At 41.2% G+C, this 67,383-nt stretch overlaps 1 protein-coding gene across 3 annotated transcripts; it reads left to right on the top strand.

Annotated features, from left to right (window-relative positions):
• Positions 1-27,065: 27,065 nt before the first annotated feature.
• Positions 27,066-56,729, top strand: SF3B2 (splicing factor 3b subunit 2). 3 transcript variants are annotated; one of them, XM_063438816.1, is made up of 21 exons: positions 27,066-27,175; positions 33,501-33,544; positions 33,759-33,803; positions 36,828-36,980; positions 37,115-37,169; positions 37,247-37,341; positions 40,110-40,215; positions 41,480-41,562; positions 42,967-43,176; positions 43,619-43,744; positions 44,192-44,272; positions 44,875-45,102; positions 45,208-45,357; positions 45,726-45,815; positions 46,106-46,213; positions 46,354-46,461; positions 48,305-48,447; positions 49,028-49,129; positions 55,344-55,443; positions 55,660-55,845; positions 56,518-56,729. In XM_063438816.1, exons 1-21 carry the CDS (start codon positions 27,157-27,159, stop codon positions 56,587-56,589), a joined length of 2,304 nt encoding a protein of 767 aa, XP_063294886.1. In that variant the 5' UTR covers positions 27,066-27,156; the 3' UTR covers positions 56,590-56,729. The 3 variants fall into 3 exon arrangements, with proteins under 3 accessions (XP_063294886.1, XP_063294887.1, XP_063294888.1); XM_063438817.1 differs by having other exon boundaries at positions 27,068-27,175; positions 36,828-36,942; positions 37,116-37,169; XM_063438818.1 differs by having other exon boundaries at positions 27,068-27,175; positions 36,828-36,946; positions 37,120-37,169.
• Positions 56,730-67,383: the final 10,654 nt, after the last annotated feature.

The raw sequence follows: 67,383 nt of genomic DNA, 5'->3' as shown, positions 1-67,383 counted from the left end.
ATTCGGTGTCTCCTCCCTCTGCATGCAGACACTGAACTTTCCTCAAAGAGATTCATTGATTCAATTCATCTCTCTTAGGAGATGCTGATTGGCCAGGGCTGTGTTTGAATCATGCTGGCTCTGACCTGCCTCTTTGTCAGTCAGCCAATCCTATGGGGAAGCACTGTGATTGGATCAGGCCACCACTTCTAATGATGTCAGCAGACTGCTTTTTTCTGAGGCAAACAGCATGCAGAGTTACAGCTTCAGGCTTGAATATAGTAAGATTTTGCTATATTTATTGAGGCATGAAAGGCCCAGGGGGGCTAGATGGTGGTGTTAACACTATAGGGTCATGAATTCATGTTTGTGTTCGTGACCCTATAGTGATCCTTTAAGGTAATGCTGACTTTGGTCTCTCTAACACTATGGCATGTTCCCTTTCTTCTGCACTCACTACATACAGCTTTTCTCTGTCCCAGACTATATACCAGGAGCTTCTGCCTGCTAGTAAGAAGGTAAGGAGACAAGTGGACCAGCGAGTGCTAGGGGACAGTCCTTAGAAAGCTTTGAGCGAGTGCATCATTAGATGCATTGATGCCAAGCTCAGGGTGCTGTCTGCATAGTATGCCCTTAGTTGGCCAGCTGCATGATTGGCAGGCAGCCTGACATGCATTCAGGCCTGACTGGCCTTCTAATTCTTAGGGCAGACATGTCCTCTTTTTGGGCATGTTCGCCCCTTTTGGCAGGTTACGTGATTTGTGTCAGTGGCACACCCTTTTACCATGCCCATTGACTTCCTGCTTGACTGGACACTGCTGTTAGGGGTTATGGATTTACTTTAAAAAAATACATAAAAGCGCATCTTATAACTACATTAAAGCCAAAGGCTTTAGAAACACTAGAGAATATCTTTGCTACACATTTAAATAATAACATATTCAAAAAAAGCTCATTGTTTTTTTAAAACCATGGAAAAAGAAAAAAAAGCGATATCGCAAACCGCTTGGTCTAAAGATCTAGGAAAAACCGATAGATACTATTGTATGGGGGAAAATTTAAATACAGGCTGGGAAAATTACACACTGTTTAAATATCCAAGAATTACATTATAAAATATTGCATAGATGGCATCTTGTCCTCACTAAAATGCATGAAATAGATTCTAATCATTCCACTCTATCCTGTAGATGTGGAATAAGTGAAGGATCATTTGTTCATATCTGGTGGTCTTGTAGACTTGTTAATAATACTCTAACCTCTTTCAAATAATCTCAGATATTTTAAAGCTGAAAATTAAGGTATCGCCAGAAAAAGCCATTTTAGATCTAAACTTTACATTAATAAAAATGGCAAATTCTTGCTTATTCAGTTTTTCATGACTATGATATTGGTTATTTCAAGAATGTGGAAGAAAAAACAAGAAATCCTTCTGATAGCATTAGTGAATCAAATAAATTCTCAGTGTCTGATAGAAAAAGCTTATTTTGCAGCTTTTCAAAGATTTGGTTCATATAAAAAAAATATGGGATCCTTGGCTTAGTTCTTTCCCCGTTAGGATTAATGTTTAATTCTTTATCTTTTCAGATTTTTTAACATAAAGTGAGGGGACCCATACTTGGTCGCGCAGGTTTTGTCTTTGTTTTTGTCTTTTGTAGGAATATTGCTTCATATGTAAGACATAATCGAATATATTTCGATAAATCACAGATGGAAAAAAGGTTTATGGTCCTTACCGATTAATTATGCATTTCTGTTGTGTGGTTGGATGACTTTGATATCGAACTTTGTATGTGAAAATTTAATAAAGAACAATTTAAAAAAAACTAAAAAAGGAGTCCCCTTATTTGAACAGGTACTATTCGACACCCATGATCGTCGGAATGGAACCTACCTGCTACCTGGCTTAGTGTGTCCACTATTAGCTCTGCATGCCTTTGGTGAAAGAGGATCGTACATGGTTTCGGCCGACTGTACTAGACCTCTCCTGCTTGAGGAAATCGACAGTGCACCTGAATTTGACACTACAGAAGTTTTTGTTTGATTGGGCCTTGACCCTATATAGACTTCGAGAGGGACCTTACGGCTACGTAGGATAAGCTGCTGGTTCTACTGAGTCAGCTGGCTTAAATACTATACTTCTCTGCACTGACCCTCTCCTGAGACATGCACCTAGATTTAAGTGCTAGTCGTGAATAGGCCCAACCCTTGATCTGTGTGTTGGGCAAGACTAATGCTGCACTGTGTGCTGAATGGCCTAAGGCAGCGCTATATGGGATCAACACCAAACTTCCATAGAATGGTAACACAGTCTCCTCATGGACACAGAGACTTGATCCCTCTTCGCCAAGGCACGGTTAAATACGCACTGGCCAAAAAGTTTCTTCAGTAACATATTTCGTGTCAAGAATAAGAAGGGGAGGGGTTTACTGACTGGTCAGCAACACTTGCCAGCTGCAACACTTGCCTAGGCTACTTCGTATACCGACATTTCATGATGGACGGAATTCACCATTTGAAGGTCCTCCTCTCGCTAAAGACTAGTTCACCTGGCTGGACCTAATTGACACATATCTGTCGGGTTCCACCACCCTGGAGAGTCATTTCTTCCCTTGATTTGTTTTGGGGGGATCGGGTGTGAACATGCCCTTCAGCCTCAACTCGGCTCTGTGGTGTTTCATGAAGATGCTGAAACTGATTATGGTGCAACTTCAGTCCAAAGATATCCTGTGCCTTTTCCACCTGTTCGATTTACTAATGTTCTATGACACAGTACCCAGGTAATGATCTCAGGTGAAATTTGTCGTTCACATTCTGGAATCTGTGGGCTTCATGGTGAACAGACAGTAATCAACACTCGACCACGGGGTGCTCTCTCAGCAGAGGTATGGACGGAACTCCACTGGTGGCGGCTTCACATGGAAGCCTGGAATCGCACAGCGATATTTGGTCCTTCACTGTAATTTATTGTGAACGCCAGCCTCTAGGGCTGGGGAACTCCCTACATTGATTCTCCCACGGGAAGCCTTTGGCTGGACTACGAGATTAATTTGTACATATATTGTCTGGAAGTTATCCTTTGCCAACCACAGTCTAGCTGAAAGGTCTATCCAACTGCTGATTTCTACTTCACATGGACAATTTTCCGCAATTCCATACATCTACCGCCTAGGTGGAAACAGATACCGGGCTTTGTCAGAGGCAACAAAAGACATTTCCAGGTTCTCTCTCTCACGCACTATTACTCTCTGAGCAGAATATCTTCTGGGGATCACCAACCGTACGGTAGGCTAGTTCTCTTGCCACTGGTGGGACTGCATGCAGTGACTGGTGTCTAGACAGTTTGATTTTTCCTCAGGGGCCAATTGCATGGGGATCTATTTGCCTCCAGGACCAAATGACATCCCAATTTACTTCAGTTGGCTCCTGGACTGAGAGGTGTTGGATGCGTTCCTTGCCTTCCCACTGTTCTCCATGCTGACAAGAGTACTCAATTACACTTGCCTCCACAGAGAGTCTCTCCTTCTTATTGCTCTCTTCTGGTAGAGCAGACCGGGGTTTCAGGATCTGTTGGAACTACCTCATGACCTTCCATCATTCTCCATTCTACTGACTGGACCTCGTGTGGAACTACACCCTCTTGTGATAAGGCAGATGCTGGACCTAGTGGTTGGACACTTTCAAGGGATCCTTATTGGTTCACAGGTTTTTGTGATAGACTAAGGTCCTTTTAAAGGACTAATAGGTTCCGGATGCCAGACGATGCAACATCTCTGCTTGGAATTCTTAGAGTAATGGGTGTTTGGAGAGGGGTTAGGATACCTCTACAGCACCTGTTTCTATCATCCTGTGCTATCTGTGCCTTCCCTTCTAGCTTGGTCGTTCCATGGTCTTAGCCTGGTGGGCTTGTGCCCATCCAACTGTGGCTCGGTGTAGTCGGCATGCCCACTCGGCATGAGAATCCTTGTCCATCTTTTTTAAGTCCCAAAATCTCCTGCAGTACGCCTCTGGCATAGTTCCTGATATCCTCATCGGGGACTGCCTGGTAAGCCTCTGCTGCATGGCCCAACAGTTTGACAGCCAAAAGTGGCACTCAATTCATGGAATTGATGTTGTGCAAATTCCAATGTTGTTCAAAGTCCTGGAGAAATCCATCAATACCCTACTCTGTTTCCGAAAAGTTCTTAAAAGCGCCATACGAATTTTGGGCTTACTTTCTAGGATAAGGGGATCCTTCCCTGGATCGTCGGTTGGCCAGTTGTAGTTGGTTCACCTGTTCCTCCCAGGCCATCACCTTTGACATGCACCTCCGACATCATTTAGGCATCGGTCTCTTTGGAGGGGTGCCGAAGGCCAGCCGAATACCCACTTCCCTCTGGAATTCAGTTTCTTTCATAGCGGATAAAGAGGTAGCGCTGCTGGATTGATCACCCTCCATGAGCTCGGCGACAAGGGTAGCTTTTGACTTGTTGCTGGCTACCTTGCCGCTTGCTTCCAGAATTTATTTCAATGTAGTTCGTTTGAAAACAAAGTAATTCGTCTCCATTCACCGTCCATTCTGGAGACTACTATCCACTGAGCCATAGCTTTCTTCCGATACGAGATCTGTATTCCACCGCTGCCAATCAGTTGTAGCAGAGCTGCAATCCTGAGACCGAAGACCTTTTGCTGAAGTCCTCTCGTACTGGAACAAAGTGCTGCATAGTAAATATAGCCCATTTCCCCAGTAACTGGACGACACACATTCCTGGGAGTACAACTGAGGTTTATTAAGCCACACTCAGCTTTTTATGCACAGACCCCCAGCATGGGGTCACCATACAAAAGAAGGCAAATCCCTCCTAGGTGTCCCTGTGTCTGAGAGATATATGAGTCAAAGACTAGTGTAGCGGAGCTCCCTGTACCCCAGCTAGGTACCTCCACCAAAAGGGACTGCTTAATAGCTGGAACAGGGGAACCGATAGGGGAACTAGCTCTCAGTCCTTACAAGGACTTTCCCTGCTGCATCTTCCACCTGCTGCAACAAGCTGGCCCAGGAATTAACCCTCCCCCTGACCCGCCCAGTAACTGGACAACACCTAGTTCTGGAGGTACAACTCTGACAATCTTTATTGAAACACACAGCTTTTATGCACAGACCACCGCAGGGGGTCTCCATTCAGTTCAATACACTTCCCTTAGTCCGAGGCATGAGGGGGCTGGGTTACAGATAGCCATCTCCCGGCATCAGAGATACCAACAGCACATACAGTTACACACATTAAAACATTTCACATACAGGAGGAAAACGCAGGAGCTCCGCGCCCCTGGAAAGACAGGGGTCACACATAAAAAACATACATCACTAGATAGTCCCTGGTCTCAGCTGGGATCCATACAAATAGTGGGGCTATCAGATTTACAGAGCCTGAGAAACCATTGTACAAAGTCTGGTCTCGATGGCATGTAAATTACCGAAAGTAGTTCCAGGGGGTTGCTTGGTTTAGTCTGGCAAATACAAACTTCGCGCCTAAATCAAGCAACAACCAATCAGCTGAAACGTGCAAAACCAATTTGAGCCAATCAGCGCTCAGAGAGGAGAGGGGTTTCGCCCCCCAATAAAGAGAAAGGGCGCAAAACCCCATTTGAAAGGGTGCTCCCTCTGTGATTGGTCACCTGCGCCCCCGCAGCAACCAATCAGCGCACCATTGTGCCGACCCATCAGAAGAATGGCTCAAGCCCAGTTTGAATGGGCACTCCTTCTTCTATTGGTCGGCATGGACTTCATAGGCCTCAGGGCTGGGGCTCGTTCCTCTCTACAGGGCTACCTCCACTTAGGCAGCCCTGGGGAGAGTGCCCTCGGTCAGCTACGAGCCTGGTCTCACAGATCCCGGGTAGGGGAAGAAGTGACCATAGCTCTGTTAGGAGCAAGCAGGGCGATCTCCAACACGGCGACCTGAGACAGTGTGGGCAGGTCCTTTCAGGATACGAATGCCTCCCCTGGTTTGCATTCGGCTATACGAACTAGCGGCCACACAGGGGAGCATTTGTTAATGATTTCACTTGAGGTTTTAGAATGTTCTAATGAGCGTTCTAAATGGGAACTCAGGGTGGTCTCCGTTCAGGAGACGAACGGGTTTCATTCGTATGGGTTCTCCCGCATGGGAAACAGGCAAAATACACAAAATGCATGCAAATACATGGGGAAACATAGAGGGACCACTCAATACAAGGGAAAAACACACAAATAAGCAGTGGGCATGGTACTTAGTGGCGTTGGTCCGCCACACATCTCCACCTTGTCCACCTCTGGCAGCCACAGCATGACTCACACAGGTCAGCTCACTGCTGCCAGGAGGGGACACAGAGTCTTTTAGGGCCATGCCCCCAACGGTACTTGTCCCCGACCAGCCCCTAAAGTCCTGATGTTGTGCCCACCTTGCACCCTGCACCCTCCTGGGTACAAGGTGACTTAAACATAAAGTGTCTTTAGCTCAGGAGGCCATCCATCCAAGGCTCTGGTACACAGGTGTCTCTAAGACCCTAAAAAAACCCACCCAAACAAAGGTGCCCCCGCGTTTTGCTGAGCCGCTAACAACCTCCACCCAAACAAGTGTGCCCCCTGGCCCTTCCTTCACCTGGGTCTCCTTGTTTGCCCGACTGGCCAAGGATGATAGGAGTTGGCTGCTGAGTTGGTTGCGGCTCTGCTTACTGGGGATCGTCGGAGCTGTCCTCTGTGGAGGAGAGCTGGCTGTGTTCTCCCCCTGGATCGCACTCAGCTGCTGGGGGGTGGTACCCTGCTCAGAGGCCTGCGTCCCTGCCCTACTTGCTTCAGGGGCCCTGTCCAATAGTTGAATTCTCCTATGCATGGACAATATATCTGCAGACCAGTACATAAACCGATTGGGCGGAGCCCGGTCACGAGCTCTGACAGAGGCGACGAGGGACATTTACCAATTTTGTCTTCCCAGCAACATTACGATCAAGGCGGAATACCTACTGGGGATCAACAATCTCACAGCAGACTGGTTTTCCCGCCACTGGCGGGACGGCAGTGACAGGTGTCTAGACACCTCAGTATTCTCCATGGTGAGAACTCACAGAGGCCCGTTAATCATAGACCTTTTCGCTTCCAGGACAAACACGCAACTACCCAGATATTACAGCTGGCTCCCGGATCCATAGTGTGAGGCGATCAATGCATTTCTACAACCATGGCCTCTGAGGTGTGCATATGCGTTTCCACCGTTCTCGATGTTAGCGAGGGTACTCCATCGTCTCAGAGTAACCAAGATTTCGATGATACTCATCACGCCGTTGTGGAGAAGTCAGGCGTGGTTCCCGGACTTGTTGGCTCTAGCTCAAGATCACCCTCTACTCCTCCCGTCGTTCCCATTCCTTTTGACAGATCCGAAAGGGGAACCGCATCCACTGATCCTACAGGAGAGTCTGGAATTAGTGGCCGGGAGTCTTTCAGGGGAGCCTGGACTGTTGAGGGACTATCGCAACCAGCTAGAGACCTATTATGGGACTCGTGGGCACTGGGTACACACCGGAGTTACATATCAGCATGGAATTCCTGGAACCGATGGTGTGGGCAGGGATTTCGATCCCTTTACTGCACCTGTCACCATGGTGTTCAATTTTTTATCGTACCTTTTCACGGAAGGACAATCTTAACGGTCCATTAACGTTACACGTTCTGCGATTTCATGTATATGAAAAAAGGGTGCACACAGAAACAGTAAGGTGAAAGTGAGCTCTTACACTTAAGTGAAGGAATCCCTTAACCTTCACAACACAGGACATGCAAAACAAACAAAATATAAGTGGAGCTTCAGTTTACCTTTTAAGACAGTAATATTGTATAACTGGACAAGGTGCTATTACAATAATCTGCAAACAATAAACAAGCAAATCTTAGTGCAGATGGTTTATACAGAAATACGTAGAAGTAAATAATAGATAGGTAACTCACAAACATAGAGCCAATAATACACTTGGCTCTGATGGAAAACGCCTCTGGATCTTCTAAGGGAGATCCCACACCTTCTTTTTGTCTCCTCCTGGTCTCCTCCACTTTAAACCAATTTGGTAGAAATAGAGAATGGCAGCTCCAAGGAAGGTTTAAACAAAAATGTTATTGTATATATAAAAAAAATAATTTTTTATCGATATATAATAATGATTCAAAGATTAATAAAATTAATATCTATATAGAATCAGTCCAAAACGCGTTTCGCCAGTAACTGGCTTCCTCAGTTGGTCTAATGTACCTTGTTGCCTCGTGTTCTTTTATGTGTGTCTTAATTCAAAATTGCCGGCATCTGCTGGTCCGGAAGTCTGTTGTGTGGAACGCACGTGGGATCTGTTGAAACGCACGTTCGGTCATACGTGCGTGCGTCAATCACGTGATTTGACTGGTTGTCTCTCTCTTATTCTTCGTGGAACGCAGCGCGTGCGTTTCACAGTCATCAATTGCAGAGGTCAGCTGTTCTACTTCCCTTTTCTTCGTGGAGCGCATAGCATGCGTTCCACAGCCGGATTAGATAAATGTCCAACATAAACTCTTTGAGTGTATTGTCCATTAGGTCTCAACGGACCCAGATATAGATAAATAATGAAAAAGAGGCCTCCCCCCTTTTTTTCCCAGCTTTCCACCATAATTCAAATTGAGAATTTTATAGTTTTCCATTTTATAGTGAATTCTCCTCTCTACCCGTCTGGATTTTTTACCCATTTTTATCCAAACTTTATTATATGATTACAATAGTTTGTTCACATATATTTTTTACTATGATCATCTCCTATATTCCAAAATATTTTTAGATGTATTTCTTATATTTTTTTAATAATGTTATTATGTTCCTCTTTTTCATTATTTATCTATATCTGGGTCCGTTGAGACCTAATGGACAATACACTCAAAGAGTTTATGTTGGACATTTATCTAATCCGGCTGTGGAACGCATGCTATGCGCTCCACGAAGAAAAGGGAAGTAGAACAGCCGACCTCTGCAATTGATGACTGTAAAACGCACGCGCTGCGTTCCACGAAGAATAAGAGAGAGACAAACAGTCAAATCACGTGATTGACGCACGCACGTATGACCGAACGTGCGTTTCAACAGATCCCACGTGCGTTCCACACAACAGACTTCCGGACCAGCAGATGCCGGCAATTTTGAATTAAGACACACATAAAAGAACACGAGGCAACAAGGTACATTAGACCAACTGAGGAAGCCAGTTACTGGCGAAACGCGTTTTGGACTGATTCTATATAGATATTAATTTTATTAATCTTTTAATCATTATTTTATATCGATAAAAAATTCTTTTTTTTATATATACACAATAAAAATTTAGTTTAAACCTTCCTTGGAGCTGCCATTCTCTATTTCTACCAAATTGGTTTAAAGTGGAGGAGACCAGGAGGAGACAAAAAGAAGGTGTGGGATCTCCCTTAGAAGATCCAGAGGCGTTTTCCATCAGAGCCAAGTGTATTATTGGCTCTATGTTTGTGAGTTACCCATCTATTATTTACTTCTACGTATTTCTGTATAAACCATCTGCACTAAGATTTGCTTGTTTATTGTTTGCAGATTATTGTAATAGCACCTTGTCCAGTTATACAATATTACTGTCTTAAAAGGTTCTGCGATTTCAGCTGCACACTTTCCGGTTCATGGTACTCCGGCCGGTCAGGATCCTTTGGTATGTTGAAACCACCCAGAATACGTATAAATGTAAAAATAGAAAAGGGGGACAACCTGATGTTAATCAAATGTCCTTGAATCGAATCTATGAAAAAATTGAAATAACTTGCATAGCGTAAAAAAGTAGATATAAATAGTGAATATAAGTGAGATTGAAAATACACTCACAAACAAACGATAATTCAGGCCTTTCACCCTCTCAGGGGTTATGTGATGAGTGTAGGTATCCTCCAACACGATATATGTAAATGTAAAAAAATGCAATATAGTGAAGTATGTTTAGAAATATACAAAATCGCATTTATTCATTGCACTTACAAAATAGCAGCATAAAAAGGCATCTCTCCATATACATATGGAACTCCTGGTAGTAGTAGTAGAGTGTCCACAGTGGAGGTCCAGGACCAATAGAAGAAATGCAGAATCCAAACGAATAAATAAAAACAATTAACATATAAAAAAGTTCCGTTGTGTCTGGTTATATCCAACGCGTTTCGTCCTGTTAGATGTCGGACTTCTTCAGGGATAACCTCGGGTCCATCTCTGATGGTATATATACCCTCATAGGCAATTTTCGGAATCCGGTACACATGAAAATAAAACTTGCGTTTCACTAGTGGAACGCAATAATCTGGCGCGAAGTCCATAGAGCCTCTCACACAGTGACGCGCATGCGTCATCTCAAAAGACGGCTACCTACAAGGGACAAAAGACAGAAAACGGCGAAAACATCGCCTGAGCGAATGACCATACAAATTCTATCAATAAAAATCTAAATATAGTGGCGTAATGAATATCCCATATTGTAGAAATATATACATATCTCGATACAACTAATGCATATAAAAATATATTCCAAAGAAATATATATATCGGTGTATACCCAAGAACTATATATACAAATATAAAAATAAAAATAAATATAAAAATGAATGGGGACTAATTTGGAATCTGACTTGGTATATGTAACTCAGTTAAAGGCATATTAACCCTCATATAAATGGAATTCATATATTGCATAAAAACATGCAAAATTAGTAGAATCAAGTATTGGAATACTATATATAGATCAGAGATTGTAATAGTAAAGATACAAATATTATAATATTGCATGAAAATTATATTACATAAAAATAAATATATAAGAATATATACAGAAAAGGAAACCATAGCATTGTATTAAACATTCCCAAAGAGAGCGCATGAAGAAAACTGGATTAGATAAGACCTTGTAAATCAATTTCTTGATTCAGCCCCAGGTTTAAAGTTTTTAGGTTGAAAATCCACAGAGCCTCTTTTCTAACCAACTCCTGTTGTTTATCTCCACCTCTCCACCCTAATTGGACTGAATCTATTCCAAAGACTTGTAGGGTATTCCAAGAAAATAAAGAACAAGAATTGCAGTGTCTTGGTACACTGTGATCAATTTTATTTTTCCGTATATTATTATAATGTTCTAATATTCGGGTATGCAGTTTCCTGGACGTGCGGCCCACGTATTGGGCCCCACAGCCACATTGTAATAGATAAACTACAAAGGAAGAGGAACAGTGAATATGATTCTTTATTTTATAAGTTTTTTTCGTATATGTACCCATAAAATCATGAATTTTCCTTTTTAAATGTGTACATGTAGAGCAATGGCCACAGTTATAGAACCCTTGTATTTGGACCTTCAAAAAGTTGTTGCAAGTGGGAGTTATAGGTAATAAACTTGGTGCTAATTTATTCTTCAAATTGCTTGATTTTTTATATATTACTGTGGGAAAATCCGGTAGTACATCTTTTAAGATCTCATCTCTCTTTAGGATGTACCAATGTTTTTTAAGGATTTTTTCCACCTGTCTCGCTTGGGAGTTATATTGTGTGACAAACGCAAATTCGAATTTGTTATTGGTACTTTTGTATTTATCTTTATTTTTATTTTTATTTTTATTACTCCATTTGAATCTATTCTTTAATTTTTGCTCCACCGTTAAAGGTTCCAAACCCTCTTCGTCTTTATTGATCAAAAACAATGACCTATCAGAGTTTAATATTTCAGTTTTAGAAGTCTCCATTTTTTGGATATTATATCCTTTTTCTGCATATCTTTGTTGAATAATTTTAGACTGTTCCAAAAACATGTGGTTATCTGTACAATTCCTTCTAAGCCTGGTGAATTGGCTCTTAGGAATATTTGAAAGCCAGGAGGGGTAATGAGTACTAGAATATTCAATCGCTGTATTGCAATCAGTGGGCTTAAAGTACGTCTTGGTTTTTAGCTGGTTGTTTTCTACATATATGGTTAAATCTAAGAAATTTATACTTGAATTACTGGATACTGAAGTAAATTTTAAATTATACTCATTATTATTAACTTGCACCAAAAAAAGAGTTGAGGCCTTCCAAAGGACCGTCCCAGATGATCAAAACATCATCGATGAAGCGCCGCCACAGGACCAAACCACCCCCATCATGGTCCGCCAACTTGATGTGCTGGCGTTCCCAATGGGACACATACAAGTTGGCGAAACTAGGGGCGAATTTGGTACCCATGGCGACGCCGCACCGCTGAAGAAAGAACTGTCCATTGAACCAGAAAAAGTTCTTGGTGAGTACAAATTGAATACAACTCACCAAAAACTCAATCTGGGTGTCCTCTAGAACTTGTTGTGATTTTAAAGTATCTTGAATGCAAGAAATCCCCTTGGCATGGGGAATGTTGGAATATAAAGCTGTAATGTCTGCTGTAGCCAAAAGATAGGAAGGTTTCCAATCTATAGATTGTAAATCTTGTAAAATATGTCTGGTATCTTTAATAAAGGTATTATGTAATGGGACATATGGTCGTAAAAATAAATCCACGTACTCTGATAAATTACATGTCAAAGAATTGATTCCGCTGATAATAGGGCGGCCTGGGGGTTTTTTTGTGTTCTTGTGGATTTTTGGCAAAAAATAAAAAACTGCTACTTTGCAGTTTGGGTTATAGATGTATTTAAATTCATCTGAATTTATTATATGATTATCTAAACCTGTAGTTAACAGTGTATTCAATTCTGCCAAGAATCCAGAAGACGGGTTATTGTCCAGAATTTGGTATGTGTTAGCATCATGCAAAATATTATAGGCTTCCTGTAAATAATACGATTTGTTCATGATAACAATCCCCCCTCCCTTGTCTGCTTCTTTTATAACCAAATTATGATTTTCTGTGAGAGTGGTTAATGCTGATTTTTCTTTCTTGGTAAGGTTTGGTTTAAATTTACTATCTACAATTTTATTTAGATCTTCTTGTACCAAGTCATTAAAGACTTCCAAAAATTTCCCCTTAGCTGCCCATGGCAAAAAATTCGATTTAGGTTTTAAAGTGGTATGAATGATTTTAGATTCCATATCAGGGACCTCATTTTCTTTATTGGAGTCTGTTGATGTATTTATTTTATTTAGTTCTAGATTGTTCATATTCATTTCCTTACTCCTGAAAAATCTCTTTAATGTTAATTTTCTTAGAAATTTTTGGTTATCTAAATAGAGATTAAAGGGATTGCAACTTGAAGATGGGGCGAAATTTAGGCCCTTCTTTAATAATGATAGTTCTTGTGATGAAAGGGATATATCGGATAAATTAAAAATGCCCTCGGAATGATTTAATTCTGTCTGTATGAGAGGTGGAGTGGAGAATCCTCCTCCTCCACCTCCAGGTGCGGTCTTTTCTTTGTGGGAGATTTTAAATTTTGGAATCTGTTTTGAGTGTGTATGGAAAATTGAGTTTGGTCTAATTCTGGGTCTGGCTCCTTGCCTAAAAAAACTTCCTTATTACTTCTAGAGTATCTAGAGTGGTTGGAGGAATAACCACCTGGTGTATGAGGGGGGGGGATTTTTGTAATGTGTGGGATTAGAATTCTCATGTAGATTTTTTCTAAATGAAGGTTTTGAGTACACATTAGAATTGGAGTTAGAAAACCGTCTTGTATATGATCTTTTTGGATTGGGATCTTGGAATCTAGAATTTTGTTGATTTTTGTATGGGTACCTCAAAGGCCCATATTCTTGTTTTGACTTTGGCCAATTTCTTTGATTTCCCTTTTGGTAATCATCTTGATCCCTCCTAAACTTGGTGGATTTTGTATTAGCAATTTTTTCATCAACAGCTTTTATTTTCTCTTTTAAGATTGTGTAATTATTTTCTACTGCTTTAGGTTCTACATGTGTAGATAATTCACTATATTGCATTTTTTTACATTTACATATATCGTGTTGGAGGATACCTACACTCATCACATAACCCCTGAGAGGGTGAAAGGCCTGAATTATCGTTTGTTTGTGAGTGTATTTTCAATCTCACTTATTTTCACTATTTATATCTACTTTTTTACGCTATGCAAGTTATTTCAATTTTTTCATAGATTCGATTCAAGGACATTTGATTAACATCAGGTTGTCCCCCTTTTCTATTTTTACATTTATACGTATTCTGGGTGGTTTCCACTTTTGTTTGTTTGTTATACATTTTCATAGGTGGTCGTGAAGTTCACCTGGGGCTATCCACAGTATACGTGTACACCTCTAGTGTATATACTTTGTTTCTTTGTTTCATTATTTGGTACTTCACGATTGTATATCACTATTGTTATGGCCGCACAGAATGTTTATGATGAGATGAGACATGACAGAAAATTAAGGATTGATACCTTATTCAGGGGGGGGAATAAACCTATAGACAGTTCCTTAAATCACAAATTTATTCAGTTGGAACGTCTATTAGAGAAAGAGACCCGAAAATGGTGGGAAATTACATCATTAGAACAGTATTTAGCTTATGACATCATCCCACGTGGTTTAAGAATACAAAAAATGCCAGCTTTTGGTCTAGAGGATAAACTATTAATGCAAGATTGGCACAATGCTAATGACGAATGCTCAAGAAAATATATGGCAGGCTTAATTAATTATCAAAAAAGATCTTTAAAATCACTAGAGGATGAAATCAATAAAATAGAAAACGAATTATCTACACATGTAGAACCTAAAGCAGTAGAAAATAATTACACAATCTTAAAAGAGAAAATAAAAGCTGTTGATGAAAAAATTGCTAATACAAAATCCACCAAGTTTAGGAGGGATCAAGATGATTACCAAAAGGGAAATCAAAGAAATTGGCCAAAGTCAAAACAAGAATATGGGCCTTTGAGGTACCCATACAAAAATCAACAAAATTCTAGATTCCAAGATCCCAATCCAAAAAGATCATATACAAGACGGTTTTCTAACTCCAATTCTAATGTGTACTCAAAACCTTCATTTAGAAAAAATCTACATGAGAATTCTAATCCCACACATTACAAAAATCCCCCCCCCCCCTCATACACCAGGTGGTTATTCCTCCAACCACTCTAGATACTCTAGAAGTAATAAGGAAGTTTTTTTAGGCAAGGAGCCAGACCCAAAATTAGACCAAACTCAATTTTCCATACACACTCAAAACAGATTCCAAAATTTAAAATCTCCCACAAAGAAAAGACCGCACCTGGAGGTGGAGGAGGAGGATTCTCCACTCCACCTCTCATACAGACAGAATTAAATCATTCCGAGGGCATTTTTAATTTATCCGATATATCCCTTTCATCACAAGAACTATCATTATTAAAGAAGGGCCTAAATTTCGCCCCATCTTCAAGTTGCAATCCCTTTAATCTCTATTTAGATAACCAAAAATTTCTAAGAAAATTAACATTAAAGAGATTTTTCAGGAGTAAGGAAATGAATATGAACAATCTAGAACTAAATAAAATAAATACATCAACAGACTCCAATAAAGAAAATGAGGTCCCTGATATGGAATCTAAAATCATTCATACCACTTTAAAACCTAAATCGAATTTTTTTCCATGGGCAGCTAAGGGGAAATTTTTGGAAGTCTTTAATGACTTGGTACAAGAAGATCTAAATAAAATTGTAGATAGTAAATTTAAACCAAACCTTACCAAGAAAGAAAAATCAGCATTAACCACTCTCACAGAAAATCATAATTTGGTTATAAAAGAAGCAGACAAGGGAGGGGGGATTGTTATCATGAACAAATCTTATTATTTACAGGAAGCCTATAATATTTTGCATGATGCTAACACATACCAAATTCTGGACAATAACCCGTCTTCTGGATTCTTGGCAGAATTGAATACACTGTTAACTACAGGTTTAAATAATCATATAATAAATTCAGATGAATTTAAATACATCTATAACCCAAACTGCAAAGTAGCAGTTTTTTATTTTTTGCCAAAAATCCACAAGAACACAAAAAAAAACCCAGGCCGCCCTATTATCAGCGGAATCAATTCTTTGACATGTAATTTATCAGAGTACGTGGATTTATTTTTACGACCATATGTCCCATTACATAATACCTTTATTAAAGATACCAGACATATTTTACAAGATTTACAATCTATAGATTGGAAACCTTCCTATCTTTTGGCTACAGCAGACATTACAGCTTTATATTCCAACATTCCCCATGCCAAGGGGATTTCTTGTATTCAAGATACTTTAAAATCACAACAAGTTCTAGAGGACACCCAGATTGAGTTTTTGGTGAGTTGTATTCAATTTGTACTCACCAAGAACTTTTTCTGGTTCAATGGACAGTTCTTTCTTCAGCGGTGCGGCGTCGCCATGGGTACCAAATTCGCCCCTAGTTTCGCCAACTTGTATGTGTCCCATTGGGAACGCCAGCACATCAAGTTGGCGGACCATGATGGGGGTGGTTTGGTCCTGTGGCGGCGCTTCATCGATGATGTTTTGATCATCTGGGACGGTCCTTTGGAAGGCCTCAACTCTTTTTTTGGTGCAAGTTCATAATAATGAGTATAATTTAAAATTTACTTCAGTATCCAGTAATTCAAGTATAAATTTCTTAGATTTAACCATATATGTAGAAAACAACCAGCTAAAAACCAAGACGTACTTTAAGCCCACTGATTGCAATACAGCGATTGAATATTCTAGTACTCATTACCCCTCCTGGCTTTCAAATATTCCTAAGAGCCAATTCACCAGGCTTAGAAGGAATTGTACAGATAACCACATGTTTTTGGAACAGTCTAAAATTATTCAACAAAGATATGCAGAAAAAGGATATAATATCCAAAAAATGGAGACTTCTAAAACTGAAATATTAAACTCTGATAGGTCATTGTTTTTGATCAATAAAGACGAAGAGGGTTTGGAACCTTTAACCCCTTAACGACGAGTGACGGACGAGGTCCGTCACTCAGGGGAATGCGTTAATGACGAGTGACGGACCTCGTCCGTCACCCGTTAAAATTAACCCCAGATCGCCGCAATCGCGGCGATCGTGGGGTTAATGGTGCTCCGGTCTGCCTCTGCATTAGAGGCAGACCGGGAGCACCGGATCGGGCTGTCAGAGTACATGTGCCCGCTCTGACAGCATGTCTGAGCGGGCACATGTGCTCTCTATACTCACCTCCGCCTCCCTGCACTTCCTGGTTCTGTGTGAAGTGCAGGGGGACGGATCTTCAGTGATCCTGCCCCCTGGTGTTAAAAAAATAAAGTAAAATTAAAATCCCACCCCCCTTTACCCCCCCTTTACCCATTTTAATAAAAAATTAACCCCTTCCCTGCCAATTGATCACTGACTACAGTGATCAATTGGCAGGGATTACATTTTACTAAGATCTGATTTTTTTTTTAACCCCTGAGGGTTAATTCTTTTTTTTTTTTAACCCTCAGGGGTTCAATTTATTTTATGAATTAATTTAAATATTTTAAAATTATAAATTTAGCTAGCTGGGGAGGGTGGAAGTTAGTGGGGAATTGGGGGATTTAGTATTACGCTAACTAGGGGTTAACGTTAAAAAAAGTTTAAAAATAAGCTTTAAAAAGTTAAAAAATTAAGTTAAAAAAAAAGTTTTAATAACATTTAAGTAAAAAATTTAAAAAAATAAACCCTTTACCCAGTCCAAATAAAAATTAACCCCTTCCCTGCCAGTCGATCACTGCCTACAGTGATCAAAATACAAATCACAGTATTATACTGTTCTAATTTTTTTTTTTAACCCCTGACGATTAACTTTTATTTATTTTTTAACCCTCAGGGGTTAAATGTATTTAATTAACTAATTTAAATATTGTATAATTAAATATTTTGCTAGCTGGGGTGGGTGGGAGTTATGGGAAAATGGGGAATTTACTGTTAGTGCTGCTTACTGCTAGTTAGGGGTTAACGTAAAAAAAAAAGCTTAGAAAAATGTTAAATCTGTAAAAAAAAGTTTTACGAAAGTTTAGGAAACTTTAAAAAAATGAATAATCAAAACAAAAGTTTAAAAAATAGTTTTAAAAAGTAAAAAAAGGTTTAAAAAGTAAAAAAATACATTTAATAACGCTCATTACCACTACACCTGGTACAAGCTAGCGGAAAAATGATCCCACGCTAAGGTTCAAAATATGCCTTTTGAAATACCCTGGGATGTCTTCTTTAAGAAATGGTATGGCTTTATGGGGTATTTGGTTTATATAGCCTGGTAAAATACTCTAAAATGGGACATGGGCACAGCGTAAAAATTCAAAATTTGAAAAAAAATGGAATGGCTGTGTCCCAAATGTGCCCCTCCGATGTCCACATATACCTGGCAAAGGTACATACGGGGGTATTTTTGTACTCAGCAGACATAGCTGAGCAACATATGAAGTATTATACAGTGGTAGTACACATAAGGTTTGCAAAATATACTGTGCAAACTCACTTTGTGTGCCAAAAAGGCAGAAAAAACGCTTATTACCACTACACCTGGTACAAGCTAGCGGAAAAATGATCCCACGCTAAGGTTCAAAATATGCCTTTTGAAATACCCTGTGATGTCTTCTTTAAGAAATGGTATGGCTTTATGGGGTATTTGGATTATATAGCCTGGTAAAATACTCTAAAATGGGACATGGGCACAGCGTAAAAATTCAAAATTTGAAAAAAAATGGAATGGCTGTGTCCCAAATGTGCCCCTCCGATGTCCACATATACCTGGCAAAGGTACATACGGGGGTATTTTTGTACTCAGCAGACATAGCTGAGCAAAATATGAAGTATTATACAGTGGTAGTACACATAAGGTTTGCAAAATATACTGTGCAAACTCACTTTGTGTGTCAAAAAGGCAGAAAAAAACGCTTATAACCGCTACACCTTGTACACGCTAGCGGAAAACTGATCCCACGCTAAGGTTCAAAATATGCCTTTTGAAATACCCTGGGGTGTCTACTTTAAGAAATGGTAGGCCTTTGTGGGGTAGTTTGAATTTAAAACCTGCAAAGATGCTTGGAAATTGCACATAGGCCCGGCGTCAAAATTCAAAGTTCGGTCAAAACTGATATGGCTTGGTCTCCTATATGGCACTGTAGCTTCACAAAATAGTGCCATAGACATACAATGGGGGTGTCCTTTTACTCAGAAGACTTAGCTGAGCATAATTTGGGGGGTTTGAACTTAGTGGCACACATGAAATATACAAAATGCCCAGCAAAAATGAAATCCGTATGTAAAAAATGCACAAAATTATTTTTTACCACATACTTTGGCATGTAATGGTAAAAAAATGGGGGCATGTTAAGGCACAATATGCACCTTATGAGATACCCTGGAGTGTCTTCTTTTACAAATGGTAGGCCTTTGTGGGGTGTTTTGAACAGTCAAACTGTTATAATACCCCAAATGGAAGCATAGGCTCATTAAATCCGTCTCTCAAAATTCTACTGTGAATACTGAAAAGGACAGGTCTCCTGTATGGCACTGTAGCTTCACGAAATAGTGCCATAGACATACAATGGGGGTGTCCTTTTACTCGGAAGACTTAGCTGAGCATAATTTGGGGGGTTTGAACTTAGTGGCACACATGAAATATACAAAATGCCCAGCAAAAATGCAATCCGTATGTAAAATATGCACAAAATTATTTTTTACCACATACTTTGGCATGTAATGGTAAAGAAATGGGGGCATGTTAAGGCACAATATGCACCTTATGAGATACCCTGGAGTGTCTACTTTTACAAATGGTAGGCCTTTGTGGTTTTTTTTTGAACAGTCAAACTACTATAATACCCCAAATGGAAGCATAGGCTCATTAAATCCGTCTCTCAAAATTCTACTGTGAATACTGAAAATGACAGGTCTCCTATATGGCACTGTAGCTTCACAAAATAGGGCCAAAGACATACAATGGGGGTACCGTTGTACTCAGCAGAAGTAAATGAACACATAATAAAACTTTGTACAGGAATAGCACACACCAACTTTACAAAATACACATGAAAAGTTATTTGTTATAAGTTTGTGTGCGAAAACCACCAAAAAACACAATTTTACTCCAATATTTAGCAGAGGTTGGCGGTAAAATGGCTACGTAGAAAGTGTCAAAACAACCTTAGGTAAATAGCCTGTGGTGTCTACTTTATATAAATATATACTTTTGTGTGGCAATTTTGTTTTCTTTTATGGCTATTAGGCTTACAAGACAAACATACCAAATTCTAAAATCGCTCCACATAAAAAGTTTATTTTACTCCTTGTGCTTTGTGACCTGTAACTACCAAAAAAAACTGAAAAAAACCCAGACACATTATATATTCTGTAATTCAGAACAACTAAATTAATTTATTTTTAATTACTTTCCTTAACCTGCACTAATTATGTACACATTATTATTGCAAAAACTGTAAAAAAAACACACAAAAATTATTTTTTTTGCATATTTCTGTATTTTTTTTATAATAAATAAGCATTTATATATATATGTGTTACATCAAATTAAAGCCCTTTCTGTCCTTTAAAAAACGGTATATAATATGTGTCGGTGCAATAAATTAGTAAAATGCAGTTGAACGCAAATAGCAAAAAATGCAAAAAATGCCGTTGTCATTAAGTGAAAGACAAGCTTCTGAAGCTCTGTCCTTAAGGGGTTAACGGTGGAGCAAAAATTAAAGAATAGATTCAAATGGAGTAATAAAAATAAAAATAAAAATTAAGATAAATACAAAAGTACCAATAACAAATTCGAATTTGCGTTTGTCACACAATATAACTCCCAAGCGAGACAGGTGGAAAAAATCCTTAAAAAACATTGGTACATCCTAAAGAGAGATGAGATCTTAAAAGATGTACTACCGGATTTTCCCACAGTAATATATAAAAAATCAAGCAATTTGAAGAATAAATTAGCACCAAGTTTATTACCTATAACTCCCACTTGCAACAACTTTTTGAAGGTCCAAATACAAGGGTTCTATAGCTGTGGCCATTGCTCTACATGTACACATTTAAAAAGGAAAATTCATGATTTTATGGGTACATATACGAAAAAAACATATAAAATAAAGAATCATATTCACTGTTCCTCTTCCTTTGTAGTTTATCTATTACAATGTGGCTGTGGGGCCCAATACGTGGGCCGCACGTCCAGGAAACTGCATACCCGAATATTAGAACATTATAATAATATACGGAAAAATAAAATTGATCACAGTGTACCAAGACACTGCAATTCTTGTTCTTTATTTTCTTGGAATACCCTACAAGTCTTTGGAATAGATTCAGTCCAATTAGGGTGGAGAGGTGGAGATAAACAACAGGAGTTGTTAGAAAAGAGGCTCTGTGGATTTTCAACCTAAAAACTTTAAACCTGGGGCTGAATCAAGAAATTGATTTACAAGGTCTTATCTAATCCAGTTTTCTTCATGCGCTCTCTTTGGGAATGTTTAATACAATGCTATGGTTTCCTTTTCTGTATATATTCTTATATATTTATTTTTATGTAATATAATTTTCATGCAATATTATAATATTTGTATCTTTACTATTACAATCTCTGATCTATATATAGTATTCCAATACTTGATTCTACTCATTTTGAATGTTTTTATGCAATATATGAATTCTATTTATATGAGGGTTAATATGCCTTTAACTGAGTTACATATACCAAGTCAGATTCCAATTTAGTCCCCATTCATTTTTATATTTATTTTTATATTTGTATATATAGTTCTTGGGTATACACCGATATATATATTTCTTTGGAATATATTTTTATATGCATTAGTTGTATCGAGATATGTATATATTTCTACAATATGGGATATTCATTACGCCACTATATTTAGATTTTTATTGATAGAATTTGTATGGTCATTCGCTCAGGCGATGTTTTCGCCGTTTTCTGTCTTTTGTCCCTTGTAGGTAGCCGTCTTTTGAGATGACGCATGCGCGTTTTCACGCGCATGCGCACTACAACCCGGAACTGTGTGAGAGGCTCTATGGACTTCGCGCCAGATTATTGCGTTCCACTAGTGAAACGCAAGTTTTATTTTCATGTGTACCGGATTCCGAAAATTGCCTATGAGGGTATATATACCATCAGAGATGGACCCGAGGTTTTCCCTGAAGAAGTCCGACATCTAACAGGACGAAACGCGTTGGATATAACCAGACACAACGGAACTTTTTTATATGTTAATTGTTTTTATTTATTCGTTTGGATTCTGCATTTCTTCTATTGGTCCTGGACCTCCACTGTGGACACTCTACTACTACTACCAGGAGTTCCATATGTATATGGAGAGATGCCTTTTTATGCTGCTATTTTGTAAGTGCAATGAATAAATGCGATTTTGTATATTTCTAAACATACTTCACTATATTGCATTTTTTTACATTTACATATATCGTGTTGGAGGATACCTACACTCATCACATAACCCCTGAGAGGCTGAAAGGCCTGAATTATCGTTTGTTTGTGAGTGTATTTTCAATCTCACTTATATTCACTATTTATATCTACTTTTTTACGCTATGCAAGTTATTTCAATTTTTTCATAGATTCGATTCAAGGACATTTGATTAACATCAGGTTGTCCCCCTTTTCTATTTTTACATTTATACGTATTCTGGGTGGTTTCCACTTTTGTTTGTTTGTTATACATTTTCATAGGTGGTCGTGAAGTTCACCTGGGGCTATCCACAGTATACGTGTACACCTCTAGTGTATATACTTTGTTTCTTTGTTTCATCCTTTGGTATGTTGCCTGTTGCGGGGTATCAAACTATCTAGGCCGCCGGCACCGAAGTACAACCGTTTGTGGGACGTAGATGTGGTTCTTTGTTTCCTTCGGGATTGGCCAGACAATTTGGAACTGTCTCTTCATCAACTGTCGGCCAAACTCACATTACTTTTATGTTTGGTATCTTTTTGCCGAGTATTGGACGTTCGGGCGTTCGACGTGGACGGGTTCTCGATTTCACCGGAAGGAGTGACCTTTACGGTGTCTCGTAGAACTAAAACGGATTCCACATCAGTGTCTTACCCCTTTCTTCCTATGGTACCCCGTCTCTGTGTAGTGAACGCGCTTACCCGAAATGTGGAGGTTACTACACCCCTTAGATTTTCGCAATGCGGTCAACTTCTGGTCTCCTAAACCAGACCTTACAAACCAGTTAGCACTACCACTCTGGCTAGATGGGTTCGTTGGCTTTTATCTCTGGTGGGGTGGAGACGTGTCTCGGTTCGAGGAGCAGCTGCTTCTCGGGTGTTCTCGGCGGGAGCTTCGCTATCCGATATTTTACGTTCGGCAGATTGGACGTGGGAAGACACTTTCCGCATATTTTATTTTCGTCAGACTACACACGCATCTTTCTCGTTATTACCACAGCTTTAAAAATGCAAAATATGAAGAATCCTGTCATGTAATAAAATTGTAGATTATGCTAACATAGTGTACCTATAATTTAAATTTGAATAATGACAGGAGGCAAGTATTTTTCCTCCCTTTTCTATGGGAAGTTTTGTTTTATTGATTTTTCCAAATGCTCAGAAATGATTTTGTTTAGTTCATCTAATCTTGTGTGTTCATATGATGTCTTATGTGGTAATATATGTCTATCATTGGTGTGTATATTTCATTATGTTAGAAGATGCACTATTTTATAATTTATATTGATATATAGTGACACTGGAATGTATGTGGACATCAGTCTATTTCTATCACCTTTCACTTGTTTCTGTTATTTTCAGTGTGATCTTCACTGGTGGATTCTATGTCAGACAAGATGGACTTTATCCCGTTACGGATCAAGTTTACGTTTGCCATGTTGTTCAGGACTTTGGTTATGTTCCCTGACTTTGTTATAGACTGTTTTTCGCTTCAAAGAAAGAGGAAGTCATGTGTCTGTCAGGGCTTTATATATGGATGTGATACCTGTTACTGATTGGTTTAACCCCTTAAAGGACCACTCTAGGCACCCAGACCACTTCAGCTTAATGAAGTGGTCTGGGTGCCAGGTCCAGCTAGGGTTAACCCATTTTTTTTATAAACATAGCAGTTTCAGAGAAACTGCTGTTTATCAATGGGTTAAGCCTTCCCCCAAATCCTCTAGTGGCTGTCTCATTGACAGCCGCTAGAGGCGCTTGCGTGATTCTCACTGTGAAAATCACAGTGAGAGCACGCAAGCGTCCATAGGAAAGCATTGATAATGCTTTCCTATGCGACCGGCTGAATGCGCGCGCAGCTCTTGCCGCGCGTGCGCATTCAGCCAACGGGGCGGAATGGAGGAGGATCGGAGGCAGAGAGCTCCCCGCCCAGCGCTGGAAAAAGGTAAATTTTACCCCTTTTCCCCTTTCCAGAGCCGGGCAGGAGGGGGACCCTGAGGGTGGGGGCATCTCAGGGCACTATAGTGCCAGGAAAACGAGTATGTTTTCCTGGCACTATACTGGTCCTTTAAAGGGAAACTCCAGTGCCAGGAAAACGATCCGTTTTCCTGGCACTGGAGGGTCCCTCTCCCGCCCACCCCCCAATCCCCGGTTACTGAAGGGGTGAAAACCCCTTCAGTGACTTACCTAAGGCAGCAGCGATGTCCCTCGTCGCTGTCTCCGCCTCCGCAACGCTCCTCCTCTTCATTGTGTCGGCCGGTGGGCGAGACTGATCTCGCCCACCGGCCGAGGAAATGCATGCGCATTACGTCTCCCCATAGGAAAGCATTGAAAAATCATTTCCTATGGAGTTTTGAGCGACGCTGGAGGTCCTCCCACAGCGTGAGGACGTCCAGCAACGCTCCAGCACAGGTTTCCTGTGCTAGAACCCAGGAAGTGACCTCTAGTGGCTGTCTAATAGACAGCCACTAGAGGTGGAGTTAACCCTGCAATGTAATTATAGCAGTTTATAAAAAACTGCAATAATTACACTTGCAGGGTTAAGAGTAGTGGGAGTCGGCACCCAGACCACTCCAATGAGCAGAAGTGGTCTGGGTGCCTAGTGTCCCTTTAAGGACCAAACTTCTGGAATAAATGGGAATTATGACATTTCACACATGTCATGTGTCCTTAAGGGGTTAAAGTTTATTGATTGACTTGTGCTGCTGGAGGCATAAGTAAAGAAAGTTATGCAAAATACTCGCCTTCTGTCATTATTAAAATTATAGTTACACTACGTTAGCATAATCTACAATTATAGCTCTTTTTATGGAATGACAGGTGAATGATACTATGAAATGCACATAGGGTATAATGGGAAGCAATATGTGACTTGGAATCTGAACTGTGAAACATATCAAGTAAATATTTTACTGGCATACTCTCCAAGTTCAGTGGCAATTTTAAAAATTGAGATTAAGTGGGATTATTATTGTTTTCTATGGAATGACGAGGGTGAAGGACCAAAGAGAGCACCCATGGAGTCTAATGATAAGCAACAAATTTGCAGGCAAATCTGTGTTATGTAGCAAATTAATCTTTACCACAGGTGTTCCCCAAGTACAGCAGCAGATTGCAAAATAGAAATTACCTGGGATTATTGCTCTTTTCTATGGAATAACAGGTGATACAATGAAATGCAAATAGAGTATAATGGTGATTTGCAGAAGTTATGGTGGTTTTGTTTCTTCCTGCGGTGATTATGGTGTGAGTCTCCTTCCTAATGTTTATTTCCTCAAAGTACACTTTCCTGGACTTCATTTGCCTTGTGACTATGGCCCCTGGGGTGTGTTGCTTTTTAAAAAACTAAAGTACCGTTTCTGCCCCTTTAAAAACTATTGGAAAGGATTTGCACTTTTGAATTGTCACTTCGGATACAGCCGAAGTAGTTGAATTAGCCGCCAATCAACATACGAACACATGGCGGCGGCCATTTTAATTCAGTCGAACGCGTTCAGTGTTGTTCATGCGAAAAAAATGGCCGCCACCTAGTGGTCGTTCCTATGAATTGTGACCACCCAGACAACAATTACAACATCGAGGTGAGAACCGTTCCAAGGTGTTGAAAGGGGTTAACAAGCTCCCGGGTGGTCCCTGGTTCGGGCGGTTGTTCGGTTCCCGGACGGTATAAGGAAATTACACGAACCAAGCCAGTTAAACAGTCTTTTACAGGTTTCCCTGCAGGGCCCAGAGTCTATTGGCAAGAGGCTGGAAAGCAGGCTCCTCCATGAGTTTATGGCAAACTCACGTGGGAAGGGGAGTTTGTCACACCCACTTAATCTCAATTTTAAAAATTGCCTCGGAATTTGGAGAGTATGCCAGTAAAAGATTGACTTGATATGGTTCACAGTTCAGATTCCAAATCACATAGTCCATTCCATTGTATCATTTACCTGTCATTCCATAGAAAGGAGCAATAATCCCAGTTACGTTTAATTTTACAATCTGTACTTTGGGAACACCTGTGGTAATGGTTAATTTGCTATGTAACACAGATTTGCCTGCAAATGAGTTTATATTTTGCTTCCCATTATACTCTATGGGCATTCTCTTTAGTCACTAACCCTTGTCATTCCATAGAAAACAATGATAATCCGACTTAATCTAAATTTTAAAAAATGTCACTGAACCTGGAGTATGCCTGCAAAAAATATGTTTCATATGTCTAAAAGTTTTGTCTCTAATTGAAATATTTTGTTTCCGTTATTCTCTATAGGCATTCCTTTCACTTCCATTATTGTCCATGGGCATTCCACTGCCTTGTTAAAGTCTATGGGCATTCCAATCTGTCATTCCTTTTAATATGTCCCCCTAGCCCTCCTACTACAGCCCATATCCCCCACTACATTTCCTAAACCCGCCCCGAAAGACTCCAAAAGCAATTTTCCGACTTTTTTATTTTTTTGCCACCACCCCTTCCTGCGCTCTAGTTGTAAATAAAACACAATTTACATAATTTATCGTTCATTAGCTATTAACGGCCATGGAACAACCCTTTCAACACATGGATCCTGGTAGCCTTGATATAACTTTGGTGATGAGTAGAGTAGTGGCTATCGAATTCCGAAATTAACATGATAAATGTGACGTTCTAATTGTAATTCCTCCCCTCCCCGTTGTCGCCTCAGATGAGTGTACTCTAGTGCTTGGATCTCTACGGCTCTTCCATGCGCGAACTTCCACGTGTGACGCACATTTTCGGCGACTCTCAGAGTGTAGTCGTTTTCAGTAGCTAATAAAACATGGCGGAGACTGCAGAGGGTAAGATTTAAATACAAACATTTGTTGTGGTTGTTAATTTTATGTGTTCATTTGTATTACTCTCGGGAGAAAGGATTTACACATCCGACAATATTGTCGTTGCCCACAAGGTTTGCGAAATATCGCTGTCTCGTGGGTGGCGGTACACTGGTGGCTGATCATCATCCTCTGGTTATTAGTATGGACTCGATATTAGATGAATGAAATGCCATAAAATAAGATTCAATGTAAACCTCAACAAAGTATCATAACTAATGCAATCTATACACCCACTGACCTGCACTAGCTTGCAGGCCTGATTACACTGTTTTTGTGTTTTTCTGCCGCCAGGCTTACTTATCAATGTGCATTGTCACAGCTTGCATTTTGTTAGCCTAATTTTTTTTTAATTCCACTTGATCTCATTTTTGAGAGACCTTAATTTGACGTGTCTGCAGCTATTTAGTCGATTAGTTAAAAGGATACTATAGCGCCATTATTATAGCTTCCTCTGCTTCCCCACTACCTCGTCCTCCCACCCCGGTACCTAAAGGGTTAAAACCCCTTTATTTACTTACCAGATCCAAGTACCGATACCTTTCGGCGCTTGGATGCGACTCCGTCTCCACCGACAACCCTCGACAAGCAGGCCCTAAGACCTCCCAATAGGAAAGCATTCAATCAATGCTTTCCTATGGGGAAATTATTACTTATAAAGCACCAACAAATTCTGCAGCACTATTCAAGGAGTGGACTAACGGACACTTAATTGTAACTAGATGAGTTGGACGCACAGGAACAGAGGGGTTGGGGCCCCTGCTCAATGAGCTTACATGCTAGAGGGAATAGTGACACGAAAGGTAAGGAAGGGTAGAGGTAGAAGAGTAGGTTGCTAGAAAAGTATTCAATGAGGGTTAAGTGTGTGTTTTTTTTGTGTGTGTTGACTGTTGCAGGAGAGAAATCAAGGTGCGGGTAGGGAAAGCTGTTCATAGTTTAATTCATACACTTTCCTGAAGTGTGTTTCCCCCCACAAATTTAAAGGTATGGAGACTAAGTGAAAGTCTAAAAGAGAAGAGAGTTCTACAGAAATGGGTGTGTTGGGTTGCTTTTTAGAAAATGCAAGGATAACAATACATTTGATTTAGTCTCCCTAAAACTTGCAACTGAAATTTTGTGTACAGTGTTTGTGTAATGTATGGTGTGCATAGAAAAAGTAAAAACAAACATATGGTCTCTGTGGTTGATTTAAGTGTGTTTTGATCATCTCCAAAAGCCACAAAAGGCTTTTTGCAGTTTAGAATGCTATGGACATGATTTGGATGCAAGCACGTGTCCCAACTACTGGCTTCATGATGTAGGATGAAGTGATCTTCAAATAATTACACATCTGAGTAACTTATCCTATGTATAGATGAAATAAACACTCCAATAACATAAGTATTACAGCCTGCTGTGGTGCCTTCCCAGGGTAAATAGTTAATGGTTTGGAAACTTACCTGCAGTCTGTTGCATCCGCCTGTGGATCTGGAAGGTCCTGCAGGTAGCTTCCATTAGCTCCACTTCGCTAAGTGCAAGCTAGTTGACTGAGCGTAAAATAAGCACCTCCCTGTATCACAGGGTAGCTCAGTGCAGGGAGTTTTCTGGCTACGGAAGAGGCAGTAACCAGCAGTATCCAGGTTATTTGTCACCACTTACCTTAAATGTCTGCCAAGACACTCTAGTGATTAAGGTGCTTGGAATATTTCTTTAAAAGAACACGCAGTGCTTCACAACTACTTCACCACTTTTAAGTGACTTGGCATCCTTGGCCACCTCTCTGCTCTTTGTGCTCGGCTTGTACATACCTTGTTAACTTGGGTGAAGTAGGGTGGGTAGTGATTGACTCAGAGAACATAAGCACACTGTCCCGCCAAACCATATGCCTATTAAACACTTTTAATGCTATCATTCTCATTCACCCTGTTGCTCCCCTTCCTCCTACAGTACTGTTCGCCTCAAACTTTGCAACTCACTTCACGGTGAAGATTTCTACAATCAATACATCACCCAACCCCACTCACTATACTGTTCTATGCTCACTTGCACCTACTACAACGGAAGAGGTTTCTGCTCTGCTCCCGTCCTCCTGCCCCACCACCTGTTCCCTTGATCCTATTCCCTCATATCTTCTCTCTGTCTCACCCTTCAAGCATGCAACGATAACGCATTCAGAAAAAGCCCAACCTTGACCCCAACTCTCCATCCAGCTACCGCACTATATTGCTACTGCCAATTGCCGCCAAGATTCTTGAGAGAGTTATGTATGCGAGATTGACAGACTTTCTCATATCCAACTCTCTGCTTGACCCACTTCAGTCTGGATTCCGCGCTCGTCACTCTGTTAAAACAGCTGTGACCAAAGTATCCAACGATTTAAAAGCTGCTATATCTCGCGGCCAATACTCTATCCTAATTCTCCTTGATCTTTCTGCTGCCTTTGACACTGTTAGTCATCAACAGCTTCTTCTTATTCTCCATAATCTCTGTCTATGAGATACTGCTTTGTATTTGTGCTCGTCCTACCTCTCCCAGTGCTTTTTCAGTGTTTTCTCTGGCTCTGCCTCTTCTCCCCAACCCCTCTCTGTTGGCGTTCCTCAAGGTTCTGTCCTTGGTCCTCTACTGTTCTTAATCTATATTGCCTCCTTTGGTAAACTCATCAGCTCCTTTGGCTTCCATTATCATTTATATGCAGATGACACACAAATCTACCTGATCTCTCTGCCCATCTTGACCCGTGTCTCTGACTGCCTCTCTGCCATTTCCAACTGGATGGCTGCTCACTTTCTTAACCTCAATCTGTCCAAAACAGAACTTCTGGTCTTTCCTCCCTCAAGTGTTGCTACTCCTTTGTCCGTGTCCCTCCAAGTCAATGGTGCTACCATTTGCTCTACCTCTAAGGCTTGCTGCTTAGGTGTTCTCTTTGACTCCGACCTCCCCTTCACCCTCATGCCCAATCAATCGCCAAATTGCGCACATCCGACCATATTTAGCACCTGATATGGCAAAGGTGCCTGTCCATGCTGCTGTCCTCTCTCGCCTTGACTACTGTAATCCGGTTCTCAGTTGTCTTAAGTGTTCCCAACTTGTCCCGTTACAGTCTAAAATGAATTCGGCGGCAAGGCTTATCTTCCTGTCCGCCAGCACCTCCTTTTTATATTTGTTTTCTAATGCTGGGTTTCACCCCCATAGCACTTTGAGAGTTATCTGATTTTATTTTTATTCAATAAATTCTTTTTTTTTTTAACCTATTCCAAGTCCTTTTTATCTTCATATACTGCTGAAACTGGGACCGCTAGCCTGAATTGGCACCCCTGAGCCTGCAATACAGAGCCTAGTACGGCTCTGGGAAATGTGAGTGGTAGTCCTAAGCAACAGCATTATTTCTGTTTTTAAACGGTTCACACTATGTTGTGTTTTATTTTATAGGTATTATTCTAATATATCTCTACTCATGGTAGTGTTATTCTTTGTATTATTTCACATATTTGGAGTTTGCATGTAGACTGGTATATTTTATTTATCTTTGATTTCTTACGTTTGGTGCTACTGGGAAGCACTTGTATATCAGTCACATCATCCACCTACACTATTTTTGAAATATTGATTGTGAAGCGCCACACACTATTTGCTTGTATTAATTATTTATTTACTTGGTGGTCTGAGAGTTTAGAACCAGTTCTGCACATTCAATTTGAATACTTCCTGTGACGGGAGGAAGCACTGGCAGCGCTTGGCACCCAGCCGGAGGTGCAGAGCTGTGTAGTGAACAGTGCAGGGAGATCTGTAGATCTACTCATTGGCCTGTGCAGCTGCACGGGGTCACAGCATAGCAAGAGCTATAATGTTAGCGTTAAAGGGTCCCTATGGGCACCCAGACCACTTTAGCTCGTTGAAGTGGTATTCGGTGCAATGTCCCTGTCCCCCTTAGTCATGCAATGCAATTGATTTCAGATTTAGAGAAACTGTAATGATTACATTGCAGGACTTACACTGCCTCTAGTGGGTTAAAGAAACTTGATTTAATGCTTTACCACTGGGAGGGCCTAATGCTCGCTTATTGCGCACATGCATTACACCAAGGCTTGACAAATTTGTTTGGATCTAGGAGCCAGCTAAAAATGTTAAAAGACAGTGTTTTTTTTGTTGTTTTTTTTTTTTTAAACTAAATAAAGTTTAATTTACAATGATATATGCAATTCTTAACGGGGAGTCACCAGAACCACTACAGGTTAATGTAGTTGTTCTGGTGCCTATAGCCTGTTCCTGTAGACTTTTCAATGTAAACACTGCATTTTCAGAGAAAAGGCAGTGTTTACATTGCTGCCTAGTAAGACCTCTATTGACAGTCATTCAGATGGCCACTACAGAGTCCTGTGTCAGTGCTGCACGAAGGCACTGAATGTTACCTATAGAGATCATGCACAATATCCTCCCAGTGCTCTCCTATGAGAGCATTGGCTTAGCTGAGATCATAAAGATTGATGATCTCAGCTATAGAGGCGGGACAAGCCGCAGCGAAACTGGCACGGTGTGGGGAAAAGTGAGTAAAATCACCTCTCGTGTGATCGTAGGAGGCCCTAAACAGGCACACACAAACATTGACACACACTGATAAAATATACACTAAGATATGATATAAAATATACAAACACACTTTCTCTCACACACTTACAAACTTAAATTTTTATTTTTAATCCACCCAGCATCCCTATCTTTGGGAGTGCTGAGTGGATATTTCCCTGGGGTCCAGGGGGGCTGCTCTCTCTTTCTGCATGCGTGGGAGCAGTAATCTACATGCAGCTTCTCTCTGCTCCTTGATGTCCGGGTCAGAATGACATCATATTCTGGCTCCCGGCATCACTATACAGCGTGAGGGAGCAGAGAGGAGCTGCAGGAAGATCTCTGCTGACCACCTCGATGTTCCCCAGGGCGGGTTGTCGTGCGGCCAGCTACAATGCTCTCTGAGCCGGCCGCCCCCATGCTTCCCAGGGCGGACTGCTGGTAACAATGCAACTTGAGCCGTCTGCCATCATGCTTTATAGGGCGACCGGCTACAATACTCTCTAGGCTGGGCAGCCGGCTCCATTGTTTGCCCAGCTGAGCGCTTTAGCTAAAAGGCAGACAAATCCCAGGTGCCAGGGCAAAATTTCTAGTTGCCAGTGCCTAGGGTTTGTCGAGCCCTGCATTGCACCCCTGTTGGGTGACGTCAAGGGCAATAGGTGCTGGAATCGGGTAAGTGATTAAAGTGTTTTTTTTTTGTTTTTTTTTTACACTTGTAGCCCTATGGGGGGTGGATAAGATAACGTTAGAAACACATTTTTGTATTTCTAAGGTTTATAGTATATACACAATTCCCATAGTGAAAGGGTTAAACCAGACAGGATGACTTTGGGTTAATGTTTGGAATCCAAATCTTAATGCCCATAATCCTAATATGTATCCTCTCTTACTTGCCCACAAGGTAAAGAATCATTCTTTGTAGCATGGGAAAATGTAAACAAGTCTAACCAAAGAAATAAAAAGTTCCCTTCGCTCTTCCCAAATCCCTATGCGTATAAAAAAAAAAAATGGAGGTTATTTAGTTACTCCAATGGTCATGAGAGGGGATGCCTACCTGCCATGTCAAGGCAAACTTCTTAGGTGGGTCCTGCACGGACTATTTACCTTGCTTCCTTGAGTTTCTGGCAAATATATCTCTAATTAGACAGGGGCATTTTTATAAACCTTAATAGGGATCACTTTTTCTGTTTGTTTTTTACTTTATGTATTGGGGCTTGATGTGTACTATGGGCAGTGCTCCTGCCCAAGTGTAGTGGGATTTTGATGGCAGGACTTGTTTTTGTGTATTTGTAAACAATTATATAACCTACACTTTCGTATAACGAACTTGCCATTTTAGGTTACATCTTATTTATATATATATATATAAATAAACAAAGCAGACCAAAAAAAACCTTATCAGGGTGTGAGCCTTGTTTCTTCTTGCATCTTCTGAATTGGATTGCAAAGCCCATTCCACCCCCCCATAATTTTTAAACAATGTTAATCTTATTCACCCTAGCTAGCTCTGTATTGTTTTTATATTGACTGATTATGCAGGGCATATAAGTTTTGTCTCTGCAAATATCTGCTGCTCTGTATTAGGAATATGATCGTGATTTAACCTACTTGAAAGTGGTATGGCAACACAGTGTTGCTTAGGAAAAGAGTAAACTGGTGTTATGCAAGCCATTTAATATTCTCTATGCATGTCATTAATTTTTACACATGCACAATTGTAACTTCTGCATTTTTTTTTCTTTTTCAGGAATCAGAGAGGACCTGATTGATCGACCCACAAACAATGTACAGGTTGGATGAAAGATTTTTGATCTGATTATATTTTTACACAAATCTACATAAATTGTTGGTTTGCAAAACCTGTTCACACAGATTTCCATCTTGTTTAAGGAGTTTTGGTGGCATTATACACATAATCAACATACTTAGTCTTTCTTCCCTTCTTTTTATTATATCCTATACTTGGGTTCTACCACTCTTATGTTATTTTACTCTTTTTATTCAGGTTCGTGAAGAAAATGAGCTTTCTACAGCTGCAAGGCTTGCGCAGGTGAGAGAGTGTGTGTGTGTGTGTGTGTGTGTGTGTATGTATATATATGTGTGTGTGTGTGTGTGTGTGTGTGTGTATATATATATATATATATATATATATATATATATATATAAACAAAAGTAAAGAGATGCACTCTGAGGACTTAGAAAGTGGAAAAAAGGGTAATTTTTCCAATTGGTATTACATCAAAAATGAGTCGACGTTTCGACCCATTCGGGTCTTTCTCAAGGACCTTGAGAAGGACCCGAATGGGTCGAAACGTTGGCTAATTTTTGATGTAACACCTATTGGAATAAATTACCCTTTTTTCACTTACTAAGTCCTCAGAGTGCATCTCTTTACTTTTGTTTATATATCTTCAAAGCGGGATTGCACCTAGGCTAAATTGGATTATTTACATGAAAGGGTGAGTGCCAAGAATCATTTTGTGTTTGTGTGTGTATATATATATATGTGTGTGTGTATATATATATATATATATATATGTATATATGTATATATATGTGTATATATATATGTATGTATATGTATATGTATGTATGTAAATATATATTAGTGTTCAAGTAGAGATTGTAGCCGTATTAGTCCAGTGATGTAGATGTAAAACACAGATAACATTTGTATCTTGTAATACCTTTTTTATTGGACTAACAGAATATTTAAATTACAAGCTTTCTGGACAACCTCCCTTTCTCAAGTCTGAAGCATTTCTGAGCAAGACGACAGAAATGCTTCAGACTTGAGAAAGGGAGGTTGTCCGGAAAGCTTGTCATTAAAATATTCTGTTAGTCCAATAAAAAAGGTATTACAAGATACAAATGTTTTCTGTTTTTTACACACACACACACACACACACACACACACCTTTTTGAATATATATATTTTTTTTTTATAATAAGCTGTTTTTGAATTTTTGGGCTGGTTGTTTTTAACGGCAGTTTGCATTTTTCTTATTTATTGCACCAACACATTATATACCATTTTCTTTTTCTTTTTTTTAGAGAAAAAAAAAAGCACTACTCCCCCCCCCTCTAATATGTTCAGCTTAGAAAAAATAATTCTAAATAAATTTTGGTCTTGATTTGCATAGGATTTCCGTTTTGAAAGTTACAGGTCGTAAAATAAAATTCCCATCTGAAACTATTTTGGATGTTTGTATGTTTGTATTGTAAGCTTAATAGCTATCACAGAAAACAAAATTTCCCCACAGCAGTATATAGTTATATCAAGTAAAAAAATCACACGCTATTTACCTAAGATTATTTGACACTTTTTTCGTAGCCATTTTTCTGCTAAATAATGCAGTAAATTTGTGCTTTTTCTATTTTTTGACATACACACATAACAAGGTTTTTTTTTTTTTTTTAATGTGTATTTCTTAAAGCTGGTGTGTGTGCTACATCTGCTAAGTACAACAATACTCCTATTTTGTGCCGTTGCCACTATTATGTGAAGCTACAATGCCTGGCTATTTCAGTTTCTATGGTTAGAATTTTCATGGATGGATTTGAGGCATTATAGCAGTTTGACTGTTCACATAAGGATTTCCAGGTTATCTTATAGTGTATATTTTGCCTTAAATTGCCACCATTCTTTCACCAATTTATGTCAAAGTTTGTTCTGGAAAATGTACATGATGCGTTTTTGCTGGGTATTATGTACATTTGATATGTGCCACTGTCCTAAAACCCTCAAATTATGCTCCGCTACATCTTCTGAGTGTAACAATATGACGTAGTCACTTTTGTGAAGTCACAGTGCTGTAAAAGAGACGTGACAATTTCAGGTTTTCAAGTGTGCATTTTCATAGGTGGTTGTGATGTGTCCATGTTCCTTTTTGAAGCATTTTAACAGGTTGCTTATTCAAACTACCCCACAAAGGCATACAATTTCTTAAAGAAGACTTGCCACGGTAGTTCAAAAGGCATATTTAGTGTCAGACTTTTTTGCTAGCGTGCACTATAGTGGTAATAAGAATTATTTTTTTCTGCCTTTTTAACAAACAGTGAGTTTTTACTGTATATTTTGCTAACCTTATGTGTGCTACGGCAACATAACAATTCATATGTTGCTCAGCTATGTGGTCTGAGTACAGCATTATTCTCCAGTATGTACCTTTGCCAGGTATATGGGGATGACGTAGGTGCACATTTCAGACATCCTTTTCATTTATTTTTATTTTAAACTTTGACGCTGAGTCGATGTCCTTTTTTTCTCCATTTTAACAGGTTGCAAATTCAAACTACCCCATAAAGGCATACCATTTCCTAAAGAAGGGTATTGCAAATGGCATATTTTAAACGTTTGCATTTTTTCGCTAGTTTATACCCAGTGTAGTGTCTTTAACTGTTAACCCCTAACTAGCCTAACCGTAAATTCCCCAATTTCCCACCCCCCCCCCCCAACCTAGCTTAATAAATACATTTAAAATATTTAAATAACTAAATTTAACCCTTGAGGCTCCCCCCGCAGGCATCTGAGTCAATATTACATACATGTACATTTATAATGAAATTGGAATAAGTCCTCGGAGTGCTATATGGATAATTGCTACTATATTTATGCTGACAAGCACCGAGCATGGAATAGGTTTGTATATAAAGTGTTGGATTTTTTTTTTTTTTTTTAAAGATAAGTTTCTTTCCAAGCCTGTTTAGTGAATGGGGAGTCACTGATTGACTGAGCGTGTCAGCTGCCTGCTCTCACTTAATCAGCAGTGCCCCTGCCCCGTGGCACTCCACGCTTCCTAAATCTAAGATTTCAAAAGCCGGATACCGCTGGGAGGGGCTTATATAGGCGCTGGAGGCAACTTCGGGGTTAAACCGCTCAAAAAAAAGTTTTAACCAACGAAGGCAAGAATTCGCCTGCAGGCCTTCTGGCACAATAAGTACTTGTGTTACTTACTTCCTGTCCGCATGCTCTTATTTCATGCTTATCATATTTTATGCGCGATTGCTTTATTGTCTGCTCTTTTCTTTTTAATATCTTGAAGATTAATGCTTTATGTTCTCTCCCATTCAGATGGCAGGAATGCCTCTCTCCGGGCCACCACCATCTACTGCTCTAGGACTTGGGTTCCCATTGGGTTTGACATCTCGTATCAGTTCTGACTCTGAAGGCAGTAAGCCGCAACAGGGAATCTCATTATCTCTTCAAGCTGACAGCCGTCCAATGGTAAACTATATCTGAATACATTTTTGTCTTCATATTTGCTCAAAATATTCGGACTTAGTATTGTCTAATACCGATATATTTTTTCCCCTATTCATATGTTGCTTATTCTTACTTAAGATATTTCTGTTTTCCAGGCTACTCTTCTTGAGCAAGATAGCTCCACCACACGTTCCTTGCTTCTCCCTAGAGGTAATTTTCCAGATTCTGTTGTTCATACCTTGTCACTTTTTTGCCATTTTTTTCACATCGGTTTATTTTGTGTTTAGGAAACCTTCCCATTGCATCCTCAATCCCTCCACTGCTGCCCACTATCACCCGACCCCGTGTAATCAACCAGCCACCTACTGAAGAGTTGAGAGAGGTGAGTTGCTCTTGCTTTAGAAAATTGGAACAAATTTTTCTGTATAGAAGGCAAATATTTTTTCTGATACTGTTTGTATCATATAATTCAGTAAGAACGCGCAATACAGTTGAGGACGCTTATGATGAATATTTGTTGAAACCCCTAAGAAGTTACAGCCACTGGGCATTCTGCGTCTGGTCCTTTTAAGACGTTCCCTAGAACGCACCTATTTAGGAAAGTTTATCGTCTTACCGAATAACTTTTCTCTCTTTACAACAGTGCTCTCATAACTTCACACACAGTCCACTACACCTTCTCATCTTCAACTCTTCAGTACCTTCATACACCAGTTTTACAAAATTTACTACACACTGGATTAATATTTATCAAGCTATCCTCTGCTACATTGTTCGCCCTCTTATCTTTGATTTATCCAAATTCCTCTTGGATTGTTAGCTTGTTTGAGCAGGACTCTCTCCATCTCCTATATCTGTCAAGATATTGTCTGTCAGTTAAGAGATATAGTGGGAATATTTTTTATATATATATTATATTCCCACTGTATAATTGTAAATCACTCTCTATCTGCATTAGCATAAAATTACCATGATGTAGAGATTGCTCTCGTGGAGTGAGTTTTAATAATGTTTATTTTATCCATCTGGCTATAGCAGCCGTGTCTTCAATTTTATTTGTTTTTCTGTAGTTAGAAGAAGGTTCATCAGTATGGAATCTCTAATGATACCCAGATGTAATAAATTGTGATTTTTCTTAACACTCCATCTGTAATTTTACAGGAAACACTACACTACAAAAATATTTCTGAATTAGATAGTCTGTAGATCTTGCAGTTAGCAGCCAATCATCGAAGTACAGAACTATGTGAATTCCTTTTTCTCTTTGAGCACCTGTAAGGACAGTGAGAATCTCGGTGAATGCCCTTGAAAAGTATCCCTGATCCTATAGTGTTTAAAACACTATCTAGCTCCCGTTGCCCCTCTAGCCCCTCTTCCCCCACACCCCTCTTTGTTTTCCTAAATAAACCAAAGTCTTACCTTTTATTCCAGTCTGCTGGTGCTGGTTCCACCCCTTATCCGCCTCTTCCCATAGAAAAGTATTGGATTGGCTGAGATTGTTAATTTTGATGATCTCGGCCAACGATGTGGGCCGGGGCGTAGTCAAATGCCACCCTGGCCAATCAGCAGCATCTTGTTTATTCTGAGGAGTGACCATTGGAGGTGTCGCTAGGCTGTAATGTTAACACTGCCTTTTTTCTGAAAAAAAAGCAGTGTTTACTGCAAAAAGCCTACTGTGACATGCTATAGTCAAAAGAAGAACTACATTAAGCTGTTGTTGTTCTGTTGACTATATTTTCCCTTTACGTTTAGGGAAGCCATGATATCTCCTTCTCTGATCAGATGGACAGCTGACTGGTTTCCATTCTGAATTTTTTCCTTAAGATGTTTTTGTTTACTTTTTAAATGTCTAAAATCGAACGAAAAGAGCAATCACATTTTTGTTTTCCAGAAACAATCTTGAATAGGTTCCCTGAAATTACTTTTTTCTGGAACCATTTCTATGTTTGTTTTTTATTTTATTTTTATTTTTTATGAAATCTGAGTCTGTAGTAGAAAGAGCTTCCCTTATGTCTTTTGATTATACTGTTGAACAAAGGAAAGTTTGGGGGGGGAAGCTGCTCAAATTCTGTAATGTATCCTCTTTGAATAGTATCTTGTAACAGGGAAGGTTCTTTCCAATTTCTTCCAGAGAAGATTTTTTGTTTTTTTTTGTTTCAGTAAGACTTTTTGGTATCTTGTTGAGCTTTCTTATCTCCTGCCGTAGACTTCAGTAAATTGTCTGTCTAAGCTGGTCTTGTTCAAACGGCATGTCACAAAAAGCATATTTGGAAGGAGTATCTGCTGACCATGCTCTTAACCACACTGCATTTTATACCCACTGATGCCCATGTTTCTAATTGATAAACAAAGATTTTCGCACATTGCATCACAGAGGAATTCAGAAAGCCATGTTTTGTAATAAATTGATAGGATCTTAATCCGTTATCAAATGCCTTTTCAATTTCTCCAACCAGATTCTCTGTGCTCTTGCCACTGAAGAACCTGAGATAACAGCTTTACTCTGAGCAGCCGAAGCCTGGAAGTTTCTGCCTTCTTGTCCATAGGGTCTCGTAAATTGGACGTTTCACCAATGGAGATGGGAGTTTTTTTTCCCCCAGTGGTGTTACGAGAACCTTGGGGATTAATTCTAATTGTTTTTAATATTCAGATAAAGCAAAAACATATTTAAAGGTTTGGTTAAACATGCTTTTGTATCAGGATTTTTTCCATTCTCTAGGCATTAGTTCTTTAAATCTTGGATGGAATAGAAAAGCCTTGGACATTTTCTTATGATAGGAAAATCTTCATCCATTTTCATAACCGAAGACAACTTTTATCAGTTTACCAATGAGACCTACATTAATCGGACACTATAGTCACCCATACCACTTCAGCTCATTGAAGTGGTCTAGGTGCAGTGTCCTTTTTGCACTTAGTGCCAGTTCCAGAGAAACTGCAATGTTTACACTGGGGCACTTCCTAGATCGAAACAGACCTTTGGTCCGTGATCTGACCCTTGATGTCCTCATGCTCTAGGTAACGTCGGAGGGGGCAAATTTTTAGAACATGTATATGTAGATATAAAATATATATATATATATATATATATATATAATGTATTTGTATTTTTTATATAATAAAAAAAAATATCTAATGTCTTTCTTTTAGTCTGATGACTCATCAACTGGTCCTAAGATTCCACAGGTACTTGAGAAGATTCTTCAACTCAAAGAGATCAGGCAAGAAGAGATGGTTTCTATACCTGTGACTACAGGTAACAAACTATTAACATTTTCTTCAGTTTTAAGCTGTATTTACTTATTGAAGAGATTACTTTTTTTTTTTCTCCTTCCTCTTTTCTTTTCTATATTGCTTAGGTGGCTTTATTCAAATTGTCGTTTTTGTTTGTTTTTTTTAAACCTTTATTCACATATTCAGTGAAAATATCACAATCATTAATGTTTGTTATTGATGTGAGATGACTTCCTCTGTCACAAGACTTTAAATATTATAAAAGAATCTTACAAATCTTTCTGTAGTGTACTCCATTCTCATTTTACCCTGCTCAGCCCTGAAAATGTGCACATCCAAAATCCTGTGATATAACTGGCTAATGCAGTGTGTTGAAAATTGTGTAGTTAAATGAACTGCTTAAGGTCTGTGTAAGTGTATAGCTATTTGTGTATGTGTTTCTTTCTAACCCTTCAAGACAAGTCCATGAAAAGTCTTAAAGGGACACTATAGTCACCAGAACAATTACAGCTTATTGTATTTGTTCTGGTGAGTATAATCGTTCCCTGCAGGAATTCATGTAAATTTACATTGCCCCCTAGGGATACCTCCAGTGGCCACTCCACAGATGGCCACTGGAGGTGCTTCTTGGGGCAGTGCTGCACAGTGCGCAGTACTGCCGTTCGGCGTCTCCCCGCTCTGCACGGAGACACTGAATTTTCCTTTATAGAGATGCATTGATTCAATGCATCTCTATGAGGAGGTGCTGTTTGGCCTCGTTACACCTCTTTGCCGATTTCAGGCAATCCAGTGCTTTCCCATAGCATTGGATTGGCTAAATATTATGAATTCTTGCTGACTGAGGGCATGGCCGGCGCTGGAAATAAGGTTTTTTTACTTTTTAAGGGGGGGAGGGGTGTAAGCCACTGAAATGGTGGTTATAACACTAAAGGGTCAGGAATACACGTTTGCTTTCCTGACCTTATAGTGTTCCTGTAAGTTCCAGGTTACATTTTCAAACCCGGATCTATGGAGTGGATGGGACAATTGATGACTGCTCTCTTTCACATATGAGAGATGTGTAGGATCCCATAACAAATTTATAAATCTAATTTACTGGTACTTTTTTTTTGTTTTAATGGTGATTAATCAAACAGTGCCTGAGCTTCACTACATTTACACCCCTCCCCGGCGCCCCCATAAAATTTGGTTCAAAAGCCTGCCATTTAATATATAAAAACATTTTTGTGGATATTTCTTTCCGTATTATATTTCATGTTATAAAGACTTATTTCCTTCATTCTCAGAAGAGGAAGATGATATGGACTATAATCAGGTATACACAGCTTCTGAAACAGAAGAGGAAAGCACTGCCCCATCTAAAAAGGAGGTAAGAATATTCCTACATATGCTCAAGCTACTGTATAATAAGTGGAAGATGGTGACAGACAAACAGATTAGGAGGATGGGATGAAGTACACATTATCCTGCACATAGTGGAATCTTGAAAAGGAATTTGCTTATTGATTGGGCAAAAAACTGGATAATAGGATTATTGTAGTTTGAGAACATCTTAAATAAGGGCCCCTATTTTATGTATTCTTTACCATTGCTTGGTTCAGTAGTTTAATCTCTGAAACAGTTCTGAACTACTTTGTGTTTTTTTTGTATTCTACAAAAAGTGGAGCTTTTAATTGAAATTGTCACTTTCAGAAATTTTACATACCCTGGCTGTCAGACAACCAGTCTGTTATTGTTGCTTAGCTCAGTAGAACTAAACTGAAGAGAGAGGCAATAGCTCAGAGCGCCTGCCTTGCAAAGGCTTTTTTAAATTTTCTTTTAAGATATATTCACCAAAGGAAAAATCCATAATTAAATGCATCCATGTTTTCATAGGGAGCATATCTACCAAACGATTAGAAAAAAATTGGGGTTGACATTTGGGAAGTAGTGTCCCTTTAAAGGAATACTACAGCATTTGGAATACAAACCTGAATATTTTTTTTACTATATAGTGCCCCTGTCCTTGGTTAGATAAAGGTGTCGTCATCTTCCCAGTGTGCACTAAAAAATTATCAAATTTAACTATTGCTCCCCTTTTTTCAACGCTGAGACTCTCTCTTTCCTTTTTACTTCTCTGCCTCCTATGACATCATTGAGGAGGCATAGTAGTGGTCCAATACAATGCTCCCCTTAGATGAGCATTGGGGACCTAATGCTCATGCTTGGTGAGCAATCCATGCTTTATCATAGGAAAGCCCTTTTGTGTTGTTGCTTTGGACTCTGTTATTTCAACTCTGTGCAAAAATTACAATTGGCATTAGCGCACTGGCAATAGATGTAGTCAGCTTTTCCTTGCAGGCAAAGCTTGCAAGGGGAAAACTTTATCTCACCTCCCAACCTGCCTCCATATGCCCTTAACTCCTCACTCACTCCACTTACTGGCTCAGAGCATGCACATGCAGTTTGAGCTACTTAAACAGTCCAAGAAGCGTTTGATTGGACATTTTTCAACTGCCAAGACATCATGTGGGGTAGTTGAATGCCGTGCTGGGAGCTTCGCCTAATGCTGCATTTCAGGTAAGTTATACTTAATTTTTTCGAGTAATTTTAGGGTTGAAGAGACGGGGATAACAGTATTATTCGTTAAAAAGAGACTAAAGAAAGGGTTGTCATATTAAAATTTGTATTTATCCTTGAAAGTGCCCTAGTGTCCATATGTTGTATGGATGACTGATCTTTAATATTGTTGAGAAACAAATGTCAAATTACACTTACATATTTTCACACCTAGAAAAAAGGTCGCAGACGGAGGAACCGAAAGAAACGAACACGCAGAAAGACAGTCATCTCACAGCCGGTAGTTGTCGAAGAGATGAATGAGGCAGCTGAGGCTGTTGCTGACACTGCAACAGGGAAGATTGAGATAGAGTATGTAACAGAGGAACCAGACATCTATGATCCCAACTTTATCTTTTTCAAAAGAATTTTCCAAGCTTTTAAGGTATGATGAAATGGTTTTGTAAAAGTAATAACATGTGCATCATAGAGGTATATGTCCTTTTGTACATAAGCCTGCGGACTTCTCTTAAGATTACCTGAAGAGCACAGGAGTTAGATTCATTTGTGAGGATAGTGGGATTTGTAATCTGACATTGTAATGACGATTGTTTTAACTCCTTAACTGGTAGGTGGGTGTCCATACATCCGTCCAAGGGAATGACTCAGAGATTTCACTAAAGTTATGAACTGCCAGCTTTGGGCCTTTACGACTTCTGAAAGTATGGCAAAAGTATAGATTTGGGTTTGAGAATTAAGTGCTGGGTATTTTTGAGGTTGTTGTTTTGGGTCTTTCTAATCTATAGCTATAACCTAATATATCATCCTGTTAATGAAGAGGTTTGACTTAGAGAATGGCAACATGTGATGATTCGTGTACTCTGCAGCTCACAGATGATGTTAAGAAAGAAAAAGAGAAGGAACCCGAGAAGGTGGAGAAGATTGAACCAGCTGCCCCCAGAAAGCGTTTTGAAGAGGAACAGATGGACAGTGATAGTGATAGTGATGAAGAGGTGTGTGAATTAATATACATAAAATCTCCTAAACTAAAGAATAGTTTTTTTGTTTCTTCTTAATGTAGCATTTACATTTATTTGTAGAAATGTATGTATTTGTTTCTGATCGTTGAGTTTTAGTTATGTTTCTTCCTTTTCTTTTTTTAAGCTCTTTCTTTTTCAAACCATTTAATATTATCTGGTCTCTGAAAGAAAGTACAGCTTGGTCCACTGTGATGAAAGTAGGCACTGGGAATGCTATTTATTCTTTTAAAAAAATGTTTTTAACCACACAAATGTTTTTTTTTAAACCACACAAACAGGTGGAAGGAGCTTACAGATAGTTTTCACCATAATCACTTCAATGAGCTGTAATAGTGCTTAGCATTCCACTTTTGTAACTGGTGTTAATATGCCAGAGATCCACTAATCCAATTTATAAATCTATGTTGTATTTCTTATAAGAACAAGAAGTTGGATGCTCCCAAACTGTCGAAGAAAAAGTTGAGGAGGATGAATAGATTTACAGTTGCTGAACTAAAGCAGGTAATGCTGCCAAGTTATGAAATATTTTTTTTAAAGAAACCCTACATGTTTTATTTCTGATTTATTTAAAAAAAAAAAAATCAGTTTTATGACATACATTGATGTGAATTGTACAATATATATATATATATATATATATATATATATATATATATATATATATATATATATATATAATAACTGCTTAGTTTTATGCTATATTGTGGGAATTTCTGTTTGCTATTTTGAGCCCTGTGTGAGGTGCTGGAGAGGTGTGTAGGGTTACTTTTTCGTGGTCTGTGATGCAATGTAAGGCCTGTAGGAAGGCAGGGTCAGAAAATGTTAAATGCTCATCAGTTTGTGTTAAGCTAAAAAAAAAAAAAAGGAGAGGTCGAATTCACAAGTGGTTAGCAAATGATTATTCTTAAATCTGAGAATTTCTGAAGTACATATCTGTAATAATGTGAATTCATATAAATTGCTGTGACAGAAGCTAAATAGTTGAAGTGAAGGAATCAAAAGATTAGTTGATGGCTTTCTTTCCTATATTGACATTGCTGGACAATCCATTCTTTATAATCATTCTATCCCTGTGCTTCCATAAAACTTATTATTTTTCCTAGTTGGTATCAAGGCCAGATGTAGTGGAAATGCATGATGTCACTGCTCAAGATCCTAAACTCCTTGTCCACCTGAAGGGCACACGTAATTCTGTCCCTGTTCCTCGTCATTGGTGCTTCAAACGTAAATATCTGCAAGGAAAAAGAGGTATTGAGAAGCCCCCTTTCCAGCTTCCTGAATTCATCAAGAGAACAGGCATTCAGGAAATGAGAGAAGCTCTTCAGGAAAAGGTGAGCAAATGGGATTCGTGTTATTGTATTTAGTAGTTTTTAAAAAAATTATATATATATATATTTTTATGATTTATCGGTTATCTGTCATTTTCCTAAATACAGGAGGAACAGAAAACCATGAAATCCAAAATGAGAGAGAAAGTGCGACCGAAGATGGGAAAAATTGACATAGATTATCAAAAACTTCATGATGCTTTTTTCAAGTGGCAAAGCAAGCCAAAGTTGACAATCCATGGAGACCTGTACTACGAGGTGAAAGAATTCAGAAACCTTATCTGGTCTAGTGAGATTTATTGTTTAAGTGAACTATATGTCTACATTTGTTTTTTACCCACCCAATGTGGTGAGGTTGGGTAATCTTAAAACCCTTAATTTAGTTGGTCTTAATAAAAAAAATGCTAATTGCAGCTGCAGCAAATCCTGGGAGATTAAAGCAAGCTAAGGATGTTTAAACATTAGTTAATATTTTAAATGTGTACATATAAAACATTTTAATCCAGATATTATATAATGTTTTAATAATGAGTGTCAGCTCCAGTGTTTTGTGTCCCTTTATGGAGCAAAGCATGTTCAGTTACATGCTGAATCTCTGCCACTTACCCAGCTTGCATTGTTTTCAGGGAAAGGAATTTGAGACCCGATTGAAGGAGAAGAAACCAGGAGACCTTTCAGATGAATTGCGCATCGCTTTGGGAATGCCTGTTGGACTTGTGAGTTTATATGAGGACTACTTTTCAGAATTTTATTACATTCTAAACACTTGGTTGTGATACATCTAAAGATATATTTCTATTCAGTGTAAATGGGCCCAATTTTCAACCAATTCTGTTTAACTGTAATCAAATTATTATGTAGTGCAAAAAATTCAAATGTTTGATAACTTGTTGAGCATAATTAAATGTGTCTTGATACTATACTTATCTGAGCTGTTTCATGTGTGTTATTTTTTTACTTTTCATATATGTATTGTTTTTCACACTTTTTTTTAATTCTTTTTTAGAACTCGCATAAAGTGCCTCCTCCCTGGCTCATTGCAATGCAGAGATATGGACCACCACCTTCTTATCCAAACCTAAAAATCCCAGGCCTGAATTCTCCGATTCCAGATGTGAGCCATGTCTTCTGTCACTCTATCCTTAAAAAAAAAAAATAATAATAATAATTTCCTACTCTTTTCGCTCATTCTAGCCTGATTAAGTCACTGTTATTCTTCCACGTTGACCTTTTATATATTTTTTTTCCTTCTAGGGCTGCTCCTTTGGCTATCATGCTGGTGGCTGGGGAAAGCCTCCTGTAGATGAAATGGGAAAACCGCTCTATGGAGATGTGTTTGGGACAAACGCATCAGATTTCCAGGTGAGGAGGGTTTCTTTATTCAAACTGCATTGGTCCATTTGTGTCACTGTTGTGTTTTCAAGGACCTCACATATATTTTCAGTTATTCACTAAAGTGTGAATTGTTGGGAATTAAAACGTTTGGTCACAATAGCCAAATTAGACTTTCCAAGTCAGCAATTTTCTTCATGATTGCAGGATTTTCCATATATGATCTTTTGCAATGCTGTGTCTGACTAACATTCGAATACACCTTTTTTTTTTTTTAATTCTTTATTTATTACAAGGTAGAACACCGGATAAATACAAACATTGCAATACAGTAAGATACACAGCATAACGTAAATCAAATATTGCAGACTTGAGGAATAGGAGTATAGTATGTAAAATTATTTTACAATCGCATATGTCTATTGTGTATAAACTGCCACATTCCATACTCTGTAGGTGTTCCGCCAGGTTTTTAGATATAAAGATTAAATAAAATGAATACAACCGAGATCTGACCAGTCCAGAATTCTGACAACCTCTCACACTGCATCTACATGTATCGGTCCATATGGAGTATGGGTGGGGACAGAATGTTGAAGGCAGCCCTAATCATTCGCAGTGTCGTCAGAGCCCCCAGCGTCTCGCTCGTATCGCCTGCGGCTCTACTTATGCAGAGCTGTGCCCACCTACTCGGCGCTATTGAGACTTCGCTGCCGGTCAGATCCGAGATAAAAGTAAGGAGAAGAAATATGGAGGTATACAAAGTCTCCAAGAAAGAGAGAGAGAGAGAGAGAGAGGGGGAAGAGGGTGACGGGAGAAGAGGAATGGGAAGGAAGGGAACGAGTGGGACAGGAAGGGGTGGGACATGGAACCAATCACCACGACCTCGATAGGGCTGCGCAGCCCGAATTCGGGCTGGAGCCCCAACAATTAGCAGTATCACGACGGCGGCATAAAGGGTCACTGCGCAGGGTCATCCTGCCCGTTCCAATCGACCTTTCGCTGGGGTGGAAGGTAGGCTATTCAAGGGCCGGAGCGATCCGGCCATCAGGGGGAACAGGGGGCCGGGGGGAAAAACCCTCGGCCCCTAGTCACCAACACCACTCTCTATCCACATGCCCCATACCCTCTCACAGTTTGTCCATCAGAAAGTTATCCCTAATTTTATGGATAACTAGATCTATCGAGGGGGGTCCCCCTCTGCAGCCAGACCTGCGCTAAGCGAATACACCTTTTCTACAAAAAGAAGTTTGTTCATTTTTACCTGCATTTTTACTGTATAAAAATATCTGCAAACATTTCATGTTTTACATGACAACAATATGCCTTTTTATAATGTAAGTAAATGAAAATAAAATGTATACATTTTAGTCTGAAGCCCAAGTTAAGTCTGAAAACATTGTACCTGTATATTGTAATACAACCTGTATATTGTATTATAAATCCAAACTTTTACTTTTTAACTTACTGTAAAGCGCCAAAGACCCACAATCATGATTTTGCAGTGAGTTGGATGCGGGGTGCAGGGAAAGGTGAGTTTTACTTAACTGAACCTGACGACCCACAATTGTCTTCCTGCTGGCCCTCTTCAGCTCCAGGCTCTTCATCTGCTAGGAGCCAGCATCAGTACTGTACTGTCGCATATGCTCAATAGTACAACACTGATGTACATGGAGAATGTGGGAACCTCCATAAGCAGTCTTTCTCCTGACAATTTTACAAAGCTTGACAGGGGTAGCTCTGCCTTATTGCCAAGCAAGTCAGTGAGATTTCAACACAAGCTTTCTGAAATGCTCATTTTTGGGGGCGAGGTTGACAGAGCTCCTTTAGCACTAAAGAGTTTGACATGGCTATTGTTTAATTTTGTCTACAGAGCAAAAATGAGGAGGAGGATATTGATCGGACCCTTTGGGGAGAGCTGGAACTCTCTGATGATGAATCCTCATCTGAAGAAGAAGAAGATGAGAGCGATGAGGATAAACCAGATGAGACCGGTTTTATTACACCTGCTGATAGGTGAGCTCATGGAGTCGCTGAAATAATTGCTGTATGGCTATAAAGCAGCATTAGCGGTTATATTACTTATATTTTTAACAAGACTCAACATTTCCCTCATCACCAGCCCTTGCAAGTAGATATTCATCCCTGGTGGGTATGATATGGCTTGCAGTTTCAATTACTTTTTAAGACCTGACTAGTAGCACAGGACTTCTGGCATTAAGCACTGCTTATAGTTTTTGTCTTTTGCATTTGTGCTACCTTTATGGGATTATAGGATTTGTGTAAGCTTATTTGTGTAAGCATATGTGAAATCCGCACTACCTATATTCTTGGTGCACTTGACTCAAACAAAAGTGCATGCAGTGTGCTTTTTCTGTAACTGTGTTGTACATATTGCTTTTACTATTAAGGTAATCTGGAACTAGAAGTATGTTTACGGATATCATGCCTTACTCTAAATAGTACTGTGGTTAAAAATATTGAGAGAAACAAAAACAAAAAAAAAGGACGGTTTTACCCAGTTTTGTATTTGTTCGCCAAGAATAACAGAGGTCTTTAATTTAGGGGTTTTATTTATTTATTTTTTCTTTTACAGTGGTTTAATTACCCCAGGAGGATTTTCTTCTGTGCCTGCTGGTATGGAGACCCCAGAACTGATTGAGCTGAGGAAAAAGAAGATTGAGGAGGCCATGGATGGGTAAGAACAGCTGCTATCCTTACTGTTTTGCCTCCATCTAGTATATAGGTTTGCATCACTGTGCCATGTGCCTGCTTTTGCCTCTTCCGTTTACCTTTGCCATTGAAAGTTTAGCTGCTGCTATAAGATGATATGATTAGGAGGACAATATAGTGTGATGGGTTTGAGGCTGAAAAAGACATTAAGGGCATGTACGCAGTTAGAACAATCAATTTAGTTTACAACAAACTTAAGAAGTCCAGCCTTCATATAAATAAAATATAACCTTTATGTTTGTTAAAGATAAAATAATCATCCATAAAGTATAAACTAAAATACCATATCGCTACAAAATAGGTATTGGACTAGATACATTTTCAATTATATTTGCATCACTCAATAATCTCCATATCTGTTAAGTAGCCCCTATCATTGGTGTTATAACCTGTACTTGGTGTAACTCTCGAACCTTCGAAACTAATAAAGACAGGGAGGAGAGCATAAACAACGAGAGTCCGATAAAAAAAAAGAGAGAAAACGGAGGGAGAGCAAACTCCTCTATTGACTGTCCTGTGCCTTTGTGGGCACCTAATCGAAGATCCCTTTACCCCCCTAAGTCTAGCTAAATCCTGAGGCTACAAAAACCACTCTGTGAGCAATTGGGAAAAGGAAAAAAAAGTGAATCTCAACATACGTGCAAGTGCAAAATATAAAAAGTTTAAGAAATAAATAAAAAATAAGTCTCTCGTGTGACCAGTAATCTGTTGTGTAGTTAACCAACATAATATCCAGCTGGAAGGCAAATCTATGTTCGCAGCATCTACCCCATGTCCCCAAGGTGATCACAGGAGCGCAAACAAATTTGTTCACCGATATAGTAGTTGGAAGGAAAGGGGGCATATGAACTAAGTAGTCACTTTTATCATTGGAAAAATCAAATAGAACTTAATCCAATTTAATTCCATATAGTTTACCATTAAAATCAAGGTGTCCTTATTGGGAGTTAGATGATTGAAAAAGGGAAACTAAAGACAACTGACACTTAGTGGCTAATTCGATGGCAAGATCCACGATCTGATGTGAAAGTGTTGCCACTGTGAATCGCAATAGATTAGCTGTACTACAACAGTGAGGCCGTAGTCTTAAACTAAAATTTAATAAAGGAATTGAATTATGTGCTCCATCCAGATTTAGGAATAAATCAATTTAGTTTAAATAATGAGCCATAGTTTCCCCTATAAATACAGATTGATAAAGATATGCATCAAGAAAGCATCCTACTCCTCTATCTAGACTTACCCTCTATAAGCTGGAAGCGGTCATATTTGCCGCGGACGTACAGGGTACTTCAGCTGTCGTTAACGACCATTTTTTGTCTGACGTACCCTGTACGTCCGGGATCACTAAGGGCTTAACAATTGCATTATCCCTAAAATCTTGTTTGATTAACAAAAGACCTTACACCGAGAGATTAGCCAAGAAGAGGTCGCTTATGCAACTGGTAAACTACAACACAAGAAATCACCTGGACCAGATGGTTTCCCTAATGCATTTTATACATTCTTTGGGAAAATCATCACTCTGTACCTCACAGCTATGTTTAATGAAATTGTATAATGCTATTGCAAGGTAAGATTTGAGAGCGAACATCTTATTATATATTCACAGGACAAACTTTCCTGATTTAGCTAATTACCGTCCGATCTATGGTCAGTGTGGTTATAAAGTTATACACACCCATTTTGGCGTTATGGGTCAAAAAAGTTCTACCATCAGTTATTCACACTGACCAGTTAGGGTTTCTTATGGGCAGACAATCATGTGACAACACTCAGAGTAATTAATGTTTTAGATTGGACTCCGAACGGAGGAGTTCACCTTCTGACCCTGTTGGTGGATAAAGAAAAGGCCTTCAACAGGGTCAAATGGGTATATATGGAGAGTTTTGACTAATTTGGGATTTGAGGGCTGGATAGCCATGGCTATCAGAGCTTTATATTCGGTTCCCATGGCATGGATAGTGAGTTATGATTTTTGTACTTTTGTACCAACTGGTTTCGAATTTCTAATGGGACCAGGCATGGCTGCTCACTATCCCTGTTATTATATGTACTATGCATAGAACCCCCCTGATCAACATAAGAAACAATTCTCTGATTAAAATTGCCTTAGCGCAGAAGGAGTTGAAACTATGCCTCTATGCAGGCGATATTTTATTATTAGTAGGAAATCCTACAGATTCTCTCCCAGAGCTTTTTTTTTTTTTTTTTTTTTTTTAAATTCTTTATTTTTGTTGTGCAGGAGTGTACAAACAGTTATGTCATGCCACAACAGCAGTTGACATCGGAATACTTACTTTACATATGAGATGGCCTTCAGTTAATACTTGCACAGATTTGGGGAATACAATGCTTGACAAAAAAAAAACGTTGCAAGTGCAATTTTATATATTAAGCGAGCTAGCAACTAGTAAACATACAGTGAGCTATAAACTTATAGTAACATGTGCGTGGTCTGTACGTCAGGGCACATTTTTAACGGTATGTAGTTGTCGGGGAATACAAGTTTAAACATTAGGTTTGTTTGTGTCTATCTCTCAGGGGTGGCTAATTATTAACCTGTCAGGTCTGTTGCGTGTGGTCGGTGGGAGATGTGCCCGAGGGATAAGGCTTTTCGCCTGGGTAGGGTCTCACTAGGTGTATCTGCCGTTATTCATTAGAGTCAGGCGGGGGGGGGGGGGGGGACTATTGTGTCGGGCTAGTGGCCGTGCGGTCGGCGGTTTGAAGGGTTTGTCGGCTTGCTAGTGGAGTGAAGGCCAGTGTTGGCTAATGAGGCTAAGCAATTTAGTGAGTTATGTCGTAGGGAATCATCTTGGGTGGCAAACGGGTACATGGTATTTATATACAATACGCTCCGAGATGGCTGCGTCTCAAGTGGCGGCTGGGGCATGTAAGTCCTGCCTGGGTTGGCGTGGGACAAATGCGGTCACCCTCCCAAGGTCCCAGCCATGTGGTGTTCCTTGGGTTCTTGGAATCTCCGTGGGTTTCAGCGATTCTTGGGGCAGTCCCAGGGTCGGCATCAGGGTCTGTGCTTCCTGCAGGTCGTGTACGGTGTGTCTGGCTTCTCCCTGCAGGACCAAGAGTGTGCGGGGTCGGCTCCAGCGGTACTGTATACCGATTCGTTGTAGCATTGAGGTGAATGGCTTCAGTGTTCTCCGCCATGCCAGGGTGCCCCCGGACAGGTCAGCGAAGAAGGTGAGTGACATTGCTTCAAATTGATACGGCGTGCAATTCCTGATCGCCGCCAGCACGGCTGCTCGGTCCGTCCGTTGCTGGAAGCTGATTATGAGGTCTCTAGGCGCTGTGGCTGGGGCATTGGCCGGCTTAGGGACTCGAAATAGTCCAGCCAGGCAGATTGTCTTGGCTTGTCGATGTGTCAGCAGCGCCACCAGGAGCCGACGTACAAAGTGCGGCAGTTCTGCCTCTGGGGTATCTTCAGAGACACCTCTTATTTTTAGGTAGTTGGCGCGGCGTGCGTCTTCCATGGATGCGAATCTTCGGTCTTGCGCCTCGGATTGGCGTTGCAGCCCCCGCACCTCTCGTTGCAGGGAGGTTATTAGTTTTGTGTGTTGGTCTGAGGCTACCTCCAGTGATTTAGTGCGACCCGTCAGGCCTTGGATTTCAGTGCGGATGGTGGCCATGTCTGATTGTAAGGTCTTTTGGAGGTCTGCCAATAGGACCTTGAGGATTGCGGTCGTTACCGGTGCCGTGTCTGGAGATGGAGGGTTTGGCTTTGCCGTTGTTCCAGCCGGTAGGGTGAGAGCTTCTTCCCCCAGGGAGAAGTCATCTGAGAGTTCGGAGAAGTCCTCAGGGTAGTCGGCCATCTTGGGCCTAGCCGTCCCATGTGCTTGTCGCAGGAGGTCTCCGATGTCCATGCCTTGGTGCGGCTTATCTGATTTTTGTTTTTTAGTCTTGCGACCCATGGTGCTTCTCTATTTGCGGTAATGCTTGTCTGGCCCGGGAATCTGGGCTTTTGCTCCAAAATTAGGCAGTTTGGAGTCCAAACTCTCGGGAGCTTTAGTCTCATGCGGCTGCTTGGCTCCGCCCCCCCATTTGTTTATTTTTATGTCTGTATGTACATGTCTGCGTTGTAACAAGAAATTTTGTACAATTAAAAAAAAAAGAATCCTCCCCCCCACACAAATAAATAAACAAAAATAAATCCGGAAGGGAGGGAGGTGAAAGCAACCTTGTAGGCGTGTGTAACCATTACATGTGTCGCCAGCGTGGTGACAAGTAAATTTTGAACAGTCACGTGTGCCAGGGGTGTTAAAGATCTCTGTATATGGGGGCGGGGCCTAACTGCCAAACCAAGCAGGATGCAGACTGGGGGAGATCCATCCGTCTGGTCTGTGAATTTAGCTTTTAATGAACGTATTTCTGCACTAAGCGACACTGCAAAAGCATCAGGTGGTGTGGAGATTCCGAGCGTCACTTGGAGTGACCCTCTTAGCTTTATCGAGCGCGTAACGGTGCCTGAGGATTACTGCGGCCTGCTGTTTGTTTCTGGTGGGCCCTGGTGACATCGCTCTCCCACTCAGTGTGACGCTGTCTTCATGCAAGAATATCTAATAGTCCCCTTCATCCCCCCCAGACTGGCGGGGGTTAACAGTCCCCACTGACCGCCACACACACTACCATGAATCTTGGATACTGTACCAGCTTCAGCTCTGAACACTGCTTATTCAAGATGGTGACTACATTCATTCCTCGTTGTAAACAGCCTGCACAGCATGAGGAGTGCCTTGAATTTACCTATTTCTAAACGGGTGATTTTTTTTTTTTTTTTTAAACCAGTTTCTCGACTTCCTTGGCGACACGCCAAGCAGCTGCTTTGTCTCAGCCTTGTGCGGGAGATTGGAGGTGTCTGTGTACATTATGTTGGTAATGCTTGTGCTTGTCTATGCTGTCGTGGCATAACAGGCATCTTAAACTTGGCTGCACAAATAAAATAAAGAATAAAAAAAAAATGTAATTAAAATCTCCTGTATATGCAGTGTTTCATTCTGAAACTGTGCACATACAGACTTTTTCCACCTTGACCATTTCAAATCACTGAAGAGGGCCATGATGGTTGGGGTAACCTTTGAATTGAGTCAATGATAACACAGCTTTTTAACATTTTATATCCTATTTTTTTTTTTTTACTATTGCATTTGACATAGTTCTAATGTTTTTATGACTTCAGTGGTCCTGCTCAGCTTGTTGACCTAGTCTTCTGATTCTCTGTGCCTGGTTGGATTCATTATCCAACTCTGATTGTATTTTTTATTTTTTTGAAAATTAAATTTCCAAGATATAAATTTAATTTGTTAGTTGCATATCTATTAACATTTGTAGCCAGAAACATCTAAAAACACACAGCTTTGGTGTAACTGAGTTTTGAGTTAGTTTCACCTGTGTGTAAAGAAAGTGTTGCATGATCTGACAAATACATCTGTTACTGGAACAAACCACCCTGAAATTCAGATTAATTACATGTTGCACCACTACATATTATGGAAATGTACAAATGTAGTGAAATGGCTGTGTATACTAATATAAACTAAAGCATGTGGGCCTAAATTTAAACTCCCATTAAAGGAACACTATAGAGTTAGGAATGCAAACGTGTTCCCAAGGCTATAGTGTTACCCTACCTATACTGGTATCCACTTTCCCCTTGCAGATGTTTAGGGTACGTTTTATTTACATTACATCCCACAGTACCCTGGTCTTGGTGCTGCCTCTCTGATTGAGATAATCAAGATTGGTGATTTCAGTTAATCCATTGGAAGGCTTATGCACAAGCATGGCAAAACAGTGCGCTACTTCAATCAAATGCTCTCAGTGAATCATTTCCGCTATAAAAGAGTGTAATTTTCTTAAAGCTATGGAAACTCCTTTAGTGGCTGTCAACCTAAGAGCCACTGAAGGCATGTTAACCCTGTAGTGGAAGCATTGCTGTTGGTTCCAAATGGCAATGTTTTAGTTTAAGGATTAAACAGACAGGAACATGGCACCAATCTTTTACCAGCAACATATTAGAAATGTATTTAAATTGCCATGCTTCGGATTATGTTACAGAAGTCTCTAAATTATAATTAATCTACATTAAGGGAAACCAATAAACCTGTCAGTGATAACTTTGTGTTTAGTTTTCCATGCCATTGATAAATTCCTTTGAATTCTTGCAGAACGGAAACGCCTCAACTCTTTACTGTACTTCCGGAGAAAAGAACAGCTACTGTTGGAGGGGCCATGATGGGTTCCACTCACATCTATGATATTACAACGGTAAGAGAAGGTCATCTTTAGTGACAAATAGGAATGGTAGAAATGTTTGAGGAATTTGGTTCATCCATAGATTGTATGCAAATATGCAAGGCATCAAATTTTTATTTTTTTTGTGGGATTGACGTGAAATAATTCAGAAGTTCTATTTCTTCCCATCTTCACCGCCAAATTGGTGAACAACACCTTAAAATTTGTTAATGTTTCATATTTTACCAGGCAATGTCACGAAGAGGTGCCCCCACTGAACCGCAAGGGGTGGAAGTGGCTCTTGCTCCTGAAGAATTGGAATTGGATCCATCTGCTATGACTCAGAAATACGAGGAAAGAGTAAGGGAAGCACAGGAACAAGTTCAAAAAGAAGACTTCAGTGACATGGTGGCTGAGCATGCAGCCAAACAGAAGGTATTGATATATGTATCTGCTTCAGCTATCGCTATCAACTATTTCTTTATACAATTGCACAATCCAAATACTGTACTTTTATTCAACCTTTACCATCATCTCTTTTCTCACCCATTTGCACCATATTTGTTTAACTTCTCCATAGCACACTACTACTGAACATATGCCTTCATGAATAGTGTTTGCATACTCCTGTAAACCCAGCAATTCATGTACACTTTCCTACGCCATAATTGACGAGTCCCTCTCAGTAGAACACGTCTGAACGCATTAGCTTCCTTTTTTTTCTTTTTTTATGCCCTCCTGGTCAATCTGTCAGTCATTCTTTTGTCGTTACCCCAATTGTTAATATTAATCTAGTTTGATTCCATCACTTTCTGTTGTCTGATTAGTGGCTTTATGTTGGTGAATACTTAATCACCGTAAACATGGTATAAACAATTTAGAATAAGTTGATATGTGACTTTATAAGTGTCTGATTTTGTATATCAAACAATTCAAGCAAGTGATTTCTATCCCAAATTTATTTAAGAATTTGTAAAATAGGACCTTGTACATTTTACAATTTCTACCTACATCACTATACAATGTTACACTTCCATGTTAATTAGGTCAATCATGTATAATTATTTGCAAAATATATATATATATTTGTTTATATTCACCTTGTAGCAAAAGAAGAGGAAAGGACAGCCACAGGACTCCCGTGCAGGAGGCAAGAAATATAAAGAGTTCAAGTTCTAAATTTGTACATCATCTCCGCCTTCCTTCCATACCATTCTTTTTATTTTTAAACTGTTCTGTATGTTTTGATTTTTTTTTTTTCCATTGGCAAAAGAAAAATGATTAATTGCTGTAAAATTTATTATAACTTGATATTAAAAAAAAAAAAAAAAATATATTGTAGTGTTTTGTAATTTTTTTTTATACTTTATTAGGTTTAACAGTGTATAAAAAAGTAAGATGTAGGTAAAAACTACCAAGACAAACAACAAGAAAGTAAAAGGCATATGCATTCACAAATACAACAATAGTACATGTACACACCACTTACCAGGATACTAGGGGATATAAATCCGGTTCAGAAAGTTAAACAGAAGATCCAATTATTACCACCCAGCTTGATTATCATAGGTCAATCAATTTGTTTAGCCAAGATAACACATTAAGATATGTTTCAGGTCTAATCCATGAACCTTATAGAGAGACATCTCCATTTTTAGTTACATAGTTACATAGCTGAGACTTGCGTCCATCAAGTTCAGCCTTCCTCACATATGTTTTTGCTGTTGATCCAAAAGAAAGCAAAAAACCCAGTCTGAAGCGCTTCCAATTTTGCAACAAACTAGAAAAAAAATCCTTCTTGACCCCAAAATAGCAGTCAGATGTCTCCTTGGATCAAGCAGCAATTCCCCCTCGAATTAGAAATTATATCCCTGTATGTTATGTTTTTGTAAGTATTTATCCAATTGCAGTTTAAACATCTGTATAGACTCTGACAAAACCTCTTCAGGCAAAGAATGCCATATCCGTATTGCTCTTACTGTAAAAACCCTTTTCTTTGCCTTAGATGAAATCTCCTTTATTCAAGCCTAAATGTGTGACCTCGTGTCCTATGTATCGCCCTGTTTATGAATAGATTTCCAGATAATGGTTTGAACTTGCCCCGACTATATTTGTATAATGTTATCATATCCCTTCTCAGGCGCTGATTTTCCAAACTAAAGAGATTTAAATTTTTTTTTTTGTAAATATAATTTTTATTTTTGTTTTGTTTACGTTCGAAGTTCGGAGACTCGCAGGTCTCTAGTCATATTAGAATATGCAGACAGGTTTAACTTTCAGTAACAGAAGGTCTCGGGCTCGCAGGCCTTCATGTGTGGGTATTCAGTTTGATACAATATCACAGGTGCTTGAGCAAGAGCATACTGTGTGCCCTGTCCCTTGTGGAGGGCAGTACTTTGCATGTCCAGTTGGGCTCGCAGGCCCCTTTTAGTGTCGGACACGCAGGTCCCGTACAGCGTGTGGGTATGCAGCGTTGTGTTAATCGTGTTCAGTGTACATGAATTAGTTGCGTCCCTATTGAGTGTTCGAGACTCATGGTAGTATTCACCTCCTGGGAGGAGTGTTGCAGTGCTTGGTAGTAGGTCTCCTTCCCGTTCGGGATCTGTTTGCTATGTGTGTCGCAGCGGGCCGTTGTGTGCGACCGCTGTGGTAGATGCTTAAACCTGTGTCTGGAAGTGTGGTGTGTTGAGTACTACTGTGGAGGTAGCATCGCAGTGTGAACGTGTCTTTGTTGTGGTAGAATGGAGGTGCGCATTGGAGCTCCAGGGTGGTCTGGTCCTGGGTTTCAGTCTCGAGTCACGTTCAGTCTAAGCTGTGATGGGAGGGGGGAGGGGGGGTCGGGGTTCAGTCGTGCCTCTGTCCTTGAGCTTGTCCAGGAAGGTGTCCTTGGCGGTTTCAAGGAGCCACTTTGTCCAGGTCTCAGCGTAGGTCTGGGGTTTGTCAGAGGTTGACATGAGCAGGTTTTCTATTGCCCTAAGTTCTTCCATCTTGGCGAACCATACCCTCAGCGGGGGCACGGTCTTTTGTTTCCAGTAAAGGGGGACTATCTGTTTAGCTACGTTTAGTATCCTAACCGTCATAGATCTCTTGTATCTGGATCTAGATACTGTGGTGTGGTGGAGGAGCATTGCTGCCGGTTCCAGGGGGGGGGGGCGTCCGAGAACATCTTTACAATTTTGTGTATGTCTTCCCAGTATGGTCTAATTGTTTCGCATTCCCACCATATGTGGATTGCGGTCCCTGCTTCCCTCTCACACCTCCAGCAGAGGTTGGTGTGTTCTGGGTCTATGTTGTGAAGGAGGTGTGGGGTACGGTACCAGTTTGTCAGGAGTTTGAATGCTGTCTCCTGGGTCTTGCTGTGTGTCGAGCAGTGGTGAGTGAGGTAGCATATCTGCTCCCATTCTGCGTCTGTGAACGTCGTGTTCAGTGCCGCTTCCCATTTCCCCATGAATAGAGGTTTAGCAGTGGGTGTCCCTGTAAGTAGTAGTGTGTATATGAGGGAGACACCGTGTGGCAGTGGGTCTGGGCTATCGCACAGTGTCTCGAATGCTGTCCGGGTCCTGGTGAGTGCGGTGCCTTGTGGTAGGGTGCGTATGAAGGCGGTAAGTTGTGCGTGTTTGAAGCATTGTGTGAAGGTGGGTGTCTCACCCCCTAGCATGGTTGCTAGTGGTGTGCATTTGCCGTTGGTGATGGTGTGATGCAGTCTCGGAATCGGGGTCTGGGGGGTGTTTTGAAATGCTTTCGGGTCGAAGCCCGGTTTAAAGTCTGCGTTATGTACCAGAGGTGTCAGGGGGGATGGGTAGGGCGCCAAGCTATGAGTTTTCGCCGTTTTGCGCCATATGTCCAGAGTGGATTTAATATATGGGGACATGGCTCGGGTGTCTGGGTCTTTCCTGCCCCAGGGTATGGTTGCAAGCGGCATGCCCGCTTCCGATTCCTCCGCTATTTTCCACATTTTTCGGACTCCGCTTTTCGTCCATTCCATCACCCTCTGGAGATGTGTGGCCGTGTGATATAAGCGGAAGTCCGGCAGTGCTAGGCCCCCCATGTTTTTTGGTTTCATTAGAGTGGTGGTTTTCATCCTGGGACGTCTACCATCCCAGATGTATTTGATCATGGCTGTGTTTAGTGTGGCAAAAAACGCCCCGGGGAGTTTAATTGGGATGGTTTGAAAAAGGTATAGTAGGCGTGGGAGGAAATTCATTTTGATGACTTGGACTCTCCCGAGCCAGGATATATGTGGGTGTGCCCATTCTTTCATGTCTTTCTGGAAGGTGGTGAGTGTGGTGGCGAAGTTGGCTTGGAAGAGGTCTTTGCTATCCCTAGTCAGCCAGGTTCCTAGGTACCTGATTTTTTGGTCTGCCCATTGGAATGGGAAGCACTGGCGTAGGGGGTCAGCGCGTTTTTTGGGGATACTGACGTTTAGGATGTGGGATTTAGTATAGTTAATTTTTAGGTTGGAAATCTCTCCGAATTCCTTAAAGGCCTGTTGGATGTTGGGCAAGGTTATTTCTGGGTTGGTGATGAAGAATAACAGGTCGTCTGCGAAGGCGGCCACTTTATGGTGGACGTCGCCCGTCGTGATGTCAATGTTGTTTCTGATATGTGTCAAGAACGGTTCTAAGGCTAGGACGAACAAAAGCGGGGATAAGGGGCAGCCCTGTCTGGTGCCGTTATGGATTGTGAGTTCGGGGGTCAGCGCACCGTTAACCAGGACGTGTGCCGTCGGTTCATGATATAGAGCAGTGATCCATCTCATCATGTGGGTACCCAGACCCGCGTGTGTCAGGGTGTCGAAAAGGTATGTCCAACCGACTCTGTCGAAGGCCTTCTCCGCGTCCGTGGACAGGAGGAGAAGGCCCCCGGCTCCCACCCCCCTGCCGTGCATGAGGGTGAGTGTGCGGATGGTGTTGTCCCTGGCCTCACGACCTCCCACAAACCCGACCTGGTCTGGGTGGACCAGTCTGGGAATGTGCGACTGTAGCCGCGACGCCAGGATCTTTGCAAGGAGTTTGACATCGCAATTGATGAGGGAAATTGGCCTGTAGTTCCCGCAATGTTCCCCATCCTTACCCTCCTTGGGGATTATGGTGATGTGGGCTGTCAGGGCTTGTTTGGGGATGAGTTGGCCCTCTCTCACCGCGTTAAAGGAGTCTACTAGTGGCTGGTATAAACTGTCCGAGAAGGTCTTGTAGTATTTTAGTGGGAGGCCGTCAGGGCCCGGGCTCTTGCCTGGTTTAGTTTGTTTAATCGCCTGCGCCAGCTCTGTCAGAGTGATAGGTTCGTCTAGCAGTGCTGCCGTTGTGTCGTCTATAGTCGGGGATGTGTGAGTGGTGAGGTATGTGCGTATTTTGTCTCGTAGTCGTGTTTTCGCCGTCTCTGTGTGTGGTTGTGGTAAGGAGTAGAGGTCAGTGTAGTACGTCCTTATAGCGGTCAGTATGTCGGTCGGGAGGCGATGGAGTTTACCACTTTTGTCTCTAATTTTGTCGATGTATGTGAGCTGTCTCTTTTTGGTAAGCATTTTGGCCAGAAGTTTTCCGCTCTTGTTCCCGTGTATGGAAAAGAACGCTTTGTGTCTTATCGCGTCCCTGTGGAACTTAGAGTGGAGCAGCGAGGTCAGCTGCAGGAGTTTCGTTTGGTGTGTGGAGAGTGGTGAGTGTTTGTTTAGGTCTTCCTCGTGATGTATGTCTGTCAGGATCTGGGTCAGGCGGGCCTCGGATCGTTTTTTGAGTAGGGCCCCTTGTTGTATAAAGTGTCCCCGAATCACGCTTTTGTGGGCTTCCCATCTAATCGTCGGGGACGTCTCTGTTGGGGGGTTGTCTAGGAAATAGTCCTTGATTTTCCCACCGATGTGGTTCGTGAGGTCCGTTCTGGTCAGGAGATACTCATTGAGTCTCCATTTAATAATGGAGGGTCGGTAAAGCGGGGATTTGAGGCGTAGGGTAACGGGTGCGTGGTCCGACCACGTCGCCACACCAATCGTCGCGTCTTCTACTAGGGGTAGCGCGTATTGTGTGGTGTAGAAATGATCTATTCTGGAGTATGTCTGGTGTGGGTGGGAGAAGTGTGTGTAGTCCTTTTCGTCGGGGTGATGGGCTCTCCAGCAGTCTACCAGCCGGTGTGACCTAAAGAGTGATTTGAGGGATTGTAGCTGTTGTGGTGAGGTATGGGACGTGCCGGAGGAGCAGTCCCAGGTTGGGTCCAGTGTGATGTTGAAGTCCCCCCCTAGTACCAGTGTCCCCTCAGCGAACGTGTGGAGTTTGCGCAGTGTCTGGAGGAGGAAGCGGCACTGTCGTCTGTTAGGAGCGTAGATGGTTGCAAATGTTTAGGTCTGTTCAGCTATCTTGCCCTTGAGGAAGAGGTATCTACCTTCGTCGTCGGTGAGGCACCCCCCCTCCTGGAACGGCACTCGTTTGTTAATGAGGATGGCAGTCCCTCTAGATTTGCCTCCTTGGAAGTCGCTAAAGTATCCATGCGGGTAGTGGTGGTCCGTCAGTTTCGGTCTGTCTCCTTTCCTAAAGTGCGTCTCCTGGATCATGACCACTGAGGCCCTGCGGGCATGAAAGTCCCTCAGGGCTCCAGTTCGTTTTTCGGGCTGGTTAAGTCCCCTGGCGTTAACAGTCAAGATAGTGAGGGGGGCGGGGGTCAGTGCCATGTTTTGCCTGGTGGGGCTTCTCCGTCAGTAGTGGGGGGTGTAGGATGAGGGGGGGGGGGTGTAGAGGCGTGGAATAAAGGGAAAGGACGGGGTTGGGGGGGGGTGTATAGGTCTCGTCACCTTGCGGTGGCGTCTGGGTGTAGGCGTCGGGGAGCTGCGGCGCACGGTTCCACTTGTGACCCGTATGGGCAGCGCACCTTGGATTGACGCCTCGTCCCGTGGGGTAGTGAAAGGAGGTCAAGGCTCACCTAGCGGGCAACGTCTGAGTCCGGTCCGTAACCGTCGGATCTCTCCTTGGTCACCTGCTGCCGTCACAGACCCGTGTCGATCCCCTGTGGCTCCAATGCGCGTTCCATCTGTGGCTGGTGTCTTAATCCTCGCCCGAGGTTGTGTGGCCTCACGGCCTGTGTGGGAGTAAGGTCATCAAAATTTAGCAACAACATCGAAAACATCATTAAAACATGAACAGTAACATTACATGAATTAGACAACGAGTCTATCAAAACGATAACATAGTTTTGGCCTACTAGCTTTGGTCATCGTGAGGCTCGCCTGTGTAGTCCTATTACTCTGTGCCTCAACCCGGAACCCTCCCTCGCCTCCCCCTCCCGCACACTCTCCCCCGTCCTTTTGGTCTCTACTGCAGCGGGTAGTGTGTGATGTGTGTTCCCTGTCCGTCAGCGGTCTGGCCGCTTCGTCTTGGCTCCGGGGTGTGCCTATTGAGTGGGCTTGAGGTCACCCCCAATGTCGTCGCCCCTCTGTGTGTGCTGGCCCCGTGGGTCCCTGTCATCACTTCGGCAGCGTTTTGTCTAGTCTGTGTCTGGCTACCCCGGGTTCCAGTATCTCCGGGTCACCCCGGAACCCCCTCCCCAGGTGTGACCCGCCGGCACCACCTCTCCCGGCCCGCTCGCCGAGGGTCGTTACTGGCCGGGTGGGTGGCGGCGACAGGCCCCAGCCAGGGAGTCAGGCTCCCCCCTCCCCCCCCCCTCCTTTTCGGCCCCGGTGTACTTGCGAGCATGGGCTCTCAGCAGTTCTGTATGCCAGGTCTGGCGGTATTGGTGTGAGCCTGGGCTCTCAGCAGTTCTGTATGTCAAGTCTGGCAGTGTTAGTATTAGTCCACCGGTATTAGTCCACCCCAGTTCTCGATGGTTCTGCTGGTGCGATGGCGCGGCCCGTCAGGAGGGTCGCTTACAGTAACAGTTCCACAGTGCTGTGCTGGTTCCGTGTGGTGAATAGGTCAGGCAGTGTCTCGGGGGGGCATGCGGTCGGGGGTGTTCAGGAGGGCCGTGTAGTGTTAGGCCAAGTCTTTCACAATGTCCAATCTCGGGCAATATCTGCTTCGGGCCGTTAGTGTGGTGCGCCAGATGGTCTCGTAGCTTGTTGTCGGGGCCTCCTCACTCGTTGCTGTTGGCTTGGGGCTGGGGGGTTCGGCCCCTGTGGAAAGGAGTAAAAGTTCAGGGGGTCTGGCCAGGTCATTTGGACCGGCGTGAGGTGTAGCTCTCTCAGGAGGTCTTCCATGTCCTCCTCGCTTTTCACAGTGAAAGGACCGTTCTGTGTGGTTGCTTGTAGGCCCGTAGGGAAGTTCCATCTGTATCGGACCTTGTTGGACTGCAGTGTCCGTGTGAGAGGGCGCATTGCTCTCCTGTAGGCAAGAGTCGCTGGTGATAGGTCGGGGAACAGTTGTACCTCTACCCCATTGGAGATCACTTGTTTGGTGTCTCTGGCTCTGTGTAGGATGTCTTCCTTTGTCTGGAAGTGGGCAAGGCAGCAAATAATGTCTCTAGGGGGGGCATCTGGGGGTCCTCTCGGCCTGAGGGCTCTATGTGCCCTAATGAATTCTATGTGAGTGGTTGGCGGTCGGCCGAGGAGGTTGTTGAAAAGCTCGGACAACGTGTCTCTGATAGGGGTGGTTTGATCTAAGTCCTCTGGCATACCTCTGATCCGTATGTTCTGCCTTCGCCCACGGTTATCGAGATCTTCAATATGCTGCGCCATTTGCCGTAGCTGGGCTCCCTGCAGTTGGAGTTTGCAGGTATTTGCGGATTGTGCCGCTGCCATGTGGTCGCAGTCGGCTTCTAGTTGGGCCACCTTCTGTTGGGTGCCCTGGATGTCCTCCCGCATGGTGCGCAGTTCCTCTGAGAGGGACTTGTGTAAGGCGGCGTTGGCCTCTTTTAGATCGGCTTTAGTTGGCAGGTTTCGGATCATCTCGATCCATTCAGGCTGGGGGTGATGGGTGCTGTTTCCCCCTGGGTGCTCGACATGTGGCGAGGTCGGGCGGGAGAGGCCTGAGGCCTCGGAGTCATTTGAGGCCTGGGCTGGCGGCTCGGCCGGCGGCACGAGAAATTGCCTCATGGCTGAATGTTGTGCCCCCTTCGGGGTGCTGGAGGGCTGACTGGCCTGTGATGTCCGATGGTTTCTTCCCATTTATGCGGTCGTTATCGCTTGTCGGGCGAGGATTTGTGCTGAGCCTTTGGGGAGCTCCCGGTTTACACCGCCATTAGCCTCGGCGTCCAAGCCACGCCCCCGAGATTTAAATTTTTTAACCTTTTTTCATAACTAAAATGCTCCATTCCTTTTAGCAATTTTGTAGCTCGTCTCTGCACTTGTTTTAGTGCCATGATCTTTCTTAAGAACAGGTGCCCAAAATTGCACAGCATATTCAAGATGTGGTCTTACCAGCGATTTATAAAGAGGCAAAATTATATTTTCATCTCGAATTTATGCCCCTATTTATACATGACAAAACCTTACTGGCCTTAGCAAAGGCAGATTGACATTGCATATTGCTGCCTAATTTGTTGTCTATAACAATTCCCAAATCCTTCTCGTGTGTGGTTATCCCTAGTTCACTACCATTTAGGGTGTAAATCTTAAGCCAATGTTCTACCCACGAACAAGAATTTTCATCTAGACCAATTTCTTTTAGTTTGAAGACTAACCTATTGTGAGGAACCGTATCAAATGCCTTGGCAAAATCCAAGTAGATCACATCCACTGCAACACCCTGATCTATATTTCTACTTACTTCTTCGTAGAATGCAATTAGGTTAGTTTGACATGACCTATGTTTTCATAAAACCATGCTGATTATTGCTACTAACACAGTTCTTCCCTATGAATTCCTGAATATTATCCCTTAATAGCAGTTCAAATAATTTCCCAGTCACAGAAGTTAAGCTCACAGGTCTATAATTTCCAGGCAAGGATTTTGAACCCTTTTTAAATATAGGAACAACTTCTGCCTTCCTACAATCCTCCGGTACAATACCTGAAACAAAAGCATCTTGAGAAATTAGCTCCTTAAGTACTCATGGGTGTATACCGTCAGGCCCCGGAGCTTTATTTACATTAATTTTCTTTAATAGCTGTAGCACCTTGTCTCGAGTTATCCAATCACAAGTTATCTGCAAGTTTGTTGAAGCAATCAATTTCTCTTGCCATAGGATCCTCAGTTATATATACTGAAGAAAAAGTTATTTAAAATTTCTGCCTTTTCCTGGTCTTCATTGACTAAAAGACCCATCTCTGTTTTCAGTGTACCTACACTTTCATATTTTTTTTTTTTAGAATTAATGTACTTGAAACAAATTTTGGGGTTGGTTTTGCATTCTTTGGCTATCAATTTCTAATTTTCTAGTTTAGCCACTTTAATTGCCTTTTTGCAAGTATTATTGGCTTCCTTATATCTTATATAGGATGCCTCTGATTTGTCCGATTTAAATGCCCTTTTCTTATTTATTTTTTTAATTCTTTATTTTATTTGTGCATGTGATTAACTGACATATTTGCTATGCCACAACAGCAGGAGCAAACTGATCAATATACATAGCAAGACATCCTTATGGCATTGGTATCGTTGCACATTTTTGATTAGAGTAAGTAGTTAGGAGAGACAAATCAGGCATGACACTTTGTAAAGAAGTTAAGTAGTTATGAGTGAAACTGGGCTTATTTGCCATGACAGTACCTATTGGCACTGCCACTTTGCTATCTGCACCAAACAAGGATTAAGTGGACATATACATTTATAGCACTGTGTATGAAACAAACACATAGAATTACCATCTGAGCCTGCTGGGACCAAAAGGTGTGTTTTGCAAGGCAGAAAGGAGCTTAGCTTGGACAACAAGCGAAAAAGGGAAGGAAAACTTAAGTGATTCTTGCAAGGTGGAATAAAGTTGTACCATATAGGTACTGGATCAGTCCTTTGGATGAGATCTTATAAAGTCCTGAATGCTCAAGATTGTGGCAGAGTTCTTAGTCATTGCATGATGGTGAGATGCATCACAATCATGTACCACATTCAAATTAGACTATGCATTAGAGGACCTATGTGGGTTTGTTCAATCGATACCCAGTGCTGGCAGTGTGCTTGCTCTGAAGGTTGCTTGTCCGTCTGGGAAGGGGTGTACCTTGAGGTGGTGCGCTGTGTCGCACAGGAGAAGCGTGGATGCAGCTGCAGCTACTGTAGATGCCTCTAGGAGGGATAGGGTGGGCCTCAGGAGAGTGATGGTGCTCTCCACAGGCACAAAGGAGTTTTTCCACCAAATATATATGCTGCAAACATCACCTTGTTTAGCCCAGTGTAGTGAGCTGACACATCCCTGGAGCAGGTTACTGTGGTGGTCAGATGGCGCTGGATGGTTTCCTCTGCGTGCAAGTTCCATCCTGTGGGTAGTTTGCACATGTGGCTGGCATGCGGCGGCCATCTTGGGAGGGTGCTGCTGGTGAGTGTTTCCCAGCAGGGTGATTGTTTTCGCCCAGCTTGGCGTAATAGCAGTTGTTTATGTAGACCGGGATGACCCCCCGGTGCAGAGGGGGGGGAGGCCGGAAACCAACCGGAGACCCAACCCCGGTCAAGCTCCAGCATGCCCTTGGGCATTTATCGGGTTACTGTGGGTGCCAGACAGGATCTTGAGGGGTATCTCCTCGTACCCCAGGATCTGGGGCTCAGTTTAGTCTCCGTTACCGGTTGCTAGAAAGATTTCGCCTCTGGTTTGCGACGATTTTACGTCCCCAAAGCGGGAGCTCAGACAGTGCACGTCTGATCCCGTTGGCGGTCCGGCCTTGCCCCCCCAGTTTGCATATTTTAATAAAGAGATACTTTTTATTTTTCGCCCTTTTCTTATTTTTAATCTATTGTTTTACTTCTCTACTAAGCCACATTGGTTTTAATTGGCTTCTTTTATATTTATAACCCAATAGTACATACTGTGAAATGTACCTTTCTAATATTTGTTTGAATAGTTTACATTTTTCCTCTGTTTTTATCACTAAGGAGTTTATGCCAGTCGATATGTTGTAGAGCTGCCCTAATC

The sequence above is a fragment of the Pelobates fuscus genome, chromosome 12 (genome assembly GCF_036172605.1).
Source record: "Pelobates fuscus isolate aPelFus1 chromosome 12, aPelFus1.pri, whole genome shotgun sequence".
NCBI classification, from domain to species: domain Eukaryota; kingdom Metazoa; phylum Chordata; class Amphibia; order Anura; family Pelobatidae; genus Pelobates; species Pelobates fuscus.
This window is presented reverse-complemented; position numbering and strand designations above follow the sequence as displayed.

What these genes read in the sequence shown, in the direction of transcription:
- SF3B2 (XM_063438816.1), top strand. An exon ending in GAATTTTCCAAGCTTTTAAG is followed by an intron (nt 43,177 to 43,618) that starts GTATGATGAAAT and finishes TGTACTCTGCAG; the next exon opens with CTCACAGATGATGTTAAGAA. An exon ending in GAGAAGCTCTTCAGGAAAAG is followed by an intron (nt 45,103 to 45,207) that starts GTGAGCAAATGG and finishes TCCTAAATACAG; the next exon opens with GAGGAACAGAAAACCATGAA.